The sequence below is a fragment of the Schistocerca gregaria genome, chromosome 7 (assembly GCF_023897955.1).
Source record: "Schistocerca gregaria isolate iqSchGreg1 chromosome 7, iqSchGreg1.2, whole genome shotgun sequence".
NCBI classification, from domain to species: domain Eukaryota; kingdom Metazoa; phylum Arthropoda; class Insecta; order Orthoptera; family Acrididae; genus Schistocerca; species Schistocerca gregaria.
Genome location: NC_064926.1, coordinates 523557315 through 523629403, shown reverse-complemented (window position 1 = coordinate 523629403; position 72089 = coordinate 523557315).

The window sequence follows — 72089 nt, the reverse complement described above, 5'->3', positions numbered from 1 at the left end:
TAGTGCATTTCATGACAGAAGTTGATGGCTTGTCGAAAATAAACTAACCCTAAATCACAGTAAACTCATTTTTACAGTTTCTGACTCACAGTTCAACAAAACCTGACTTTTTAATTTCACAGAATGGTCATATGATTAGTGACACCTAATAGCTCAAATTTCTAGGTGTTCGTATAGATAGTAAACTGGATAGTAAACTGTCATGGAAAGCCCATGTTCAGGAATTGTCCACAGACTTAATGCTTCCATTTTCACTATTCGAACGGTATCAAAAGCAAGTGATGGTTCGACACGAAAATTAGTCTACTTTGCTTATTTTCATTCGCTCATGTCGGATGGTACTATATTTTGGGGTAACTCTTCCCATTCTAAAAGCATATTTTTGGCTCAGAAACTGGCAGTTCGGGCAATAAGTGGTGTAAATTCACAAACCTCTTGTCGCCCCTGTTTACGAGTCTGGGTATTTGAACATTGGCTTCTCAATATATATATTCCCTATTGTCATTTCTTGTTAACAATACTAGCTTAGTCCCAAGAACAAGCATCTTCCACTCAGAAATACTCGACAGAAATCAAACCAGCACTTGGATCTGACTTCCTTAACTCTTGTGCAGAAAGTTGTGCAGTATACTGCTGCATCCATTTTCAATAAGCTACAACAAGAATTGAAAAATCTTAGCAGCAATCCACGCGGTTTCAAATCGAAACTGAAGAAATTTCCTCATAGGTCACTCTTTCTACTGTCAAGGAGTTCCCTGAAAAATTAAGCTGATTCTTGTTGTACTATCGATTGCGTTTTTTAAACCTATGGCTTGACTTTTCTCTGGTTGTTAACACATTATTTTTATCAGTTATTTGTTTTACGTTGTAATTTCATGTACTGACACGTTCCATGTCCTTGGAGATTTGCTATCCAATTTGGTCCTACGGAACTTGAAGTGTAAATAAAAAATGAAATAAAATAAAATAGGTAAAATGATCTCTTGGCAAAAGGTAACATGAAACTTGGCACGCTTAGTGGCGTCGCTCAAGACAGGCAATCTGGCTACATCGTGTGAGCACACCTCTTCAGTCTACAACACAAACACATTACTTTCGAAATAAATTCAAAAAGTCGTGTTTTGACAAGTCTTAGAAAAACCACTATCTTCTAATTTTTTGTCTAATGAGTTAAGCACATTCTCATGATACGTGTAAATAGGTTTATCTATATCGGAACATTTGAAGAAACTGAACTGTGACTTGTACAGTATATTATTTGCGGTCAAATGCTTAAGGGACTCTGGTAAGCCCGATCTTATCAATGTTAAATTACATCTTTTCTCAGAAAGTATTTGAGCTAGGAAGTTGCAATTTTTACAGTTATTTATTGGAGTATTTGCTACAACTTAAAAAAGGAATTTTAAAAATTGGAATTCTGTTGTTAGAGATTAATTTTTCTATTATAATGAAAATTCACTACTTTTTGTGCCATTTTTGTTTATAAATTCAGCAATATACAAGTTCTTGGAAAAAAGCTGTATCAAGTTACGCAGATGGGTCTGTGTAACATTTCCTGAAAATCTGAAGCAAATTGGTTGGGTAGATCCCGAGAAAACATGTTATTGGTATGAAAAAACAAAACTTTTCAGAATAGGGCGACAAAGTTTGGATTATCTTTTCAGTGCATTCCCGGTCCATAGGATGGATTTTCTTCATCTTCCTCCTCCACCTTCCTCTTTCTCCTCCTCCTGTTTACTCTGTCTTGTATTTATAGGCAATTTACAGTCCTGTCTGAAGCCTGAAGACGTTCCTTATCTGAAGCAGGGATTGTTCGTACCATGTTGAAATCTATCTTCATTTCCATATTTCGAAATACTTTGCACATTACAGTGTTGCCATCATTGAAAGTAGCAACAGCATCATTCACACCAAAGTGTTTCTATTCCAACAAACACCGTCCTCGGGATTCTTGACCATATAGCATTATTTACATTTTCAGTGGGATTTTGAGTTTTTCCATGAACCAAGTTTTTCAACAGTTCAGGGTAGCTAAGTCTCTGAAAATAGGTTTTACCACCTACATTATTGCATGAAGCAGACTATGTTTATGAGTGTAAACTTTACCAGTTAGCAATCCCTTGTTGTATTTATACCAACTGTTTACTCCTTCGTGACACAAGTAATGATGGGGCTTTCATCGGCTGGAAAAGTACGAAAAAAAGAGCCCAAACAGCCTTCTTCATTTCATCGACACTGTGTGTGTTTTGTCTAGTAGCCATTCCGTAATAGTTTAGTATTTGGTCGGTTGCACTGTCAGCTAACCTTTCCTTCCCATCCAACCCTTTAGCATCACTGAACATTTGTTTTCTGTACCAAGTTTTCAGTCGCCGAAGTGTTGATCCCACTCGCTTCTGTACGTGTTCAGGACATTCAAAATTCTGAAATACAACATCATCACCATAGGGCTTCAGTTCCTGAATACGTTATAAACTTTTAGAAACATCGTCTCCAAGGTAATTCACATATCGGACTTTATATCACACAACAGGGAGTTGAAATATACTAGCTACACCAAACACTTCCATTCCTCCCCATTATTGCCACTATAGTTGTCTGTGCAATTATTTTCATGTATACTTCCACTTTTTTGTGGACACCTACAATATTTAGATATTACTGCTACATCTTAAGTTTTCTCTTTATACATACAGGTGCAGATACTGCGCCGTGAAGAGATGAATATCCCTGTTTACGCCGGGGCTATCGAATTCTGCAGTCAACTCTATTATCACTGTTTTCTATTACTGCATCTTCCGCAGCTTTCTTCATAGATTCTACAGAGATATCTTGTACTTTACATCCTATAAATCTGTTAAGTTTGTAGACTTGGTTGAGGAATTGACAGTTAAGCTGTACTGTTACTCAAACATGCTCCTTTTGTATTCAGTTAAGAATGACTCAGCTGCATTATAGGCTTTATATTGAATTCTACACGGTCTCGTAATGAAGTACACTAAATCGGAAAGAGTTGCGTAGTTGTCAATCAGATTGTAAATCTAAACCAGTTATTATTCCTATACCAGTTATTATTATTATTAGTATTATAAGTACTGTTACTGTGTGTAAAATAAATCCTTCCACACTGTGTTGTTTGTGTTTGTGTTTCTACTTTTAGTTATTTATAAGTTAACCACCAAAGTTCGTTAGCCATAGCCCCACCAACTTTTGATCTTACTTTCCTTTCCTAATGTGCACTGGGTTTTACCGTAGACCATCTGGTGCTGTAGTATTCAGTAACGAAAACTCGTTATAGTGACAAATTTTCCCCACTCACTGTAGCCAATAGAGACCATCACTGATATAATTGTAGTTGTCCTGGGAAATCCCGTGTTTACTGCGAGGCTACCTCTTTACCTAACGGAATAAAACGTCTCCTTGTAAGTACCTAATGGACTGTATGATCTTCTTGTAATTCGGTGGTCTGTCACTCATCCAATCCCAGAGACTACTTACAGCTAGGTATGCCTATTCCGCCATATTCGACACGTCACGCCACGTTAGCAGTTCTTCATTGCGACAGCTTTACGGTACCTGTAAGGCGTCCATGGAAACGTGGTCACAAACTTCCCCGCAATTTAGAATTCTGTTAAAACGATTATCGGGTTCAGGGACTGAAGCCATGATTTCTTTCATTAGCCTATAAATAATTCGGTGACGCCGGCCGCGGTGGCCGTGCGGTTCTAGCGCTTCAGTCCGGAACCGCGTGACTGCTACGGTCGCAGGTTCGAATCCTGCTTCGGGCATGGGTGTGTGTGATGTCCTTAGGATGGTTAGGTTTAAGTAGTTCTAAGTTCTAGGGGACTGATGACCTCAGCTGTTAAGTCCCATAGTGCTCAGAGCCATTTGAACCATTAATTCGGTGACCTTCCACCATCGGTAACCCAAAGGCTACAAGTGGTTTTCATTTGAACATCTGCAACTTACTGCGACTTTAAATGACTGTAAGATGTAAAAGTCACAAGTATAATGGTCTTAATCTGTCCCTGTACCTTTGTTATGTGCCGACATATTACCAATGATGCACATAACTCACAGCTCTGCTTGCACATCACCAGAAAAGTTTCATTCAGAAGTTGTCGACAATGAATGATGTGGCGGGTTCATCTGTCTGTGACTCTTCTGAATTACTTTCTTCCTTTTTTCATCCATTTCCGTTTTTATTATTTCATTTTATTTTAGTTGCGAAGACTATTCTATAAGTACGGCCCGACTGATCTCGAAATGGAAATCACTGTTAAAATCACAAATGTTTTATTTGCAAGAGTTAGCTATACCTTCCAGCTACTTCTCTACATAGTCGTAGCTCCGACTTAGGCGTTTTTCGTAGCATTGTACTAACTTTCCAGTATCATAGTAGCGAGCCACCTGTGCTTTCCACCAGCTCTCTACGCCAGCCTAAAGCTCATTAACTGTGCCAAAACGTTGTCTTCACAGCCAGCGTTTCATGTGATCGAAGAGATGCAAATCAGAGGGAACCCATATCCTGGCTGTACGGTGGATGATCAAATACTTCCCAAAGAATACGCTGCAAGAGTGTCTTCATTGCCCCTTCAGCGTGCGGTCGATGAAAGTCATGGAGGAGGATCCACATGACAGTTAAGCGGGCTGCATGGCATTAGGCGACATCTCTCACCAGGTGCTTATACTTGGCGGGAGACACCATTTTATAGGCTCAGTGTGCGCTCAGAAAAGAGAAACGTTACGTGATCGACGGACATACTAGAGACACTCCCCAACACATCTCTGCCAGGCTTCATCGGATATTCACTGTGGTTTCCATTTCGCACCCGATCGGACCATACTTCCCGTATATGCCTCGTGTCACAACCGTAAAGTACTTGGATGAGATTATAACACTATTCCCTAATACGTAAACCTTTAGTCCTGTCACGGAAAAACCTACGTATAACACTAATGTGTCGTGAAACACGGTAGTGTTACCCTCTGAGGGAATTTCAAAGTTAGACCATGCGTGTGTCTAATGGAAAAGGGTATTGGACTGTAATTTCTAATTTTGTGCAGTTGACAGTAAAACCAGATGGGCTTTAACCTTGGGAGTTAACAGAAGTGGTAAAATTATGAGTGAATGAAGAAAATAAGCGGTTGCCAGCGTAATTAGGCACACTAATTTGTAAATATATATTTCAGAAAATTGTATATTAGTTATTGAAGTTACTTTTGATGAGACTTCCCTTTGAATAGCAAAAAAGGATACATAATGACACAGTGCACTCTGTACAGCGTGTTATAGCAGTTACCAATAACACCCGCACACCCGAAAATTATGGGGAACAAAATTGCTTCGAGCTCATACTAATGACGGCCACAATCAATAGCATTACTATACAAAATACGGAAACATTAGTGCATGAAGTGCAGAACTAATTTTGGACATCAGGGGCTTCTATCCTGGCTGACATAAATAACACAAATAAATATGAATAACATTTTAAATACACTGTTTAAGCTCTAATGCCTGTAGCAGTTTATCTTAGTAACAGTAGTAGCTTCTTCTTTTTCTTAATAGGAGGGCAATATGATGGGGACCCATAAACTGGTACAGTTTCACTACCCAAGATTGATTGATAATTACAAAAGTAAAAACTATGTCTAATTGCTAATCATTGACTTAAATTAGTTTGCAAAGCAATAAAATGCACACTGAGCTTAATTAACTTCAAAAGGAACAATTCATGATGGGTACTAAGACTATACTATCTTTGAAATTGTGCATAACTTCTAACAGTACTACGGCAAAATGGTTCATTAAAGATTTATTTGCACTTTTACTTTAATCACCTGTGAAGCAGGTAATCTTGGCAATAAAATTTTACACAATCTTGCACTGCAATCCTACAAAAGTATATTTTACAATAAACTAAGGATACTTTAGCAAAAGCCTTTTCAACTTCACTTTTATGGTTTTTTCCATTAAATAAATGGGGTTTCATTTTCCTATTGATTGATCTTTAAATTTTTGTACTCATTTACTTCCTACCTTAACAGTTTCACTTAGAGTAGCCCATAAACAAAGTATCCAAATTTTACTCTTACTTTAACTTTGACTACTCCTTTTACTTTAGACAAAAAATTACTTTTAAACACATGAATGCCAAAATTGTTCATTTAAATAAGGATACGCGATTTTAGTAGCACTTCGGTGATGATCTTGCGTAGGCTCGTGATCAGGATTGAAGTTATGGTTTCTAACACTGACATTTTATGTGATTTTTATTGAAACCCCACACAAATTAACCTGCCCATGCCAATATACATTATATAACTGAATGTATGAAGCCCGTGAAGCAGTGGCGAAGATTAGTGGCATGCGAAATGACGGCTAACTATACTCACGACTGTTGATGTGCGAATGCTCTATAAAATCTTTTCTTGGCGTCGAATTTTCAACATATTACAGTCATTCCATTATTCCGTGAATACTAAATAATATCCAGATCCACATTCAAGGCAAGTACTTTGTAATGGAGCTTCCAATCGTCTCTCTTAGCACCGTCGAGGTGTACCGTGCTAAGGCTTGCCACACACTTCTTGCCGTTCATACAAAGGAGGCATTCAGTTCGACCGCCAAACCCAGGTTTCACATCGCGCCATGCCGCTTTCGTTACGGAGGGATTTCCCTACAGTGTTTACATGTTACAAATACAAGTGCCCTAAGCGTGAACCAGCTTTTAACAAACATACTTACTTCATAAACATATTCATATTACCATAATTTAAAATTTCAGCATATCTTTTGCTCTTTGCATATATACATTAAAACTCTAATTTTCTTACCATACATCAAGGAGTTCAAACAACACAGAAAGCACACTTCATTAATTGCAGATACACAGTTACTTAAAATAAACCTGCTCCTAATCGATATAAGTGTTACGAGGTTTCACACTCTTTTTCGAACTTCAGTTTCTTTTGACAGCATTTTGTTTAGCAGGATTAGGAGAATTTTTTTTTTCTTTTCTAGCATTTTTTCGTAACATTGTTTCCTGTGCAGGATATATTTTGCGTTTCTTCTCGACATTCTAGAATGAAAACGGCACGGGTTAGCCATTATGACAAAACTGTAAAAAATATAGCTACAGCCCAAATTTATACGACATGCAATATCTTAAATCTAGAGCATCACTAGTACTTAATTTTCAGGTAGTTATTAAAACTAAACATATTCTAAAAGCTAATTTTACCTTTAACACGATGTACTAGGAGAAGACTATTTGTAAACACGAAAACTCTTGAATGCAGACTTGTAAAAGTTTTAAGATAGTTTAAATTGATTTTATGCTGACTAAAATCGCATGCGACAATTAATTCACGTGGAAATCTTGCAGTACAATTGACTTGGCCTGAAGCGCTGTTTTATACCCATTACGCTAACCTGCACCATGCCCACCGTCCCTTCCCCCATCCTTCAATACCAAATAGCAACATAGGCAAATTTAGAACCTAGGCGAAATTTGGACCGCTTCCTCAAATTGTGTACGGTCTCGTAGTGCACCCCAATTTGTTACAAGAGGAGGTGTGTAGAAGGAGACTAACAAACCACACAAAAAGAAAAAGGAAACCTCATATATTATCATCTATTCAGACGTCTTATACAGTGTCATAGGGCAACATTGGTGACCAAGGGTTCCACGTATGAGATCTGTAGGAGGTGCAGCAATGAACTCTCTAGAAAGACACGCCTCCTAATAACTGAATTGCACCCGTTGTAACAGAGAGCGCAGAACGCCCATTGTTGCTGTGTAGCCACGATGTGGACACATGCTGCTTAGTAAACGAATCAGCATGTTTGCTTCGTATGGGACCCCTACCGGCACCTCATGAACTGGCAACTTACTTGTGACGCTAACTTGCAATTTCAATGTGTAAGTTAAAATTCACCCCAAATTTATGTATTGATTCATGTTTAAGATACAGTCTTGTGAAGTCAGAATATTAGCTGTCTTCCTCAAGTAACATTCCTCAGGATTTACCAAATAGGATTTCACGCAATATTCGTTGCCTTCCGCCAGTCATTCCCATTTGACCTACCCGAGAGTCTATACTACGCTTTTCTAAGGGTTATACGGAGTTGTAATGATTCTAGTCGCACTTCTCTGCAATCCTTCGGTGCCTGCGGTCAGCCCTACTTGACAAGGTATTGAAAGGCTGATGCGGTACTTAGCATTTGCGTCTTCCCTGCGGTTTTGTTGATGAAACACTCCACATTTCAAACACACTTGCAACACACCGAAGTCCGCCAGTCACCTTCCGTACCACGGAATTTATATGTTTCTCCTGTTTCCCAATGCATCACTGTGTTACCCCAAGATGTTTAAGCGATGCCACATGCTCCTCATGTTTATCACTGATCTTGAAATCGGGATGCTCGAATTCATTCTATTAGCTGCGTGTCTCATATTGCACTTCTTCATATGTAAAGGGATGTTTTGCCCAACTCTTTCTGCATTACATCGCTATCGTCCAATTTGGATGCCTTCATGTAGACAACAGAATCGTCAGCGTACAATCTAATAGTGCTGCTGATCTTATGTGATAAATCGTTTATGTACAGAATGATCACAGTCTCCCATTATGTATTGCATAGATGATAATGACGTTTACTAACAGTCGTAGGTGGTGAGGCACATCTACATCATGGCTGATGAGTGCACTCACACGACAGATGAAAGGACAGTAGTGACACGTGGGTCCACGAACGACCCCATATATTGAAATCAATGAGATATATTCAGCATGATTTCACTGTATGAGAGAAAGCTCTGTGCAAATGCCTTGATAAAAGATAAGCCCAATTCAGGACGATAACTATCATATATCGCAATGAAAAATATACACTCCTGGAAATTGAAATAAGAACACCGTGAATTCATTGTCCCAGGAAGGGGAAACTTTATTGACACATTCCTGGGGTCAGATACATCACATGATCACACTGACAGAACCACTGGCACATAGACACAGGCAACAGAGCATGCACAATGTCGGCACTAGTACAGTGTATATCCACCTTTCGCAGCAATGCAGGCTGTTATTCTCCCATGGAGACGATCGTAGAGATGCTGGATGTAGTCCTGTGGAACGGCTTGCCATGCCATTTCCACCTGGCGCCTCAGTTGGACCAGCGTTCGTGCTGGACGTGCACACCGCGTGAGACGACGCTTCATCCAGTCCCAAACATGCTCAATGGGGGACAGATCCGGAGATCTTGCTGGCCAGGGTAGTTGACTTACACCTTCTAGAGCACGTTGGGTGGCACGAGATACATGCGGACGTGCATTGTCCTGTTGGAACAGCAAGTTCCCTTGCCGGTCTAGGAATGGTAGAACGATGGGTTCGATGACGGTTTGGATGTACCGTGCACTATTCAGTGTCCCCTCGACGATCACCAGAGGTGTACGGCCAGTGTAGGAGATCGCTCCCCACACCATGATGCCGGGTGTTGGCCCTGTGTGCCTCGGTCGTATGCAGTCCTGATTGTGGCGCTCACCTGCACGGCGCCAAACACGCATACGACCATCATTGGCACCAAGGCAGAAGCGACTCTCATCGTTGAAGACGACACGTCTCCATTCGTCCCTCCATTCACGCCTGTCGCGACACCACTGGAGGCGGGCTGCACGATGTTGGGGCGTCAGCGGAAGACGGCCTAACGGTGTGCGGGACCGTAGCCCAGCTTCATGGAGACGGTTGCGAATGGTCCTCGCCGATACCCCAGGAGCAACAGTGTCCCTAATTTGCTGGGAAGTGGCGGTGCGGTCCCCTACGGCACTGCGTAGGATCCTACGGTCTTGGCGTGCATCCGTGCGTCGCTGCGGTCCGGTCCCAGGTCGACGGGCACTAGCACCTTCCGCCGACCACTGGCGACAACATCGATGTACTGTGGAGACCTCACGCCCCACGTGTTGAGCAATTCGGCGGTACGTCCACCCGGCCTCCCGCATGGCCACTATACGCCCTCGCTCAAAGTCCGTCAACTGCACATACGGTTCACGTCCACGCTGTCGCGGCATGCTACCAGTGTTAAAGACTGCGATGGAGCTCCGTATGCCACGGCAAACTGGCTGACACTGACGGCGGTGGTGCACAAATGCTGCGCAGCTAGCGCCATTCGACGGCCAACACTGCGGTTCCTGGTGTGTCCGCTGTGCCGTGCGTGTGATCATTGCTTGTACAGCCCTCTCGCAGTGTCCGGAGCAAGTATGGTGGGTCTGACACACCGATGTCAATGTGTTCTTTTTTCCATTTCCAGGAGTGTATAAATAACTGTTTCTCGAACAAAAATCCACATTTCTTTAGAAGAGCTTGACAACCCACAGCAATTCATTATCTGGGCTCCAAATTCTGCTAACAACTTGGTAGGTCTTTGACGGTGTTCTGAATCAAGTTGTGTATCTCACCACATAGCGTGACTTGTCAGTATCACATCTGCAAGATCGAACACTTCTCGGTCGTGCATGGTTCCAGCAGGATAGAGCAGATGCTCGTTATGCTACTGCCGCTAGAGAATATGTCAATGAGGTATTGATAAATAGACTGGACTTGGTTCTGTCCATTTGCCTGCACCTTCGGGTAGCCATGTCAAAGTTCTGATGCGTCATCTTGCGACAATGCATTAGAAGGATTCATTAAACAGATACAGATATTCGATAAGCTGACGAACTTAAGGACGCTGTTCGAGGTGTATTTACTGCCATGACGCCAGCAGCGTAGAGGAGAGCATGGAGGAGCATAGCACTGCTATGAAAACGATGATGCACACAGAAACTCTTGAATAAACAATACGAAATAGTCATGCTATTTCAAATTTGCCCTCTAGGACAATCACACATTAATACAATGTGGGAGCATGGTAATGGGACTTTCTGATTGCTCTGTACATTGATAGCGCCAGTTGTCCTATTACGAGTCTCTGAGGCACATCGTATTTTCCTTCCGTTTGTTTCAATCATCCGCCTTCTTATGAGACGTAATAGGTTCTCTTATTCACAAATCCATCTATGAAGATCACCTAATCGGATCTTTGTTATTATAATCGACATTGCTGCATAGCGGAGAAATCCTTTCAACAATATGGCAACAAGGAACCTTCCTGTTGACCTGCATTTACTGTGTGTAGGACGTCGTGTGTGAATACAGCAAACTTTGTGTCACTCGGGTAGCTTTTCTAGAGTCTGTGCTGGTTCAGCAACGTGTTTCTTTTCCACGCTGGTCGTAATATTTTATCTTAATATGTGCTGTAGGATCCTGTCACTGACGCTTGTTAGCATAGCTGATCTGTAATTCTATGAACCTGTTGCCTTGCCAGTTCTTGTAGAGGATGCTCTGCCTTCATTTCTGTTCATACGAAGTTATATGCCGCGTGAGAGATTTTTGATACATGTGAGCTGCGAAAGGGATTAATTTCACAGTGTTACCAACGTAGAATCCATACTTTTAAGAAAAAGATGCTGACACATCACGTGGACACAGAGTCATGGAACTCTGGAGGAGAAGCCACAAGGCGTAACAACCCTTATGGGTCTCCAGCATCACTGCATCGATGCCCACTTGCATCACTGAAAGAGATACCTACAGCGAGAAAGAACAAGAATTAGGAACTTTACTTTTAAGTAGTGGGTAAATTAATAATATTTTGAAACATCAATAGATGAAATAAATAACTGGAAAAAGATAGTAAATCCAACTGACTTGCAAGTATCGTATAAAAATCGTGTAAAAAATCACGGACTATACAGCTCAGGTAAACACTACACACAGAACACTAAATGGGGTGAACAATATTAAATGTCGTGCTAAATGGATTAGAGTGAACGGGCTAGGTAAAGAAACCTTGAAAGCAAATGTCAGAGAAATGGAAATACAGGGGGTACACGGAAATGAGGAAATACCAAAAATACGACAAATTACCTTACCTAATGCGGTGCAAGAAACCCGCTGGTCTTAGCAGCCGCGTGGGGTTCCGCACTGAAGCGCCTAGAACCGCTCGGCCACAGCGGCCGGCCCTTGCTGAGTTATCTGGAGGCCATGGAATACTACGATATGGATGCCCAAATCATCGAATTAACTCCGACGTGTTTCATTCTTGGGATAAAAAGCAGCCATAAGTTCCAAACAGTGTGAAACAGGTCTCATGCGAGCAAATGACATTCTTCCATTGCTCCACAGTCCAGGTTTTATGATTCTGGCACCGCATTTTTCTTTTACGGGCATTTTCATAACTGATGAGTGGCTTTGAATTCCTGCTCGCCCGTTAATTCCCCACGTCTGGAGCTCCAGTCGCTTTTTCTGGCTGTTGAAAGGATTGCGAGTGCAGCATTCAGTTCTGCAGTGTCTTTTCCAGCTGTTGTCCCTTTATTTTTCGTCGCAATCATCTTCAATGATTACCTGTCACGATCACTCAGCCGGCCGTAGTGGCCGAGTGGTTCTAGGCGCTACAGTCAGGAACCGCGCGACGGCTACGGTCGCAGGTTCGAATGCTGCCTCGGGCATGGATGTGTGTGATGTCCTTACGTTAGTTAGGTTTAAGTAGTTCTAAGTTCTAGGGGACTGATCACCTCAGAAGTTCAGTCCCATAGTGCTCAGAGCCAATTTTGAACGATCACTCAATCACTCAACAAACAATTCCGGATATTGTGCCTCTTGAAACAAAGAAAACATTGACTGCTTTGTACGGAAGCACTCACAGTGCTAGCACCAAAAATTTGCCCACGTTTTACTTCACGTACCTGCGACATAATGCACTCGCAATTACACAGATCACTGATTTATCACGACTCACACTTACAACGTATTGAGGACATTGCACAAATGCCGATCGTCGTCAATTACAACAGCGCGAACTACTGACGTGTCCGAACCGTGCGGCTTTCGATACCATAGGAAACATAAACAAAAAAACCTGCTCTTCCACAAATAGCAAAAGTCGTTACTTCAACATTCGTAAGACCACTGTGTTCCTATTTACATCTGGAGACACTTACCCTCTTTGAGTGATGTTTACTCGCGGAATTATAAAGAAATGAGAGAAATATCTTCCCTAGCACACTGATGATAAAAACGGGATCTAACCAAAAATTGAAACAAGAAATATATTCTAAATAGGGAAAAAACGGACGCAGTACGAAAACGTACAATACGAAAACTTTTAAGAAGTATGCGTGATGTCAAATGGACGGAACGCAACTTCATCGCCAATTTCCTTGAAACCAAGAACAGGACTACCGTGGCACATGAAGGTCAAGTATGATCTAGCGGAAATAGGTACACAACTAGAAGACTCATAAAATAGGTACATTGAAATTTGGCCGTTACGTTAGCAACTCTCACTTTTCAATCTCCCCCTTTCACTGTTCTATTATTTTGCGTATTACTTAACGCAGGTTTTCGGCAAATTATGCGGTTCTGTAGCTGCTTGTCGATTTTGAACAGTACTGTTGAACTTTGAGTCTGCCTGCGAAGTATACAGGAAGGTGAGTTTCGGTTGAGCCTACCTACCAGTCGCTGGCATTCTGGGCTGCGTATTTCAAAAAGCTCTTTGTATTCTGGCGCGCTTGGAGTAAGTCTTGTTTTGCAGGCTGTTGGAGCCTGCTTGCTGCTTTGCAGTCTGCTAAGATACACTTTGCAGTATGCAGTGCACGCACGTTTGTGGTATGAGTTTGCTACACGTTCACGAGAATCGTGTGGTTCATGCGTAATACTTTCTTGGTTCGCGCCGGAACTTTGCGGTATGCAGTGTACGCACGTTTGTAGTATAAGTTTGCTACACGTCACAGAAATAGTGTGGTACATGCGTAAAAACTTTATCGGTTCTCATTGCGAAACTCGAAGTAGAGAATTTCACTTTCATGGCTTGGAATCGCGGGGATCTGTTTTTTGTGCTTTGGTGAAGGGAAAAGCTTTCTATACTTGGCACAGGACCTGTTTTTCTCACTCATCCGCATGGTAGAGTATTTAATTTCGTAGCACTTTCTAGAAATGAGCCTTCGTTAATAGCTTGCGACTTATATACATTTTGCTTTGTTTTCATATACTCATATGTTGGAGCTCTGTGTGGTACTAGTTTTATGAACTCCGTGATTTAACTGCCTTGGAGCTAATTATATGGATTTACATTGAAACGTTATTTCAAATCTATTTTTCCTTGCCAATAACTTTTCTGTCTTACCGAGTTTATACCAACTCGCACTCAGCAGTCAGTATACAATCACGCAATGTGAAACGTATAACTTGCCTTCAGCAATGAGTAAATTTTGTGGATTTCTCACTGTAATAAACATTAAAACTAGATTCTGTAATTGTGAGATATTGTAACAAACTGGCTGTACATGCCCACAGCACTGCACTTGGCTATTAGCCAAGTTGTTTTACATGTTTTTCTCGTATGACTACGTTTACTCTAGTTCACATAAATTCAGTTTCCTTTTACTATATCCATTGTAAATTATTGCGACAAAAATAAATGTTCATTGTCAGGGTAATTTTCAACCAACTCTCTGCAGTTAGATCGCGTTACTAGTTTGATTCATGGGCCTATACATTGTGTATAAGAGGGCATACTGATGTGCTCGATTGGTCTCATACTTCGCAGTCCACAATTTTTCGAGTCTGTTTTCTACTTTTTCTTAGTGATAGTTTTTGTGTGCTGCTCGACTGTCAAAAACATGTACATGAAAGATTTTTTTCGGCACTTGAGTAAGAACCTTTAAAAGTGCCGATAAGTTTGCATTAGCACTAGCATTAGCAAATATTGAGAAAGTCGTATTTTTCTGTTTTTCATAATTATGATGAGAAAGTATACAAAGAAACGACAAAATATCCTTGCAGCGCTGTCAAGACTCTTCCAATATATTCTTCTTACGCCAGATGTTGGGTGAGTAACATGGGCAAGTGACAGCCGCGAAGTTTAAAAAGGGATAATATCACCACAGGTTTCGAAAATATATGTGTGATTGACGACTAATTAAGCTTTGTAAAAAAGCATCTATGTAACTTTTTAAATATCAGACGTTTTGTGTATCGCTGGCTCTTGTTTTTAAGCTGCCGCTCAGAAGTACCTGCTAGGAGATGAACCTGAATCATTGATTACTGAACTGGAATTATTGATTGAGTTTAATCCATGTAACGTTGCATAAAAGAACGTAAGAGAAAAATGTAAATGAGTATTAGAAATCAAGTGATTTTGTAATCAGTAACCGAATGATAAATGTGAAGGAGGAATTTCATCATAGCTGCCGAGTTTAACATTCATTTTCGATCTTAATTTGAGTAGAAATTTATTTATTTTTAAGATGATTAACACTGTTGCAATCAGTCGCAAGTGAATCAACTCGTCTAGAAGTTATGGCTATCCACTTACACGACGGTTATTCACAAATAAACTTCTGATTCCCTTGTAGCTTCATGGCGCTTGTGTGTGCCTAAAAAAGGAGACTTTGAAGGTCATGTTGCGACAGTCAGCTTTCTGTTAATTTCGTCTGTCTGTGAGCAGCAAGCGACTGATATCGACGATGTTACTGTGTCTCCTGTCAGTTGATAGTTACTTTCTGTCATTCGCTTTCTGCAAGCAGAGGGAGTCAGTCCCGCAGACATTCATCGACGATTGTGTTGCCTGTATAGTGATGGGGTAGTGAACGTTGGTGTCGTGAGGGAGTGCTTCGGAAAATTCAAGGCTGGCTGCATAGATATGCTTGATGAAAGTGATCGAGAATATGTTCAGTCGTGACTGTTGAACTCGTACAATATGTTTACAAAATTCTGAGTGTGATTCGTCGATTTACAGTTTTTGCACTTTCTGAAGATGTGCCTCAGATTTCCTTAACACTGTAACACAGAGGTTAGGTTACCGTTTTAAGTTTTGTGATTGTGGGTACCAATATGTGTAACCAATGTTCACAAAAATGAAAGACTGGATTGGGTCTCCACATTCCTTAAGTTGTACCATGACGAGGGGGAGAAATTTCTGACTGGAACCATGAATTGGGACGAGACATGGACGTAGTACGTGAACTCTGAAACAGAGGAATAGCCCAAAAAGTGCAAGTACACATATTCTCGGAATGAACACAACAAATGCAAGATGACGCTTTCAGTCCGCAAAATGATGGTTACACTTTTTCAGGATTGCAAGTGCATCTTGGCAACAGATTTCATGAGAGTATCGCTGGAGAATTGTGCGATATCCAGGTTTATTCTGAGACTCTTACGAAATTCTGGTGGGCAATAAAAAAACACACGGCTCGAGGTTACAACCAAAGCAGTCATTCCCATTCACGACAACGCGCGACCCCTACAGCGAATAGAACGAAGGAAAATATCAGACTTTGGCGTATAACGCAGAATTGGCATCAAGCGACTTCCATCTCTTCCCGAAGGTAAAAGCCAGCTACTCAGCACATAATAACCGACGATGAGTTCGAAAGAAGCTATCAACAATTCGTTGAAGTTGGTGTCCATTTAAGAGAAATGTTTTAACTTGAGTGTGTGACTATGTGGAGAAGCAATCTTAATACGCACGCACAGACAGTATATCGAGAATTTTGTTATTAATTTTTTCTTCATTTACCGGCAATTTGGAGACTAATTTATGAACTGCCCTCGTAGTTTCAATCGACGTACAGACAGAAGAAAAGGGCTGTATTAAAACTTTTTCATCAAAAAATACTTTGGCCAACATGACGAAACCCCAGTCAGGTGGAGTATTAGAAGTAATTCCAAAAACAAAACTGACCTAGCGTAACATCGCCTCAAGATAAGAGGCATACACGGTCTTTCTTTTTCTTCACAGTCCCTCACCATTACGATGCATTAACGTTCGCCCAAGACTTTATGAAACAAGTTTGACAAGATCGCAAGGAATTCTTTTTATTACTATTACGGGTGTCGACAGATCTACGCTGCAGCAATGATATCGTAACGTTATTAGATGCACTTACTTTTTATAACACTGAAAGTCACATAGTGATGTTGCGTCAAATTTTAATAAAAAGTAGCAGGGAACATCAGCATGTTGCAAATAAAATACGACACAGTTAAAGCATACAACGTGTTGTGATGATGTCCCAATATACTAATGTATAAAATGATGTGCTAATTTCCCAGCATACATTACTATGTTGGGGCATTAGCACATCATTTTGTATGTTTTATAAAAGAATTACTGGCCATGTTGGCAAACTTGGTTCTCCAAGAACAACGTAACTTTCAGATCGCCCCAATGACTGTCGCAATGTCACACATACATAAACTGTGAAATAAATTGAACTGTAGAACGCACATTAGATGTTAGGTTTGGCTGTTTATCTAGCGGCGTTTTTCAGTTAACTTCGTCACAATACGTTGGCACATTGGAAAGTCAGCTGCCATAGTAATGACTATTAATTGAGACATTTCTCTTACTTACTTTACACAGTTTGGCGCACGACCTCGGGACCAAAGTCTATTATTTGAATCCAACAGTTTAAGGTTTCTAAAATCACTCTGCAATTGTCGCTTAATTCAGGGCATATCCTGACTTACTTTCACAAGGGGTTCAAAAATGGTTCAAATGGGTCTGAGTACTATAGGACTTAACATCTGAGGTCATCAATCCCCTAGAACTTAGAACTACTTAAACCTAACTACCCTAAGGACATCACACACATCCATGCCCGAGGCAGGATTCGAACCTGCGACCGGAGCGGCAGTGCGGTTCCAGACTGATGCGCGATGCGCCTAGAACCGCTCGGCCACATCGGCCGGCTTTCACAAGGGGGCGGTTTTCAAAATTTAGCAGGGAGCTTACATCTTCAGCAATGTTATAGCGACAGTGTTACTTTCTTACAAGAGTAAAGACTAACCTTTACCAAATGAGCATCTGAACGACATGCTTGACACATCGATGAAAACGAATTGGCTTAAAGGAAAAAAAAACCTTAGAGTGGCTGCCATAGTGGTGGTAAGCTTATTGTGGTACTTAGGACGCAAATAAAAAAAATAAAGTAAATAGATAAAAATATTATTTCGACAAGTTGTGGTCCCAATGATCTCAACAAGATGTTAATAAAAGATGAAGATGCTTTTTGAATGTTGAAAATGACATTTTATTTATACATATTTGACATGGAGAATTTCTTGCTGAAACAGATTTGAACAAGAAGTATTTCACTGTTAAGACGGTCTCCATAGTGTTGGGGCTGTACTTAGTCTGGGTGTGACTGGCAAAAACACACATTAAATAATGTTATGCTCTATCCTAAGGTGTTGTTTCCTTCAAGGAAGAAGAGACCTGAAAGAAGGGACAGTGTTACTAATTGCTGAATGAAAGTACGGTACGCCCAATTTTTCTCTGACGATACGTAAGCATTTGGCGTCACAGTGTATAATACAATTAGCTTCTTCAACCACAGTACAAATACACTAAGGTGACAGAAGTCATGGGGTAGTATGGCGGTAGTATCGCTTACACTAGGAATAAAAGGACAATGGACTGGCGGAGCTTTCATTTGTACTCAGGTAATGTACGTCAGAAAGTTGCCGACGTGGTTACAGCCGCACGACGGGAATTAACAGACTACGAACGCGCATTGTTAGCTGGATCATTCTGTTTCGGAAATCGTAAGGGAATTTAATATTCCGAAATACACAGTGTCAATAGTGTACCGAGAATACCAAATTTCAGGCTATGCCTCTCACCACGGAAAAGGCAGTAGCCGACGGCCTTCACTTAACGATCGAGAACAGCGGCGTTTGCGTAGAGGTGTCAGTGCTAGCAGACAAGAAACACTTCGTGAAATAACGGCAGAAATCAGTGTTGAACGTCCCACGAACGTAATGGTTAGGTCAGCGCGGAGGGGTTTGGCGTTAATGGGCTATGGCAGTAGATGGCCGACGCGAGTCCCTTTGTTAACACCACATCGCCTGCAGCGCCTCTCCTGGACCCTAGACGATTGGAAATCCGTGGTCTGGTCAGATGAGTCCCGTTTCCCGTCGGTAAGAGCTGGTGGTAGGAGTCGGTTGTGGTGCATGATGGCAGGGTTCGAGTGAGGTGCAAACCCCACGAAGCCATGGACCCAACAAGCACTGTGCAAGCTGGTGGTGGCTCCACAATTGTGTGGGCTATGTTTACATGGAATGGACTGGATCCTCTGGTCCAAATGAACCTATGACTGACTAGATGGTTATGTTCGCCTGCTTGGAGACCATCTGAAGACATTCAGGAACTTAATGTTCTTAAGCAACGATGGAATTTTTATGGACAACAGCGCTTCATATTACCAGGCTACCAGGCTACAATTGTTCGCGACTCGTTTGAAGAACATTCTGGACAATTCGAGTGAATGATTTAATCGTCCGGATCTCACGACATTAATCCCGACGAACATTACTGAACGTAATTGAGACGTCAGTTTGAACAGTTCTCTTGTATCCAACCGGGTAGCGTCGTAATTTCTCCACAATATTTCGGAAGACCTACACGCTGCCATCTTCAGGTGGTTCCTGACGAAAGCTGCGCTTTTCCTCGAGGCGCCCTATACATACTAGTCGTTACCCCCTCCACCGTTCCTCTCCTGGTGTCTTTGGTGCGGCCGGCGCCGCGGCTACTGGATGTGGTGGGGTAAGCGGCGCCTGGGTCTGAACTGGGGTCTGCAGTGTCCCTGCTGCCGCCGTCTGGGGCAGTTCCCGATCTCTGGGACCGCGTCTTTCTCTCCAGGCTGAGTGCAGGGTTCCAAGCCTGACTAAGTTGAAGGCTGCTGTCTTTATTAATAAGATTGTCCTGTAGTCGGATTTCGATGGCCTCTTTAGTAACGCAGTCCCAGGAGTAGGAGGACTGACAGAGTATTTTTGTTTCTTCATAGTCCATAGTATGGTCACCCTTTGTACAATGGTCAGCCACGGCTGATTTAGTGGCCTGACGTAATTCGGTATGGTGCTTGTGTTCGCGGCACCTCTCTTCTACAGTGCGGACTGTCTTCCCAATGTATGATTTTCGCACTGACAGAGCAATTTGATACACTCCTGGTTTTCGAAGGCCTAGGTCATCTTTCACTGAACCCAGAAGAGTTAAGGTTTATGCAGGGGGTCGCAATATAGATTTCACATTGTGTTTCCCCAGGATTCTACCGATTTTTCTTGGGGTGTTTCCGACAAACGGAATGCACGCCGCCAGCCGAAGTGGCCGAGCGGTTCTAGGCGCTACAGTCTAGAACCGTGCGACCGCAACGGTCGCAGGTTCGAATCCTGCCTCGGGCATGGATGTGTGTGATGTCCTTAGGTTAGTTAAGTTTAAGTAGTTCTAAGTTCTAGGGGACTGATGACCTCAGAATTTAAGTCGCATAGTGCTCATTGCCATTTCAACGATTTGAATGTGCGGCAATGACTTGTGTTTCTTCTTCTTGTTCTCTTGCCGCAGTCTGCCAGAGTGCGTGTCTTATTTGCTTCTGGTTGCACCCATTTTTCCGAAGTGTTGACTCGAGGTGCTGCTGGAAGGCTCTACTTCAGACAGAGGCGTCAGTTCTTGGACAAAATGTTGCACCGACATTGGACGACTATAGTGGCAGCATGGCTCAGTATTTTTGCAGGGGACTTCCAACAACTTATTGAGTGCCTGCAACGTCAAATCTTTGCACTACGACGGGAAAACGGAGGTCCGACACAATGTTAGGACGCATCCCATGACTTTTGCCAGTTCAGTTTATATTACCATCGAATCTCTCGCCAGCCTTATTCAGAAACTTAGGCGAGTGTTATTACTTCGTGAAAATTTTACCGCACACAGTCCGCTATAGTGATCTCTGCCAGCTGCCCCTAGATCCCTGTAAATGATCTCTCGTCAAGCACTGCTGCCTGATAGATGGTCCATGACCTTCCACACTACTGTACCTCTTTCTGTAACAACAGATCGTCATAGATGAAAGAGATTGAAATAAGCACCTCCGATACTGAAAATCAATTACAACTACTCAGAGGATAAGGCAACTGGCTCAGGCGAGAGAGAGATTGAAATAAGAACCTCCGATAAAGAAAATCTGTTGAAACTATTTACAGGGGATAAGGAAAATTGTTCAGACAATGGATTTTACGTTGGTGATGCTGTGAAATTAATCCCTTTCGCAGCTCATACGTATCGAAAATCTCTCACGCGGCATATAGCTTCGTATGAACAGAAATGAAGGCAGAGCATTCTCTACACGAACTGGCAAGGGAACAGGTTCATAGAATTACAGATCAGTTATGCTAACGAGCGTCGGTGACAGGATCCTACAGCACTTATTAAGATAAAATATTACGACCAGCGTGGAAAAGAAACACGTTGCTGAACCAGCACAGACTCTAGAAAAGCTACCCGAGTGACAGGAAGTTTGCTGTATTCACACACGACGTCCTACACACAGTAAGTGCAGGTCAACAGGAAGGTTCCTTGTTGCCATATTGTTGAAAGGATTTCTTCGCTATGCAGCAATGTCGATTATAATAACAAAGATCCGATTAGGTGATCTTCATAGATGGATTTTTGAACAAGAGAACCTATTACGTCTCATAAGGCAGCGGACGATTGACACAAACGGAAGGAAAATACTATGTGCCTCAGAGACTCGTAATAGGACAACTGGCGCTATCAATGTACAGAGCAATCACAAAGGCCCGTTACCATGCCCCCACATTGTATTGATGTGTGATTGTGCTAGAGGACAAATTTGGAATAGCATGACTATTTCGTATTGTTTATTCAAGAGTTTCTGTGTGCATCATCGTTTTCATAGCAGTGGTATGCTCCTCCATGCTCTCCTCTACGCTGCTGGCGTCATGGCAGTAAATACACCTCGAACAGCGTCCTTAAGTTCGTCAGCTTATTGTATATCTGTATCTGTTTAATGAATCCTTCTAATGCATTGTCGCAAGAAGACGCATCAGAACTTTGGCATGACTACTCGAGGGTGCAGGCAAATGGACAGAACCAAGTCCAATCTATTTATCAGTACCTCATTGACATATTCTCTAGCGGCAGCAGCATAACGAGCATCTGCTCTATCCTGCTGGAACCATACACGACCGAGAAGTGCCCGATCTTGCAGATGTGATACTGACAAGTCACGCTATGTGGTGAGATACGCAGCTTGATTCAGAACACCGTCAAAAAAATAGGGACCTACCAAGTTGTTAGCAGGATTTGGAGCCCGGATCATGACATGCTGTGGGTTGTGAAGCTCTTCTAAAAAATGTAGATTTTTTTCGAGAAACAATTATTTATCTATTTTTCACTGCAATACATTGCACACTCATCCGAGACAAACACCTTCCCCTTCAACGAAGAGTTATAAAGACATCGAGCATTTGCTCACAGTCCTGAAAACGTTTTTGAGTGTTGTTATCACTCAGTACGCTAACAAACGATGGTTTAAATTCCTAGTACTTCGAATCATTTTTCATATGGTTTTGCAATTCGACTATGGAACTCCGAATTTCTATGACCGCTTACAAATGGACTTTTTTGGCGAGCGTTCGACACAGGCTGCCACCTCCACACACGTTTCCAATCATGATAGTTGTCGTCCTGAATTGGGCTTATCTTTTATTAAGACATTTGCAGAGAGCTTTCTCTCATACCATAAAACTGTTGTTTATGGTACGGAAGGTTTCTGATACCTTACAGTGAAATCATGCTTAATATCTCTAATTGATTTCCATGTATGGATCGTACGTGGGCCTACGTGTTCACTACGATCCGTTCCTCCGTCGTGTAAGTGGACTCATCAGCCATGATGTAGATGTGCATCAGCACCAACATGCAATACAGAACGGGACATTGTGATCATTCATAAACAATTTGTCACATAAGATCTGCACCACTATAAGATTGTACGCTAACGATTCTGTTGTCTACATGAAAGCATCCAAATTGGACGATAGTGAGTTAATGCAGAAAGAGTTGGACAAAAGTTCCCTTTAAATTTGATGAAGTGGAATATGAGACACGCAGCTAATAGAATGAATTCGAGCATCCCGATTTTAAGATCAGTGATAAACATGAGGAGCATGTGAAATCGATTAAACATCTTGGGGAAACACAGTGATGAATTATGAAATAGGAGATCACATAAATTCCGTGGTAGGGATGGTGACTGGCGGAATTAGGCGTGTTGCAAGTGTTTCTGGAAATGCGGAGTGTTTCATCAACAAAACCGCAGGGAAGGCGTAAATGCTAAGTACCGCATACGCCTTTCAATGCCTTATCAAGTAGGGCTGACAGCAGGCATCTAAGGATTGCAGAGAAGTGCAACTAGAATCATTACATCTCCGTATAACCCTTAGAAAAGCGTAGTATAGACTCTCGGGTAGGTCAAATGGGAATGATTGGCGGAAGGCAACGAATATTGCGTGAAATCCTATTTGGTAAATTCTGAGGAATGCTACTTGATGAAGATAGCTAATATTCTGACTTCACAAGACTGTATCTTAAACATGAATCAATACATAAATTTGGGGTGAATTTTAACTTACACATTGAAATTGAAAGTTTCACTTAGCGTCACAATTAAGTTGACAGTTCATGAGTTGCCGGTAGGGGTCCCATACGAAGCAAACATGCTGACTCGTTTACTAAGCAGCATGTGTCGAGATCGCGACCACACAGCAACAATAGACGTTCTACACTGTCTGTTACAACGGGTGCAATTCAGTTACAACTACGTGGCGTGTCTTTCTACAGGGTTCATCACTGCACCTCCTACAGTCCTCATACACGGCACCATTGGTCACCAATGTTGCACGATGATATTGTATAAGACGTCTGAATAGATAATAATATGTGAGGTTCTCTTTTTCATTTTGTGTGCTTTGTGAGAGTCTCCTTCTACACACCTCCTCTTGTAACAAATTGGGGTGCACTACGAGACCGTACACAATTTGAGGAAGCGGTCTAAATTTCGCCTAGGTTCTAAATTGGCCTATGTTGCTATTTGGTACTGAAGGATGGGGGAAGGGACGGTGGGCATGGTGTAGGTTAGCGTAATGGGTATAAAACAGCGCTTCAGGCCACGTCAATTGTACTGTAAGATTTCCACGTGAATTAATTGTCACATGCGATTTTAGTCAGCATACAATAAATTTAAACCATCCTAAAACTTTTACAGGTATACATTCACAAAGTTTCCGTGTTTACAAGTAGTCTTCTCTCTAGTACATCGTGTTAAACGTAAAATTAGCTTTTAGAATATCTTTAGTTTTAATAGCTACCAATTAAGTCCTAGTGATGTTCTAGATTTGAAATATTGTACACCGTGTAAATTTGGGCTGTAGCTAGATTTTTGACAATTTTGTCAAAATGACTAACCCGTGCCGTTTTCATTCTAGAATGTCGAGAAGAAACGCAAAATATATCCTGCACAGGAAACAATGTTACGAAAAAATGCTAGAAAAGAAAAAAAAATTTCTCCTAATCCTGCTAAACAAAACGCTGTCAAAAGAAACTGAAGTTCGAAAAAGAGTGTGAAACCTCGTAATACTTATATCGATTAGGAGCAGGTTTATTTTAAGTAATTGTGTATCTGCAATTAATGAAGTGCCCTTTCTGTGTTGTTTGAACTCATTGATGTATGGCAAGAATATTAGAGTCTTGTAATGTATATATGCAAAAAGCAAAAGATATGTTGAAATTTTAAATTATGGTAATATGATTATGTTTATGAAGGATGTATGTTTGTTAAAAGCTGGGTCACGCTTAGGGCACTTGTATTTGTAACATGTAAACGCTGTAGGGAAGTCCCTCCGTAACGAAAGCGGCATGGCGCGATGTAAAAGCTGGGTATGGCGGTCGAACTGAACGCCTCCTTTGTGTGAATGGCGAGTAGTGTGTAGCTAGACATAGCACGGTACACCTCGACGGTGCTAAGAGAGACAACTGGAAGCTGGATTAAAAGGAACTTGCCTCGGATGTAGATCTGGCTATTATTTGGTATTCACGGAATAATGGAATGACTGTAATATGTTCAAAATCTGACGCCAAGACGAGATTTTATAGAGCATTCGTACATCAAGAGTCGTGAGTACAGTTAGCCATCATTTCGCAACTGCTTCACAGACTTCATACATTGAGCTACATAATGTATATTGGCATGGACCAGTTAATTTCTGTGTTGTTCGAATAATAATCACATAAAAAGTCAATTAGTGGTCCAAACCATAACTTCAATCCTGATCACGAACCTACGCAAGGTCATCACCTCAGTGCTACTAAAACCGAGTATCCTGATTTAAATGAACAATTCTGGCATTCATGTGTTTAAAAGTGATTTTTTGTCTAAAGTAAAAGGAGAAGTAAAAGTTAAAGCAAGAGTAAAATTTAAATACTTTGTTTATGGACTACTCCAAGTGATGTTGTTAAGGTAGGAAGTAAATAAGCACAAAAATTTAAAGGTCAATCAACAGAAACTGAAACCCCAATTATTGAATGGCAAAAACCATGAAAGTGAGGCTGAAAAGGCTTTTGCTGAAGTATTCTTAGATTATTATAAGGTATACTTTTGTAGACTGTGTAAATATTATTGCCATGATTAAAGTACAAGCACATATAAATCTTTAATGAACCGATTTGCTGTAGTACTTTTAGAAGTGAAGTTATGCACATTTTCAAAGATAGTGTGGTTTTGTTGCCCACCGTGAATGGTTCCTTTTGAAGTTCATTATGCCCAGTGTTTTTTATTACCTTGCAAAATAATTTAAGTCAATGATTAGCTTTTAGAGATAGGTTTTACGTTTGCAATAATCAAAGAACCATGGTTAATGGAAGTATACCAGTTTATGGGTCACCATCATAAATCTTTAATGAACCGATTTGCGGTAGTACTGTTTGAAGTTATGCACATTTTCAAAGATAGTGTAGTATTTGTACCCATCATGAATGGCTCCTTTTGATGTTAATTAAGCCCAATGCTGCATTTTATTACTTGTCAATGTAATTTCAGTCAATGATTATCTTATAGATATAGTTATTACTTTTGCAATTAACAAAGAACCTTGGCTAGTGAAACTGTACCAGTTTATGGGTCCCCGTCATATTGTCCTCCTATTAAGAAAAAAAGAGCTACTACTGTTACTAAGGAAAACTGCTACACACATAAGAGCTTAAACAGTGTATTTAGGATGTCATTCATATTTGTTTGTATTATTTATGTCAGCCAAGATAGAAGCCCCTAATGTCCAAAATTAGTTCTGCACTTCATGCAGTAATGTTTCCGTATTTTGATTAAGTAATGCTATTGATTGTGGCCGTGATTAGCATGAGCTCGAAGCAATTTTGCTCCCCATAATTTGCTGGTGTGCGGGTGTTATTGGTAACTGCTATCACACGCAGTACAGAGTGCACTGTGTCATTATGTATCCAGTTTGCTATTCAAAGGGAAGTCTCATCAGAAGTAACTTCAATAACTAATATACAATTTTCTGAAATATATATTTCCAAATTAGCGTGCCTAATTACGCTGGCAACCGCTCATTTTGTTTCATTCACTCATAATTTACCACTTCTGCTGACTCCCAAGGTTAAGGCCCATTTGGTTTTACTGTCAACTGCACAAAATTAATAATTACAATCCAATACCCTTTTCCATTAGACACACGCATGGTCTAAATTTGAAATTCCCTCGGAGGGTAGCACTAGCGTGTATCAAGGCACAATAGTGTTATACGTAGGTTTTTCCGCGACTGAACTAAAGGTTTACTTACTAGCGAATAGTGCTACAATCTCATCCAAATACTTTACGGTTGTGACACGAGGCATATAGGAAAGTATGGTCCGATCGGGTGCGAAATGGAAACCACAGTCAATATCCGATGAACCTTAGCGCATATGTGTTGCATTGTGTCTCTAGCATGTCCGTCGATCACGTAACGTTTCTCTTTTCTGAGCGCGCACTGGACCTATAAAATGGTTTCTCCCGCCAAGTATGAGCACCTGGTGAGAGATGTCGCCTGCTGCCATGCAGCCCACATAACTGTCATGTGTGTCCTCCTCCATGACATTCCTCGACCGCACGCTGAAGGGGCAATGAAGACACTCTTGCAGCGTATTCGTTGGGAAGTGTTTGATCATCCACCGTACAGCCTGGACATGGGTTCCCTATGATTTGCATCTCTTCGCTCACATGAACCGCTGGCTGTGAAAACAACGTATTGGCACAGTTAATGAGCTGTAGCCCAGCGTAGAGAGTTGGTGGAAAGCACAGGTGGCTCGCTGCTACGACGAGGATACTGGAAAGTTAGTACAACGCTACGAAAAACGCCTAAGTCGGAGCTACGTCTATGTAGAGAAGTAGCTGGAAGGTATAGCTAACTCTTGCAAATAAAACATTTGTGATTTTTAACAGTGATTTCCATTTCGAGATCAGTCGGGCCGTACTTATAGAATAGCCTACGCAACTAAAATAAAAAGAAATAATACAAACGGAAATGGATGAAAAAAGGAAGAAAGTAATTCAGAAGAGTCACAGACAGATGAACCCGCCACATCATTCGACTACTTCTGAATGAAACTTTTCTGGTGATGCGCAAGGAGAGCTGTGAGTTATGTGCATCATTGGTAATAAGTGGGCAAGTAACAAAGTTACAGGGACAGATAAAGACCTTTATACTTGTGACTTTTACATCTTACAGTCATTGAAAGGCACAGCAAATTGAAGATATTCAAATGAAGACCACTTTTGGCCTTTGGGTTATCGATGGTGAAAGGTCACCGAATTATTTATAAGCTAATGAAAGAAATCATGGCTTCAGTCCCTGAACCCAATAATCAATTTAACAGAGTTCTCAACTGCGGGGAAGTTTATGACCAAGTTTCCATGGACGCCTTACAGGTTCCCTAAAGCTGTCGCAATGAAGAATTGCTAACGCGGCGTGACGTGTCGAATATGAAGGAATAGGCATACCCAGCTGTAAAAAGGCCGTCAGTGTTGTATGCGACTGATCTGTCTCTGGGACTGGATGAGTGACAGACCACCGAATTACTAGGAGATCATACAGTCCATTAGGTACTTACGTGGAGATTATTTAGTCCGTTAGGTAAAGAGGCAGCCACGTACTAAGCACGGAATTTCCCAGGACAACTACGAGTGTATCAGTGACGGTCTCTGTTGGCTACTGTGAGTGGGGAAAATTCGTCAATACAACTAATTTTCGTTACTGAATGCTACCAGCACCAGATGGTATACGGTCAAACCAAGTGCAGATTTGGAAAGGAAACTTAGAGCAAGAGTTGGGGTAAAATTCGTAATTACGATGTGTTGTGATTTAACTGCCACATAAGATTCAATAATAGGGGCTATGGCTAACGAACTTTGGTCATTAACTTATAAATAATTAAAAGTAGAGACACAAACACAGCCAACAGAGTGCGAAAGCATTTATTTAACACGCACTAATACTTATAATAGTAATACTAATAATAATACTAATAGTGTACTGGTATAATAATAATAACTGATCTTGCTTTATAATCTAGATGACAACGACGTAACTTTTTCCGATTTAGTGTACTTCATTCCGTGACAGTGTAGTATTCAATATAAAGCCCATAATGCAGCTGAGTCATACCTAACTGAATACAAAAATGGGATGTGTGAGTAACAGTACCGCTTAACTGTCAGTCCCCCAACCAAGTTCACAAACTTAATAGATTTATAGGATCTAAAGTACAAGATATCTGTGTAGAATTTACGAAGAAAGCTGTGGAAGATGCAGTAATAGAAAACAGTGGTAATAGAGACTTGACTGCAGCATTCGATAGCCCCGGCATGAACAGGGATATTCATCTCTTCACGGCGCAGTATCTGCCACCAGTATGTATACAGAGAAAACTTTAGATGTAGTAGTAATATCTAAATATTGTAGGTGTCCACAAAAAAGTGAAAGTATACATGAAAATAATTGTACAGGCAACTGTAGTGGCATTGGTGGGGAGGAATGGAAGTGGCTGGTGTTGCTAGTATATTTCAATTCCCTGTCGTGTGTGATAAAGCGCGATATTTGAATTACCTTGGAGACAATGATTCTAAAAGTTTCAAACATTTTCAAGAACTGAAGCCCTATGGTGATGATGTTGTAGTGCAGAAATTTCGATGCATTGAAAACGTACAGATCAACACTTCGGCGACTGAAACCTTCGTACAAAAAACAAAAGTTCAGTAATGCTAAAGGTTTGGATGGTAAGGAAAGGTTAGTTGACAGTGCAACTGACCAAATACTAAACTATTATGGAATGGCTATTAGGAAAAACACACACATTGTCGATGAAATGAAGAAGGCTGTTTGGGCTCTTTTTTTCATACTTTTTCAACCGATGAAATTCCCCATCATTACTTGTGTCACAAAGGAGTAAACAGTTGGTATAAATAGAACAAGGGATTGCTAACTGGTGAAGTGTACACTCATAAACATAGTCTGCCTGATGCAGTAATGGAGGTGATAAAACTTATTTTCAGAGACTTAGCTACACCTGAACTGTTGAAAAACTTTGTTCATGGAAAAACCAAAATCCCAATGACAATGTAAAAAGTGTTTAATGGTCAAGAATCCCCAAGACTGTGTTTGTTGCAACAGAAACACTTTGGTGTGTATGATGCTGTTGCTACTTTCAATGCTGGTAACACTGTATTGTGCAAAGTATTTCGAAATATGAAAATGAACAAACATGGTACAAACGATGCCTGCTTTAGACAAGAACGTCTTCATGCTTCCCACAGGACTGTAAAAAGCCTATAAATACAAGAGAGAGTAAATAGGAGAAGAACAAAGAGGAAGCTGAAGGAGGAAGATGAAGATAATCCATCCTACGGACCGGGAATGCAGTAAAAAGGTAATCACTTTGTCGCTCGATTCCCAAAAGCTTTTTTTTATTTTTCATAACAATAACGTGTTTTCTCAGGTACTACCGGATTAATTTGATTCAGATTTTCAGGAATTGTTACAGTCCCATCTGCGTAACTTGATACAGCCTTTTACCCAAGAACTTTTATGTTGTTGAATTTATACACAAAAATGGCACTAAAAGTAGTGAATTTTCAATATAATAGAAAAAATCTCTAACAAGTAAATTCAGAATTTTTTAAATCCTCTTAAGTTGTAGCAAATACTCCAATAAATATCTGTAAAAAATTCAACTTCCTAGCTCAAATACTTTATGAGAAAACATATAATTTAAAAGCACTATTTTAACATTGGAAAGGTAGGGCTTTCCAGAGTCCCTTAAGCATTTAACTGCAAATAATATATTGTCCAAGTCACAGTTCAATTTCTTTAAAGGTTCAAATATAGATAAACCTATTTACAAGTACCATGAGAATGCGCTTAATTCATTAGATAACAAATTAGATGATACTGGTATATTCTAAGACTTGTCAAAACCCTTTGACTATGTGAATCACAGGTTTCTCTGAAGTAAATTACAATATTTGTTGTCACCGGCAGGGCAGCAAAATAGAAACCAAGGGTGTCGTTGCGAAATACCTATGGAGTGAGGAATCAGTCTTCATCCGTTTGGGAATTAATTACATGTTCCCCCACGTTCCAGTTCGGATCCGTTGCTTTTTCTCGTATACATTAATTATCTCTCGTCTGTTACATTTCCAGATGCTAAGTTTGTTTTGCTTGCATATGCAGTGGCAAAACATTGCAGTAAATTACAATTCAAGTACAGATTTAGAATTGGCTGCTAATCAAATTTTCAGTGACATTAATAACTGGTTTAAAGCTAATTCACTGTCATCAAACTTTTAAAAGACTCACTATATGCAGTTCAGAACCGGTAAGAGATTTTCTTCCAGCATGTTATAACATATGAAGACATGAAGACAGGAAAGATTGACAGTGTTAAATTTCTTGGGTTACAACCTGATAATGAATTCAGTTGGCAAGGGCAGACCACAGAATTGCTGAAGTGCCTTCCGCAAGGCTGTATTTATAATGTGAATGACGTCACATATAGGGGATATAAAAATAGAAAAAACTTGCATACTGTGCTTACTTTCATTCTATCATGTCATTTACATTGTGGGGTAACTAATCAAACCGAGTAGAAGTATTTACAGTGCAGAAGCGTGAAGATTCATTTGTAGTGTAAATTCAGAAACATTATTCACAAACCTGTTCCAGGGACTGGGTACTATGACAGCTGCCTCCCATTATATTTATTCCTCAATGAAATTTGTTGCAAATAATATGTCTCTTTTTACAACCAATAGCTCAATACATAGTAGAACAAGAAAAATCTACACTAAAATCTAAACTCACTTACTTTGGTCCAAAAAGGGTCCAATATCGAGGAACATGCATTATCAATAAATTTCCAGCAACCATCAAATACTTGCTTTTGGGTAAAGAACAGATTAAACAGAGTTTCAAAGACTTTTTGGTACTTTTAAAGTATACGCGAATATCTAAACAGAGATTGTTAGGCCATCTTAAGTAGAAATATCTGTTAGATTTTAGTTTTGACAGCTCTTGGTCACAACAGTCGAGATTATGTACTTTGCGTATTTATTAAAAGTGCGTAACTGTTTCTTTCTGCTGCGTATTAATTCAACAAATATTAGCAGTTGCAGTTTACTGTAATGTATACACATGTCTTGACGATCTGCGGACAAATGATAAGGGAAGTGAATATTATATTCAAATGTTCCATGTCTTTTATGTTATACTTTCCGATATGTTCCACACCAACTAGAATCATCTCATTTTTGCGTCTATGAAACGAAAACTGAATCTAATCTAATCTAATGTTAGTAATCTATGCTTTGCGTTTATCTAAAGTGAGGGCAAATAAATCCGTGTCTTACGCAAAGACTTTCCGAAGATGAAACGTGCAACTCAAAACATGCACCATATAGAAGCACAAATTTTTGGAAGTTTTCCAGTGACAGGAGGAACATAGGCTACAGTTAAAACTGTTACGACTTTTCACCGTCACGTAGGGTGACAGTGTATGTCAGCGATGACATAGATACAGATGCAGTAGTAATTTTTATAGTGGGCCTAATCTCTCGGTCTAAGCTGGGTGCGCCGAAATGATATTCCAGCAATTCTGATCGAGTATAACGCTATAGCATCTTTTATCTCAGCTATAGCTTAGGTTTTTCTGAAATGGTTCAACTGATTGACTGAGATGAATTCCCATTTGTTTAGATCACGCCAAATAAAATATTATCTTTAAAATTCAAAATCCTTACAAGCAAGGGCAACCGATCTATTCCAACAACAACATTAATCTTTACCGAAGCTTTGCAAGTTAATTGAATTCTATAAACAGTAAAGCTCCCAAAAGGAGACTACAATAAGGAGATAAAGTTTAACCAATAATCGATACTACAATTTTTTTTAAACACCAAATAAAATACAAAGAGATACGCCCTTTCGTGACGCGTTTTCAAAACAGGTGACGTCACATAGGCATGGGCTAATTCATATAGCAGAAAGGGGTGGGAGGGGCACTGGACCCAGACCAGTGGCGGCCAGACCCAGAACCCACAGCAAGCGGGCGAGCTGGACAGGGCGCCGCACACAGAACACTGTAACACACTGGAGCAAAAGGTCTTAGAGCCCGAGATATTCAGAGAAAGTGCGAGGGGGGGAGGGGGGACGGCAAACATTCATTAATTCCTCAAACGTAAAATAACTGCGATGTACAAACTGATAGGCTATTTCACAAATATTGAAATAAAATATACAAGGGCGAATCCATAACTAATGCCCTTGACGCAACATAAAAGGGCGAGGGGGAAGAGCATAATATCAAGTCAGCATAGAAATTTAAACTACACTAGTAGGTTAACATATTCTCACTGAAGCTGGAGAGCTCATTTAAATTACCCCTTAATTACCCCTTAAGGCTACCATTTCACTATTTATGAGTGAACAAGTAATGCAATTAGATAACACAGAATGTACAGATTCAATGTTAAGCCTGTGCATTGAACCAACTATAACAACGTCCACACAGCTCACTTTACCAGGAAAAATATTACAGTTTCACCATACTGTCTTATACCGACCGTCACTCCGAACAGGAATAGTACCAATGAATACACCTCGCTTCCTCGGACTGTATCACATCAGCAAAACGCAGATAGACCTTTAACTAAACACAATAACACGTGTTTACTTAAACAGTACTGAATAGAGGGGACCTTTCGGCTGGCAAGACAACAGTTTCCAGTCATGGTGCCGATGCTTGGAAAGCAAGGATCAGTATAATATGCCCGCCAAAAACATGACAAACAATTCTCACCAAATCTTTTATGAAATCCTTTACAGATCCAAATCATGGACGCATGACTCGATTCTGGTAATTTGGTCGAGCCCAGTTCCCACACTAAAAGCCAGGTTCGGTCTTTCAAACGAGTCAAACACACCACAACCTCTGCGTCGTGCCCCGGCCTGCTCGACCACGCTCTCCTCCGATTCTCCAGAGCCGCGCGCCTCTCCGGCTGCCCCTCTGTAGTGCCACACGCCCGTCGCGGCCAAAAGCCACGTCAAACGGCCCAGCCCAAAGATCACACCATGCCGACCCGATCGATCAATCGATACGAGCCGGCACGGCTCACATACGGTCCTGAAACAATGGTTCAAATGCCTCTGAGCACTACGGGACTTAACTTCTGAGGTCATCAGTCCCCTAGACTTAGAAATACTTAAACCTAACTAAACTAAGGGCATCACACACATCCATGCCCGAGGGAGGATTCGAACCTATGACCGTAGCGATCTCGCGGTTCCAGACTGAAGCGCCTAGACCAGCTCGGCCACCCTGGCCGGCCCTGAAAGAAAGACGAAAAGGGAATGTTGCATGGAAAAATGGGATATCTTGCAACGAAATATTAATACTGATATTGAAAAATAGCGTGTGATCTTAAACAAACTAACAAAATCTTCACATTCGAATGGCAAAGGATTACTCGCAGCCCATAGGGCAAGAATCTTTGACGACACTGTTACGGCTACCGGCACGGCTCGCGATCCTCACGTTCATGTCAAAGTACGGGGACTGTCGGACCACCTAGATGCGAAGACACCGTCACTAGTAGAGTCAGGACCGTTTGGCTGGAGCAGTCACTGGCATAGCTACCACCTCGAAGTAGCAGCGGCTGTCAGGCGCCTTCATACTGCATCAGAACGGACTGGACTGCACTTGTACACTGTGACTAAAGTCGTGAGATAGCGACGTGCACTTCTACAGGTGAGACTCGTATCGTGTACACGTGATATAAAAGGGTAGTGCTTTGAGGAGCTGTCAGTGGTGCTCACGTGAGTCGTGTAAGAAGATTTCCGACGGGACTGTTGCCACGTGGCGAGACAGACTTTGAAGGCGGAATGGTAGTTGGAGATGAACACATGGGACATGGGACATTCGATTTCGACAACGTTTAGGAATACAATATTTCGAGATCTACAGTGTCCTGAGAGTGCACGGACAATTCAGTGACCGACAGCCTTCACTTAACGGCCGAGAGCAGTAACATTTGCGTAGCCAGTGCTAGCAGACAAGCAACACTGCGTGAAATAACGGAAGAAATCAATGTGGGACTACGACGAATATATCCTTTAGGAAAGTGCTGCGAAATTTGGGGTTAATGGGCTGTAGCAGAAGGCGATCGATACGAGTGTCTTTGCTAACCGCATGACATCGTCTGCATCGCCTCTCCTAGGCTCGTGACCATTTCCGTTGGACGCAGACGACGGAAAAACGTAGCCTAGTCGGTTTATTCCAGATCTGAGTTGGTAAGAGCTGATGGTAGGATTCCAGTATAGCGCAGAGTCGACGCACCCATGGACCAGAGTTGTCAAAAAGGCCCTCTGCAAGCTGCTGGTGGCTCCATAACGGTGTATGCCGTGTTCACACAGAATGGACTCGGTCCTGGTCATGTTCGGCTACCTGGAGACTACTTGCAGCCATTAGTGGAATTCGTGTCGCCAAACAACAATTCAGTGACAATGCGCCACGTCACCAGACGACAATTGTTGGCGACTGGTTTGAAGATTATTCTGGAAAACTCTAGGGAATGGTTTGCTAACGCCTTGTCACCAGGCCACAATCGTTCTCGATTTGTTTGAAGATCATTCTGGACAAGGTGAACGAATGATTTTGCCACACGGTTCACCCGACGGGAATCCCAATCAGTGTTTATTGGAGATAAAAGTGTTCGTACATAAAATCCTGCTCCGGCAACTCTTTCACAATTATGGACGGCTGTAGAGACAGCGTGGCTGAATATTTCTACAGCGAACTTCCTGCTACTTGTTGAGTCGATGCTACGTCGAGTTTCTGCAAAACGTCGAACAAACGTAAGTCGGGTACGATATTAGGAGGTTGTTGTTGTTGTTGTCTTCAGTCCTGAGACTGGTTTGATGCAGCTCTCCATGCTAATCTGTCCTGTGCAAACTTCTTCATCTCCCAGTACCTACTGCAACCTACATCCTTCTGAATCTGCTTAGTGTACTCATCTCTTGGTCTCACTCTACGATTTTTACCCTCCACGCTGCCCTCCAATACTAAATTTGTGATCCCTTGATGCCCTTCTTCTAGTCAAGTTGTGCCACAAACTTCTCTTCTCCCCAATCCTATTCAATACCTCCTCATTAGTTACATGATCTATCCACCTTATCTTCAGCATTCTTCTGCAGCACCACATTTCGAAAACTTATATTCTCTTCTTGTCCAAACTAGATATCGTCCATGTTTCACTTCCATACATGGCTACACTCCATACAAATACTTTCAGAAATGACTTCCTAATACATAAATCTATATTCGATGGTAACAAAGTAGAGTTTAGAGCCCTAAATTTCTTTTTATGTTCAGTTGCCCATTTATTTCAGGAATCAGGAGCCATTCAGGGTGTTTTTGTTGTGATCTTCAGTCCTAAGACTGGATTGATGCAGCTCTCCATGCTACTCTATCCTGTGCAAGCTTCTTCATCTCCCAGTACCCACTGCAACCCACATCCTTGTGATTCTGCTTAGTGTAGTCATCTCTTGGTCTCCCTCTACGATTCTTACCCTCTACGCAACTACCTAAAACTAAATTGTTGATCCCTTGATGCCTCAGAACATGTCCTACCAACCGATCCCTTCTTCTGGTCAAATTGTGCCACAAACTTCTCTTCTCCCCAATCCCATTCAATACTTCCTCACTAGTTATGTGATCTACCCATCTAATCTTCAGCATTCTTCTGTAGCACCACATTTCGAAAGCGTCTATTAATCGTCCATGTCTCACTTCCATACATGGCTACACTCCATACAAATACTTTCAGAAATGACTTCCTGATACATAAATCTATATTCGATGTTAACAAATTTCTCTTCTTCAGAAACGATTTCCTTCCCATTGCCAGTCTACATTTTATATCCTCTCTACTTCGACCATCATCCGTTATTTTACTTCCTAAATAGCAAAACTCCTTTACTACTTTAAGTGTCTCATTTCCTAATCTAATTCCCTGAGCATCGCCCGATTTAACTTGACTACATTCCATTACCCTCGTTTTGATTTTGTTGATGTTTATCTTATATCCTCCTTTCAAGACACTGTCCATTCCGTTCAACTGCTCTTTCAGGTCCTTTGCTGTCTATGACAGAATTACAATATCATCGGCGAACCTCAAAGTTTTTACTTCTTCTCTAGGAATTTTTCTTTTGTTTCCTTTACTGCTTGCTCAATATACAAATTGAATAACATCGGGGACAAGCTACAACCCTGTCTCACTCCTTTCCCAACCACTGCTTCCCTTTAATGCCCCTCGACTCTTATGACTGCCATATGGTTTCTGTACAAATTGTGAATAGCCTTTCGCTCCCTGTATTTTACCACTGCCACCTTCAGAATTTGAAAGAGAGTATTCCTATCAGCATTCTCAAAAGCTTTCTCCAAGTCTACAAATGCTAGAAACTTAGGTTTGCCTTTTCTTAATCTTTCTTCTAAGATAAGTCCTAAGGTCAATATTGCCTCACGTGTTCCAGCATTTCTACGGAATCCAAACTGATCCTCCCCGAGGTCCGCATCTACCAGTTTTTCCATTCGTCCGTAGAGAATTCGCGTTAGTATTTTGCAGCTGTGACTTATTAAACTGATAGTTCGGTAATTTTCACATCTGTCAGCACCTGCTATCTTTGGGATAGGAATTATTATATTCTTCATGAAGTTTGAGGGTATTTCGCCTGTCTCATACATCTTGCTCACCAGCTGGTAGAGTTTTGTCATGGCTGGCTCTCCCTAGGCCGCAGTAGTTCTAATGGATTGTTGTCTACTCCCGGGGCCTTGTTTCGACTCATGTCTGTCAGTGATCTGTCAAACTCTTCAAGCAGTGTCTTATCTCCCATTTCGTTTTCATCTACATCCTACATTAGGAGGTATCTCATGATTTTTGTCACTTCAGTCTACATACTTCCGTGGCCTAAGTCGTTGATGATGAAATGTAAGTCGTTAGGCCGCCTCATATTCCTCCTCATACTTCTTGATTGCACGATGTCACGGTCCCTCCAGGTGAACTCCCTCCAACTTTATTACCGCACTGACCAATCGAGCGAATTGTTCATCTGGCCTTCACTTCTTTGTCATGGGTTACTCTCATTCACTGGCCCCATGTTTGTTCTCCAGCCAATGTCCTTGGCGTCAAAAACTCAGTACTTAGACTATCTGCCGAGTAACAGGTACAGTGAAATTTGTCTTCTTGACTTCGTTGGTGACCTCCATTCCTCATAAACTGATGTTGTTCAGCTAAAGCACACTACTGGCCATTAAAATTGCTACACCAATAAGTTCAGATGATAAACAGGTATTCATTGGATAAACATATTATACTAGAACTGACATGTGATTACAATTTCACGCAGTTTGGGTGCATAGATCCTGAGAAATCCGTACCCAGAACAACCACCTCTGGCCGTAATAAAGGCCTTCATACGCCTGGGCATTGAGTCAAAAGAAGCTTGGATAGCGTGTTCAGGTACAGCTGCCCATGCCGCTTAAACATGATACCACAGTTCATTAAGAAGAGTAGTAACTGGCGTGTTGTGACGAGCCAGTTGCTCGTCCACCATTGACCAGACGTTTTCAATTGGTAAGAGATCTGGAGAATGTGATGGCCAAGGCAGCAGTCGAACATTTTCTGTATCCAGAAAGGCCCGTACAGGACCTGCAACATGCGGTCGTGCATTATCCTGCTGAAATGTAGGTTTTCGCAGGGATCAAATGAAGGGTAGAGCCACGGGTCGTAACACATCTGAAATGCAGTGTCCACTGTTCAAAGTGCCGTCAATGCGTACGAGAGCTGACCGTGACGTGTAACCAATAGCACCCCATACCACCACGCCGGGTGATACGCCAGTATGGCGATGACGAATACACGCTTCCAATGTGCGTTCACCGCGATGCCGGCAAACAAAATGCGATCATCGTGATGCTGTAAACAGAACCTAAATTCATCCGAAAAAATGACATTTTCCCACTCGTGCAGCCATGTTCGTCGTTGAGTACACCACAGCAGGCATTTGTGATGCAGCGTCAAGGGTAACCGCAGCCGTGGTCTCCGAGTTGATAGTCCATGCTGCTGCAAACGTCGTCGAATTGTTCGTGCAGATGTTTTTTCTTGCAAACGTCCCAGTCTGTTGAATCAGGGATCGAGACGTGGCTACACGATCCGTTACAGCCATACGGATAAGATGCCTGTCATCACGACAGCTAGTGATACGGGGCCGTTTGGGTCCAGCACGGAGTTCCGTACTACCCTCCTGAACCCACAGATTCCAAATTCTGCTAACAGTCATTGGATCTCGACCAACTCGAGCAGCAATATTGCTATACGATAAACCGCAATCGTTATAGGTTGCAAAACCGACCTTTATCAAAGTCAGATAAGTGATGGTAGGCATTTCTCCTCTTCACACGAGGCGTCACAACAACGTTTGACCATGCAACGCTGGTCAACTGCTGTTTGTGTGTGAGAATTCGGTTGGTATCTTTCCTCATGTCAGCACGTTCTAGGTGTCACCACCGCCTCCAACCTTGCGTGAATGCTTTGAAAAGCTAATCATTTGCATATCACAGCATCTTCTTTATGTCGGTAAAATTTCGCGTCTGTAGCACATCATCTTCGTGGTGTAGCAATTTTAATGGCCAGTAGTGTATCTACGCTGCCTACACCTAGTATTGGAATTAGATGAGATAAAAATGGAATCACATGTGTATTATATTATCTTTACTCTTGAATTGGCCACCAAATACAAAGAATTGATATACATTAAACATGTACGCGTAGTTGCGCCATCATGAGAAATATATTTATCAGTCTCAGTTGTGTGTTCTGGTGACAGCCATACAAACGCTTCTGTTAGTAATTTTAATCGTATCGTGTCGTGAAACTGAAATTTCATTACACAATTCTATTCTTTCCCTCCCCGCAGGTCGAACAATTACAGGTTTGGAACGCAATTCTTGCTCAGTGGCACGTGTCGGAGGAAGTTCGCAGAGAAAGAATCACATTGGGCTTGCTTGGGTAGCATGGCACAGTGGCATGCAGTATGCAGTACAGAGAAGAAGCAGTGGCGTCAACTGGAGACAGTGTCAGAGGTAGCAAGGGGCAGCAGCTCACAAGTTGTGTTGAACCACCGGGGTCTTCTATAACACGCTGACCACACTTCTTCTTGCCGGTGCAGTTGGTCCTAGGAGTCGCCTTGAGAAATAGTCACCAGTAAAAGTGGGGGCCAGCAGTAAGGAATGGGAACGGCCACACCGTTTCATCCCGGCGCCTGAAGTCACTGTGAATAGCGGTTCACTAGTCGTAGGGTAGTGTCGGGCTCTTGGTAATATATCGGTCTGACTTTTCTTTGTATCAGCATGAGTGGCCAAGGGACTGGCCGGAATTAGTCTCTGAAGAAGCAAGGAACAGTGGAGCGACCACCAAGCAGGACAACCCTGGAGAGGACAGCACTACAGAACTGCGAGCAGCCTTAAAACAGCAGGTGTGCTGAAATAGTCGGCACAATGTGTGGTCATCTGTAATGAGGACGTAATCGAGCTGGAGCAGTGGAAAATGAACTCTCGTCGTTAACCAGCAAAAGAAATTAGCTCATACTCAGTAAGGAGGAGTGGTGAGTAAGTTCGTTACGGCAGGCCAATGCAAAGCACAAAACAATGCGTTATTTTGTGAGCCATATTTACCGTTGGAGAACTGCCGTAGTTGTCAAAGTTTGGCCTACTAGTTACTTAGTTACATGTTCCTTAGATCATATGAACGATTATTTTACGGAGTTGATGTGGAACGAGTGGAACGAGTCATGTATATATGATTAGTTTAAACATTAATGAAGACATTATCATTTTAGTTCTATTCATGCAACTACGCTTTTTTATTGGTTTCTATATTTTAAGTATAAATACACCAATGGAATAGAAATATTTGTCCAGAAACAACGATTTTAAATTAGATTTGAAGCTGTGCTTCGCTACCTGACATTTTATGCTATCGGCCAAATGATCAGAATTTTTTGTTGCTGCATACTGAACTCCTTTCTGAGTCACTCATGTCTTTAACAATGGATATTAAGGGTCATTTTTCACTATAAAGTTTCACGCATGTACATCACTGTTCTTCTCAAATTGTGATGGATTATTTATGTTGAATTTCATTAGCGAATGTTTGTATTGTGACAGTACAGTCAAAATATCTAACTCTTTGAAGACGTACATACATGACGTCCGTGGGTGAACACAACTCCTTATTCTTACTGCTCACATTTGTGCAATTACTACTATCTTTCTAAGTGATGAAGTACTTAGAAAATTATTCCTCGCGATAATATTGTGAACGTGCAAAATATGTCACGAGTTAGATACTTTTGTTACCAAGATTGGCAATTGCAAGAAGAGTAAAAATAGCAGAACTTAACTGTTCAAGGAGCTCAGTAATATGCTTTTTGAAGTTCAAGTTTTCAGTAATATGTATGCCAAAAAACTTCGAGCATTCTACCCTATTTACTGATTCCTACTCATGTGCTACATCAATTATTGGTATGACTCTATTTACTGCGCAGTAGTAAATATAGGGCAATTTTTCAAAATTCACGGCAAGTTTATTTTCGGAGAACCACTTAACAATTCTTTGGAAAATATCGTTCACCAACTCTTCTGCTGCTTTCTCTCTAATTGGGCTTATTATAACACTAGTATCGTCTGCAAAAAGTACTAGTATTACTATTTGAATATTAAGTGCAAGATTGTGCATATATTTAATGAATAGGAGTGGACCCAAAACTGAATCCTTTGTGGTTTTTCCCCCCTCATCACTAAAATTTTCTACTTTTCAGATAGTGTCTGAATTATTCAGCACAACTGTTTGCATTATGTTTGTTAAATGTGGCTCAAATTAGCAATGTGTAAAGCCATCAGTTCTATAAAACTTGAGTTTTTCTAAGACCGTATCATGATCTACACAATCAAAGGCCTTGGAAAGCTCACAAAAAATTCCAACTCGTGATATACTATTATTTAAGACTTGTACTGTTTGATGTGTGAATGTACAAGAAGCATTCTCAGTCTAGATTACAGTAATGCAGTGTGGGCTGATAGTGAATTCAGCTTGATTCAGTCTGTTATTGTATGAAAGCATGGTGAGGCCGTGAGGAATTTGATTCTGCCAAAACTATTTTTAGTATTTTACATGCTGTTGCCGTGCGTTCACAGAGTGTAACATTTGATTGGGACATTGTAAATACAGCAAGACCGTTGTTGATTACAGTGAACTAACTATAAGTTACTGTGACTTTTTCTTACCTGTCTTTACGGTTATTGTGTCTTTTGCTTATCGGCATTTTCTTGCCGTCGATATAACAGCTGTAGTTTTACGTGGCGTGTTATCTGTCGAGGCCATGTATCGGTAGCAGTAGACATTCCCATTGACCATGGACCTTGCCGTTGGTGGGAAGGCTTGAGTGCCTCAGCGATACAGGTAACTGTACCGTAGGTGCAACCACAGCGGAGAGGTATCTGTTGAGAGGCCAGACAAACGAGTGGTTCCTGAAGAGGAGCAGCAGCCTTTTCAGTAGTTGCAGGGGCAACAGTCTGAATGACTGACTGATCTGGCCTTGTAACACTAACCGAAACGATCTTGCTAACGGCTGACAGCAAGGGGAAACTCCAGCGGTAATTTTTCCCGAGGGCATGCAAAATGGCTCTGAGCACTACGCGACTTAACTTCTGTGGTCATCAGTCGCCTAGAACTTAGAACTAATTAAACCTAACTAACCTAAGAACATCACACACATCCATGCCCGAGGCAGGATTCGAACCTGCGACCGTAGCGGCGGCTCGGTAGCTCCTAGAACCGCACTGCGACTCCGGCTGGCGAGGGCATGCAGCTTTACTGTATGATTAAATGATGATGGCGTCCTCTTGGGTAAAATATTCCGGAGGTAAAATAGTCCCCCATTCGGATCTCCGGATGGGGACTACTCAGGAGGACATAGTTATCAGGAGAAAGAAAACTGGCATACTACGGATCGGAGCATGGAATGTCAGATCCCTTAATCAGGCAAGAAGGTTAGAAAATTTAAAAAGGGAAATGGATAGGTTAAAGTGAGATATAGTGGGAATTAGTGAAGTTCTGTTGCAGGAGGAACAAGACTTCTGGTCAGGTGACTACAAGGTTATAAACACCAAATTAAATAGGCGTAATGCAGGAGTAGGTTTAATACTGAATAGGAAAATAGGAAAGCGGGTAAGGTACTACAAACAGCGCATTATTGTGGCCAAGATAGATACGAAGCCCACACCTACTACAGTAGTACAAGTTTATATGCCAACTAGCTCTGCAGATGACGGAGAGACTGATGAAATGTATGATGAGATAAAAGAAATTATTCAGAAAGTAAAAGGAGACGAAAATTTAATAGCCTTGGGTGACTGGTATTCGAGAGTAGGAATAGGAAGAGAGGGAAACGTAGTAGGTGAATATGGAATGGGGGTAAGGAATGAAAGAGGAAGCCGACCGGTAAAATTTTGCACAGAGCATAACTTAATCGTAGCTAACACTTGGTTCAAGAACCAATAAAGAAGGTTGTATACATGGAAGAAGCCTGGAGATACTGGAAGGTCTCAGGTTATATAATGGTAACAGAGAGATTTAGGAGCCAGGTTTTAAATTGTAAGACATTTCCAGGGGCAGATGTCGACTCTGAAAACAATCTGTTGGTTATGAACTGTAGATTAAAACTGAAGAAAGGGTGGAAATTTGGGGAGATGGGACCTAAAAGAACTAGAGATTGTAGAGAGTTTCAGGGAGAGAGTTAATGAACGATTGACAAGAATGAGGGAAAGAAATACAGTAGAAGATGAATGGGTATCTTTGAGAGATGAAATAGTGAAAGTAGCAGAGCATCAAGTAGGTAAAAAGAGGAGGGCTAGTAGAAATCCTTGGGTAACAGAAGCGATATTGAATTTAATTGATGAACTGAGAAAATACAAAAATTCAGTTAATGAAGCAGGCAAAAAGGAATACAAACGTCTCAAAAATAAAATCGGCAGGAAGTGCAAAATGAATAAGCAGGGATGGCTAGAGGACAAATGTAAGGATGTAGAGGCGTATATCACTAGGCATAAGATAGATACTGCCTACAGGAAAATTAAAGAGACCTTTGGAGAAAAGAGAACCACTTGCATGAATATCAATAGCTCAGATGGAAACCCAGTTCTAAGCAATGAAGGGAATGTCGAAAGGTGGAAGGAGTATATAGAATGTCTATACAAGGGCGATGTTCTTGAGGACAATCTTATGGAAATGGAAGAGGAGGTAGATGAAGATGAAATGGCAGATATGATAGTGCGTGAAGAGTTTGATAGAGCACTGAAAGATCTAAGTCGAAACAAAGCCCCAGGAGTAGACAGCATTCCATTGGAACTACTGATAGCCTTGGGGGAGACAGCCCTGACAAAACTCTACCATCTGGTTAGCAATATGTATAAGACAGGCGAAATACTCTCAGACTTCAAGAAGAATTTAATAATTCCAATCCCAAATAAAGCAGGTGTCGACAGATGTGAAAATTACCGAACTATCAGTTTAATAAGCCACAGAAGCAAAATACTAACACGAATTCGTTACAGACGAATTGAAAAATTGGTAGAAGCCGACCTCCGCGAAGATCAGTTTGGATTCCATAGCAATGCTGCAACACGGGAGGCAATACTGACCCTACGACTTACCTTAGGAAATAGATTAAGGAAAGGCCAACCTAAGTTTCTAGCATTTGTAGAGTTAGAGAAAGCTTTTGACAATGTTGACTGGAATACTCTCTTTCAAATTCTGAAGGTGGCAGGGGTAAATTACAGGGAGCGAAAGGGTATTTACAATTTGTTCAGAAACCAGCTGGAGTCGAGGGGCGCGAAAGGGAAGCAGTGGTTGGGAAGGGAGTGAGACAGGGTTGTAGCCTATCCCCGATGTTATTCAATCTGTATACTGACCAAGCAGTAAAGGAAACAAAAGAAAAATTCGGAGTAGCAATTAAAATCCATGGAGAAGAAATTAAAAACTTTGAGGTTCGCCGGTGACATTGTAATTCTGCCAGAGACAGCAAGGGACTCGGAAAAGCAGTTGAACGGAATAGACAGTGTCTTGAAAGGAGGACATAAGATGAACATCAACAAAAGCAAAACGAGGATAATGGAATGTAGTCGAATTAAATCGGGTGATACGGAGGGATTTAGATTAGGAATTGAGACGCTTAAAGTAGTAAAGGAGTTTTTCTATTTGGGTAGCAAAATAACTGATGATGGTGCAAGTAGAGAGGATATAAAATGTAGACTGGCAATGGCAAGGAAAGCGATTCTGAAGAAGAGAAATTTGTTAATATCGAGCATGGATTTAAGTGTCAGGAAGTCGTTTCTAAAAGTATTTATATGAGTGTAGCCATGTATAGAAGTGAAACGTGGACGATAAGTAGTTTAGACAAGAAGAGAATAGAAACTTTCGAACTGTGTTGCTATTGAATAATGCTGAAGATTAGATGGGTAGATCACATAACTAATGAGGAGGTATTGAATAGAATTGGGGAGAAGACAACTTGACTAGAAGAAGGGGACGGTTTGTAGGACATATTCTGAGGCATCAAAGGATTACCAATTTAGTATTGGAGGGCAGCATGAAGGATAAAAATCGTAGAGGGAGACCAAATGATGAATACACGAAACAGATTCAGAAGGATGTAGGTTGCAGTAGGTATTGGGAGATGAAGAAGCTTCCACAGGATAGAGTAGCATGGAGAGCTGCATCAAACCAGTCTCTCGACTGAAGACCACAGCAACGAGTCAGTTGCCTGTCCTGGTTTAGTCTACTGTGAACTTGTAGAGTTGGTAATGGAAAGAAGCTAATCTGGTTTCCATTTGATACTTGCTTTTAAAGTTAATCGCTGGCAGAGACAAGTACTCGTTTTATTCTGGACCTCTCTTGTATAGTCACCCTGGTTCGAAGCAAGATCATTTCACTTATATGATGTATGGAGGTATTTTAGCACAAATTCTGTTACATATTATTGTTACTTATGGAGACAGACTTGTTGTCATAAAAACAAGCCAAGAATTTCGGAAAGCCATGTGTAAGCACAATAAGCTGCCACCTAGTTTTCATAAACTTCTAGTGGATGGGTAACATTAATATTCGACTTCATTTCCCTGAATTATTTGTGGCCCATATGTTGTAGTCTAGCCGGCCGCGGTGGCCTAGCGGTTCTAGGCACTCAGTCCGAAACCGCGCGACTGCTACGGTCGCAGGTTAAAATCCTGCCTCGGGCATGGATGTGTGTGATGTCCTTCGGTTAGTTAGGTTTAAGTAGTTCTAAGTTTTGGGGAACTGATGACCATAGATGTTAAGTCCCATAGTGCTCAGAGCCATTTGAACCATTTGTTGTAGTCTTGAGACAGATAACTCACTATTGCAACAGAGAAACAGCCTTTGTGGCTTGGAACACCTCTCTTTGATACTCAGAACCTCATTCTACACTCTGTATTTGCAGGTCCGCTCAATCCAAAGCGCAAATGGTCGTCCAATAAACTTTCAACGTATCTGTCATAGAAGTCCTCTCTACTTTATCTGTAGTCATTAGAAAACTTTTTGTAGTTTGAGGGAGACGTCACTAAGTGGGATTGTCCTTAAGAAGATGTTTCTAAGAGATTTCTTCCAGTAAAGCCGTATCGTGTTTTGTTATGTGGAAGGTGACTTCGAGCTGCACGAAAGAGTCGTAAACGTAATAGCATTCCAGGAGGTCATTTTTCTTTGTCTTTAAGTATAGGGTGCAGTGAGTTACGAGTAGTTCGTGAAGAATCCATAGGTGTCGACGTTGGTAGCACATTGGATGCTGACAGATGCGGGTTCGAAACATCAGATAAAATCACAATTCTTAAATTTTTACTATAAAGATGGATTTTGAATGACAGATTAGCTGCTCGGAATTTTTTTCATTACTTTGTGCGCGTACTTATTCTTCGTAATGTTACACTTATTAAGCATTTCGATTATGTAATATCTGTAACTTTTAGCCTGAATAACTTATTGGTGAACATGAAAATGATCATCAATTTTGTAAATTTCTGTAGTATTGCAATTTTCTGTAAAAGCCATTTTTTTAGCATCTATGATTTTTTGTAGAATACATGTGCCAATTGTTAATTAATGTAGCTGATTCATGCTCAGAGACTATACTACTGTACGAAGAAGTAAAAGAACGACCGTAAAGGAAAACATACGAGAGAGATGAAAAGGTGGAGAGGTGTGCAATAAGCGCGCCAAGTGTTTCTGTCGCCATGAGGCTGTGGCCAGCCATTGAAGCGTGAGCATCTTAAGTTTTTAGCGAGGTCAAGGTGTTTATAAAAGCGGATTAAAATGCCTAGAATAGAAGTGGCTGATAGCGGCACAAACGTGCTACTTCTTGGTTTGGTCTAAATTTAATTTACGACTCCAAGAAGAATATATAGATCAAGACCCATGGCTGCGCCATACTGCGTTGCATCGTCGCCATTGACGATCGTCTCCCCATACACCTTCAGGCAAATATCTCAGTTGTGTATTTTCATGCATGAACCACTTTTCATTAAAGTTATATACCTTTCTTTGTCCTGAGTAACTAACATTGTTAGGATGCTATGCCAATTCCATGAATACTCCGAGCATTGAATCAAAATGCAAATGTTGAAACAACTATTTAAGCATTATTGTTAGTGGTAGAATAACTGGAGCCACTGTATTGATTTAAAAGTATTCTTCAGTTTAAACGAGTTCCATATTTTCTTTAAAGGTTATCAATTTGCTTAATACCGGAAACATAATGACTTAAACTGGTACAAAAGAAAAATGGTGGCTACGTTATTTCATATGATATAAAAATTGTAAGTAAAAACTGATATTACGAGATAGATTTAATGTCCACAATAAATTAAGGACCTACAGCAACTACACAATTACAACAGGTTTATAATCGGTGAAATTAGCTCTTTTATGTTGATGAATGTATGCCACAGCTGTTTATTCGTGAATATGATGGATAGTGAGAAAGTTACAAGACACAACTGTTTAAGGCTGCGCCCATGCTATGGTAATTGCGTTAGTAAACTACTAGTGAAAGTTTATTGAAAGGTAATGCTTTTATTCTTGGGGTTTGTGTGTAGGTAAAAGCTTCAACTTAAATACCAGATCTAAGAAATAACAGATTCAAGGCTCCCATGCGCGAAACATGTAACTGAGAATGCGAAGTAGTACTAATATACACTGACCATAGTTTGTGTTCATTGTTAGTGAAGCAATTGCTCTATAGTTAAGTTAAAAGTACTGATCATCTCAAGGAAAATTTCAGTACTCCCGCATTCTACGGAATAGTGCTCGTTCTAAACAACTCGCATACTTAAAATAACATTTTCATTCCTTATTGAAATAATTAGTCTAAGTTAGTGTGACATAGTTTATTGCATTAATAGTGTCAAAAAGCAAATTAAGTTACGACTGTCTTAGTTGAAAAAGTCCGTTAGTGTGTTCTTGTCTGATTAATAACATTTTTGGTACTGAAATGTGGAACAGTGTTGCAGTTGCTTCACACCAGGAAACCATTATTATACATTTAATTGAAATTACTTTTGTCCATTCTGACCTGGCGACCGTATTTAGTTTTCTTAACTACGTACTTGCACTTTTTGCTGCGGCCTGATAGTTACGAAACACCCTATGATCACTTCTCATCCATTGAATACTTATTTACTAAAGATCCGAATTTAACTTCGACTAGCTTTCCATTAGTCATACGACCACTGTCACCTTAAATCCTGTCAAAAGGTTTGTTTCTTTGGGTAGTTTTGCTGGTGTTACGTTCCCCGTATGGTGTTATTAGTGTACAGAAATATTTGCTCATTCGTATAAGAAGTATATATTTCGTTTGCGACAGGATCTTCTCATGAAATTTCAATCACCAGTTTTCTTATCCGATTGCGAAAACATTCTATTAGCATCCACCTACATAGAGAGGAATGATCAACACGATAAAATAAGAGAAATCAGGGGTCACACAGAAATATTTATGTGGTCCTTTTTCCCTCGCACCTTTTAAGAGTGAAACGGTAGATAGGCATCTTGAAGGTAGTTCATTGAACCCTCTGCTATGCACATTATTGTGAATAGCAGAGTAATCACGTAGATGTAGATGTAGATGAAGTGAAATGAATGTCAACCAGCGAGAAACTACTCAGCTATGTATGTGTATGTAAACAAACACCTGTAATTCGCTTACGTCAGTTGTAGCTTAATTGAAGGTAACGTCTTTCATTAACTCTTTTGTGAAAAACGTTAATGACCTGTGTCACGCATTGCAAGAGACTCAAGCGCCAGCTGTTGATCTGGCACTGCAGTGTCCACGTGAAGTGACAGTGGGCCTGCTTTCTGCCGACAGCATGGACAGGACGAAATACTATTATAATTTTAGCTGTTGCTAGTATGGAAGAAAACAGGCTGTGATCAAACAAGTTTTTCTTCATGCCGTGTGTAAGCGACTCACGCTAACGTTACAAGTAACGTGCTAGGACCATGTTTATCGCTATAATTACACTGCGTACTGTAGTTCTTTAATCCGGAAGACACTGCAACGGAAACAAGAGCTTATTTGGCTTGTACAGAGGCTAAGTTTTAATTCCACTTTCTACTGAGACTCTTTCATTTTCGGCAGACGAGTTCTGTCTTTCAAGTGACGTAGCAATGTACGCTCATTAAATCATATGTATGGCTGTTTGGCAATGCTATAACTGTATGTCCGACAGATATCTTAATTCATTGCCGTATGATATGGGTAAGAAGGTAGCACATGAATTGTTACAAAACAATTTATGTAAATCACGTGACTATAAATACGATCGTGGATGTTAAACACAAAAGGTAGATAGATGAAGGGATATTTTTGTAAGTTGGTGGAAGCAGTTTAACTGAAGAAACTGAAACAGTACTGAAAAAGGATGGAAAGGCATGGAGAATTATGACGTGTGGTAGCAGAAGATAGTGGAGGATGAAGAAAAATGTGTCTCAAGTAATGGAATATAAAAATGATTATAGTCTCATTTAGTACTAAACAAGTAGGTGAGTTCTGTACAGAGTCTTCTGGAAACCCTATATATAAAAGTAAGTGACCCGACTAACTGACTGACTCACTTCCTCACCTGCTATTAAGGAATTTTGAAGGTAAAACTACGAAAATTCGTATTCGGTTTCTCGGTCGGAAGGAAAAAAATATATGGTTCAGAATTTTTGGAACTTTAGCCCCTAAGGGGTAAAATTGTGTGTGAAACTTTATTCTCAAAATGAATTATTCTTAAAATACTGCCACAGCGTTTCTAAAGCTGCGCCAATGAAAATTGGTATTTCACTTCTCGGAAAAAAAGTGTGTCAGTGTTTATAGTAATTTAACCTGTAAGGTGAGTGGAATAGGCGATAAAAATTTTATTAGAATATTTCATTATCATATCATTTTTGAAGCTAAATCTAAAAAAAATTGTATTTGGGTTCTCGGTTAGAACTCAAACAAATTTTAGAAATTTAGCCCTTAAGAGCGTCAAAAAGGAGATAAAGAGTTTTTATGGAAATGTTTCATTACTAAGGCATTTTTGAAACTAAAACTCTGAAAGTTAGTATTTGGCTGTTGGCTCCTCACTTAGAAATACAAATCACATCTTTCAGCGTTATTCTTTTTTTTGGAAATTCGGTTAGAAATAAGAATTACATGTTAGAGCCTTCAAAGAAAAAAAGAAATTCGCACCTCAGAGAGTGAAAAGGGGATGAAAACTTATTTAAAGGTAAATCTGTGAAAACGTGCATTCGACTTCTAAAGAAATAGGTGTTAGGGAATGATTTTAATGTAAATATCACCACAAGAACTCAAAAGGCAGATATAGCTAAGACCTCGGACTGCGACTTCAGCATCGCTTTTTTGCCAAAAGTACTTTCAGAAATATGGTATGACATATCGAAACCCCCCACAGGTAACAAATAGTTGGCAATGGAATTGCAAGTTTCCGTCAGCTTCCAATAGCAGGCGGGGATCCGCGAGACGCTGTAACGGGACAAAACTGTAGAAGGACTTGGAGCAGACGTCAGAGCGCAGAAGTGCAACGAGCCCGCAGCCAGACAGCGGTCGCTGGTCATTGAACTGCGCGGTCAGCTCCGGGTTGTCGGACCACGAGTGCCGAAATCAGTCCAAAAGCCACGCAGCCTGCCGTCAGTCCTGTTTGATCGGCACCCCTCAGCAGCAGCGAGACTTCTGTGATACCGCCCCGGGTGTCAGTACCCTGGGGCAAGCCTTCGCGAAACCACACCGGCCCAACTGGCTTCCGCGTCGTCGACGATTACCCCTGATCCGGGTCATTGCTCTGTTCCAGATGGTTCGCAGTGGCCCACAAACGAGCCGTTCCGCGAATTCAGCGCAGGAAACCAGCATTTATACGTTGGCCCAGCCGGGTACGTCAAGTTCGGCACGCTGGACCACATCCGGCGCCTGCCATACGTCAGCCGTGAACTCCGCTCCCTGCCGGCTCACGCCGCCTCGCACACCGGAGACGAGAGCGAAACGCTCAGTCTCCAAGTCAGCGCATGCTCGCTGCAGCCGTACGTCAACGTCTGTAGCTACGACGCCGCAATATTACAATGGAACTCCAGACCGCGCTAGAGAACTGAGCAGAATCACTAGAACGTATGAGTTAGTAAAGGACTAACAAAGAGTTGTTGTATCTTCACAAGGACCCGTATCTGCTGCAGTCCACATACCCATCACCGACAGAGAACCCAGTCTACCCTCAGACAGCCTATCTCTCTCACCTTTACATTGGTGTCAGACAGAATGTTGAAGATGGGCATGAAGATGGACAACCTGATGACAGTCAGCGCCATGGTGTCATAGCAGCAGCTTTCCGAAGGGGAAACGGATACCAATAGATCGAAAACAGCCGGCCTGTATGACCGAGCGGTTCTGGGCGCTTCAGTCTGGAACCGCGCGCTTTCAACGGTCGCAGGTTCGAATCCTGCCTCGGGAATGGATGTGTATGATGTCCTTAGGTTAGTTAGGTTTAAGTTGTTCTAAGTTCTAGGTGGACTGATGAACTCAGATGTTGAGTCCCATAGTGCTTAGAGCCATTTGAACCATTTGAGATCGAAAACAGAGATCTCAAGAATGTGTGACAGCAAGGTATGTAAGTAGCAGCACGAAACTTTTTACTTTCACTCGTGGAATTCCCTGCATTCTTTGGTTTGAGCGTTCCCTACCTTTCTCCATACTGTCGGAGTTAGATACCGCTGTGGTGTTTGGTAAAGGAGTGAGAGCCGAACCATTAACTGCAGAAATATGCACCCAGTGCAATGTACCTGGGCACTCCGCCTCGTGTACAGAGTCACATACCATAGTATATTGGGTACGCCATAAAAAAGGACATTACGCCAGCCAGTGCAGAGAGAGAGAGCATGGCTGAGACGTAGAAAACCTTGGGTGCTTCGTAACTTCGGTGATTTCTTCACGTTAAGTTAGAAGAGACATAAGGATTTATGCTATAAATAAAGGATTGTGTAAAGTTAATGTCTTAGGATGAGAAATGACGATAGGAGTAATATGTATACTAGTAATCAGAGATGGCATAATGTAGGATTCAAGATCACGGCTGAGCCAGGAATATTAAAAAGTGTAATCTGGAGAATGTGGTACCCAAGGAAAGCAGTAAGAAGGTACTATTTAGTTCAAGAACCTTCAAGATCGCAGTGCGTCAGCAATCGTTGGTTAATTTATTAAAAAACTAGAAACCCGCCTCGATGGCGAAAAAAGTATCTAGTGTTAACCTAGGTTTCGGCGTAGATAACTACACCTTCTTCAGAACAATAAAACACACAAGTGCCTAAGAAGATCTTTGTCAATGATTAAAAGAACACCATAGCTATACATTTATAAACGAAAAAAGGAAACACAAACAGTGCATATGTACAAAGTCTAAACCGTTATTTAACTTAATTGTGTAACCTCCACTTCACACCGGCCTATGTTCGATGGGCCCTGACCCGACATAAACTGCAGTTTTAGACTTTGTACATATGTAAGACAGAGATTTAGGAACCAGGTTTTAAATTGTAAGACATTCCCAGGGGCAGATGTGGACTCTGATCACAATCTATTGGTTATGACCTGTAGATTAAAACTGAAGAAACTGCAAAAAGGTGGAAATTTAAGGAGATGGCACCTGGATAAACTGAAAGAACCAGAGGTTGTACAGAGTTTCAGGGAGAGCATAAGGGAAAAATTGACAGGAATTGGGGAGAGAAATACAGTAGAAGAAGAATGGATAGTTTTGAGGGATGAAGTAGTGAAGGCAGCAGAGGATAAAGTAGGTAAAAAGACGAGGACTAGTAGAAATCCTTGGGTAACAGAAGAAATATTAAATTTAATTGATGAAAGGAGAAAATATAAAAATGCAGTAAATGAAGCAGGCAAAAAGAAATACAGACGTCTCAAAAATGAGAGGAAGTGTAAGATAGATACTGCCTACAGGAAAATTAAAGAGACCATTGAAGATAAGAGAACCAATTGTATGAACATCAAGAGCTCAGATGGAAACCCAGTTCTAAGCAAAGAAGGGAAAGCAGAAAGGTGGAAGGAGTATATAGAGGGTCTATACAAGGGCGATGTACTTGAGGACAATATTATCGAAATGGAACAGGATGTGGATAAAGATGAAACGGGAGATATGATACTGCGTGAAGAGTTTGACAGAGAACTGAAAGACCTGAGTCGAAACAAGGCCCCCGGAGTAGACAACATTCCATTGGAACTACTGACGGCTTTGGGAGAGACAGTCCTGACAAAACTCTACCATCCGGTGAATAAGATGAATGAAACACGCGAAATACCCGCAGACTTCAAGAAGAATATAATAATTCCAATCCCAAAGAAAGCAAGTGTTGACAGATGTGAAAATTACCGAACAATCAGTTTAATAAGCCACAGCTGCAAAATACTAACACGAATTCTTTACAAACGAATGGAAAACCTAGTAGAACCCGACCTCGGGGAAGATCAGTTTGGATTCCGTAGAAACACTGAAACACGTGAGGCAATACTGACCTTACGACTTATCTTAGAAGAAAGATTAAGGAAAGGAAAACCTATATTTCTATCATTCCTAGACTTAGACAAAGTTTTTGACAATGTTGACTGGAATACTCTCTTTCAAATTCTGAAGGTGGCAGGGGTAAAATACAGGGAGCGAAAGGCTATTTACAATTTGTACAGAAACCAGATGGCAGTTATAAGAGTCGACCGACATGAAAGGGAAGCAGTTGTTGGGAAGGGACTAAGACAGGGTTGTAGCTTCTCCCCGACGTTATTCAATCTGTATATTGAGGAAGCACTAAAGGAAACAAAAGAAAAATTGGTAGGTATTAAAATCCATGGAGAAGAAATAAAAACTTTGAGGTTCGCCGATGACATCGTAATTCTGTCAGAGACAGCAAAGGACTAGGAAGAGCAGTTGAATGGAATGGATAGTGTCTTGAAAGGAGGATATAAGATGAACATCAACAAAAGCAAAACGAGGATAATGGAATGTAGTCGAATTAAGTCGGGTGCTGCTGAGGGAATTAGATTAGGAAATGAGACACTTAAAGCAGTAAATGAGTTTGGCTATTTGGGGAGCAAAATAACTGATGATGGTCGAAGTAGAGAGGATATAAAATGTAGACTGGCAATGGGAAGGAAAGCGTTTCTGAAGAAGAGAAATTTGTTAACATGGAGTATAGATTTAAGTGTCAGGAAGTCATTTCTGAAAGTATTTGTATGGAGTGTAGGCATGTATGGAAGTGAAACATGGACGATAAATAGTTTGGACAAGAATAGAATAGAAGCTTTCGAAATGTGGTGCTACAGAAGAATGCTGAAGATTAGATGGGTAGATCACATAACTAATGAGGAAGTATTGAATAGGATTGGGCAGAAGAGAAGTTTGTGGCACAACTTGACCAGAAGAATTGATCGGTTGGTGGCACATTTTCTGAGGCATCAAGGGATCACCAATTTAGTATTGGAGGGAGTGTGGAGGGTAAAAATCGTAGAGGGAGACCAAGAGATGAATACACTAAACAGATTCAGAAGGATGTAGGTTGCAGTAGGTACTGGGAGATGAAGAAGCTTGCACAGGATAGGGTAGCATGGAGAGCTGCATCAAACCAGTCTCAGGACTGAAAACCACAACAACAACAACATATGTAATGTTTGTGTTTCCTTTCTTTCGTTTATAAATGTATAGCTATGGTTTTCTGTTAATCATTGACAAAGATCTTCTTAGGCACTTGTGGGTTTTATTGTTCTGAAGAAGGTGTAGTTATCTACGCCGAAACCTAGGTTAACACAAGGTACTTTTTCGCAATCGAGGTGGGTTTCTAGTTTTTTAATAAACTATTTAGTTCTTTAAGATAGGTTTAAGCCGTGGTAACTGCCGATGAATTGGAATAAGATTAAAGAAATGCAACATTATTTTCTGGTTAGGTTTCACTGTCTTCACATTATGCGGCATTGTCTCAAAACAGCCAAAGTGCTGAGAATCCACAATCATTGGCCTTGACATCATCAATTAAACCGCTCCTGGTTCCTCGAGAAGCAATGTTCATTATAGCGGTAAAACCACTAGCAATAGGAGACCAGACGAAAGAATGACATAGCAGGAAAATCTGTCACGCGTTGTAAGAGACGTGCATGTAAAGGAATTAAAGCCATTTTATATTATGTGCCACAGGTGAGGTTTATATATCGACTGTGGTCGGGAAGAATCAAGGACAGCATAAGCGAGTCTGCTATAGCTCCTGTGGCTGGGAAGCTGGAGGACCATTGCACAGCACAGCTGACGCTGATACAGCGCTGTGTCTGGGAAAACGTTAGGTTTGTGTACAGCACGGTTGCACCTGCTATGCCGCCCGTAGCTGGGTCAATGGTATCGGAGAGCTCTTGAAGCGTGGCCACTGGATTACTTGTTTTCGCTGAGAATGAGAGGAATCTGAGTGTGCAGCTATTGAAGTTTGTTGTGAAGTACTTGGAGATTAATTCTAAAATGAGAAATCAGAATTATGTCATTGAGTATTCGTACGTTTATTGATGTATTGTGATGAAGAGATCCCCAAGTCAAGATGTCTTGAAGCCGGACTAAAGCAACGCTACCATGGATCCCATACTGCTGTAAATAAACTTTCATGAATTTTTAAGTTAGAAGAATGACGAGCAAAAGGACGGTGTGCAAAGCACTGAGTTCACACAGGCCAGTGTTGTTAAGCAATATGGCAATGCAAAAATCATTTTGTTTACAAAGGTCACTTCTGTTCCACTGTGATAAATTAACAGTTTAGCTTAACATAAAGAGAAATGTGCAGTCTATGAAGTGTGTCGGTTCTTAATGTTAGCGCCACGTAGTGGGTCGTATCGCCTGTGTAAATTGTGTTACAGGTGAATGTGATGTATTTAATAGGCGCGTGTGGGAGATGCGAATTTAGCATACAGGAAGTAAGAAGGTTAGAATGCCTTCCTGACTCCAATTATCAACCGACCCCCCCAGCCCCCTCACCCTCTACCAGAGGAATGACATAGCTGCTAAGAGGATTGAAAGTGAACTACTGTAATTAATGTGCAAATAAGAACACATGGACTCAGTGGTTGTGAGGAATTGCAGGTAGTTGCTATTGAAGGCAGACAAATACTGCAACATGTGATATCGTAAGTGGAGGAAGAAATACGGATGGTAGAAATATAAATTGTCTAGTGATTTCATTTCAGTAAAATTCGAGGGTGAATTTTATTCTCAGAGGGTACGACATTGTAACGGGCCAAAATCATACGTGAACTTGCACTATGTGAAGAAAATGGTTCCTGGAGATTTATTATTACCGGAAATTTGTAATCAGAAAATGTTCAAGGAAAAACTGCATGAAGTAAATTAATATTGTATAAACCCCAAGAATCCGTTTTACTTCCGGGAACTTCAGAAGCAAAGTTCAGTATGAGAAGTTTCTCAATCCGGCTAAAATTATGCTAATAAAATCCTTTGATAGTGGAAAACAATAAAACATTCTGTAGCTAATTTGATAAATAATTACACAGTATACTGTAATTTCGCTTACCAGTAACAGTTAAACTTAGGTAAATTTGCATCTAAATATGAACGAATGGAACTATGACCTTAAGTGGCATGTACACAAAGATCGCGTACTTTGCCAGCTGTCAGGCTCAAAGTTCCCTCTAATAAACAAACTTGAACCAATGGGGAATAAGCCACTACTTTGTAAAAAAGAAAAAAAAAAAGTCGTGAGACTAGGGCCTCCAGTCTGGTAGACCTTTCACCTGGTGCAAGTCTTTCGATTTGACGCCACTTCGGTGACTTGCGTGTCGATGGGAGTGAAATGACGATGATTAGGACAATACAACACCCAGTCCCTGAGCGGAGAAAAATCTCCGACCCAGCCGGGAATCGAACCCTGGCCCTTAGGATCGACATTCTCTAGCGCTGCGCGCTGACCACTTTCTTTTTTTATTTTTTTATTTGAAGAAACTAAAAGTACATATATATTCACTATGCAAGAGTTCTTCAATGTACCATTCCATTTAAACATATACAAATGACGGTTAGTTAAGCAAATAAATACATTAAAAAGAAAAACATTAAATACAACAAAGTATAACATATTCTGTCTTATTGCTTTTTTTATCGATGCATGGGAACGTGGACAAGGGTGTTGCATCATGTGACAGGTATGCATGGTACATCCCAGCTTTGAGGGGGGTCAAGGAAGACGCTGCGGAGATAACCGGCAAAAGTTTGTCGGTAAGACGGTTTTCGGGTGAGGGTGCTATGCGAGGTTACAACTTTGTACCAGAAGTCAAGGACTGTATGCGGACCATTTTGAAAGAGGTATTCTAAAGCCAGTCCTCGAAACCAGATGAGAGTACGGTGCTTAGCAAGAGGGTAGTGAAATGTCTGGGGCAGCAACAGGAAATCCGGGGTTACCGTCGTTGACGGGGCACGGAGGTAAAAGCCTACGATTCGTTGGATGAGGAGCCATACATTTTGTTTCAGGGGGCACGTAAGACGGTGCTCGTCGGTGTCTTCGAGCTGACAGTCAGGGCAGAGTGGGGAGGTGGCCAGTCCTATGCGATAAAGTCGACTGTCAGTCGGGAATTTTCCATAAACTAAAACATACCAGAGTGCAGACACAGACGACGAGGGTGCATGCACACACCCCCAAACCTTGCGCCAGTTAATGTCAGGATGCCGTAGCACCATGGGGTCGCAAGGGTTGGACAGCATAAACAAACGATAATAATCTTTTGTACGGGGAGGACGGGCGACTGGAAGATCGGCCCGAACGTAGCTGAGTTCTATGAAACAATTGGCGACGTGGTACAATAATGGAGAAATAGGTGCCACATTGATCGGTGGATCGAGAGAAGCTGGTCGGAGGATATCTAAGAGACTACGTGTTAAGGACGGAACCGTCCCCTGCCAGTGCCGCAACAGAGTGTGGACAAAGAGTGCAGAAGATCGTGCCCGCACGTTGACGAGTCCGAGGCCACCTTTTGCAGGAGGCAATGTTAAAGTGTTGTAGCGGACTTTGAAAAGTGCCCCTGCTGACACGAAATATCCAAAGGCTGATTGGATGCGGCGGCCAAGGAGTAACGGCATTGGGAGGATCTGGGCGACGTGTACCAGTTTAGGGGCTACATACATGTTGACATAGGACACACGTTGGAGTTGGTTTAAGTTACGGTGCGCGTGACCGCGGACATGATGCCGAATCGACTGCAAAAGCCGCCTGTATGCCAGGGCCACTGTGCGGTGTGTGGAGCTCGTAAATTCGATACCCAAGTAACGAAGGGTGGTACTGACTGGGAGTGGGTTCGGCACCATAGCCGGGAGTCCGCACCCAATGTGCATCATAGTCGATTTACGGGCATTAAGAATGCTACCAGAAAGACGTCCATACTGGTGGATCCATTGGATGGCGTCATTGAGTTCCGTGGAGGAGCAGGTGAGAAAGAGGAGATCGTCCGCATAAGCCCTACAGTGAAAAGTGTAGTCACGCAAAGTGAGGCCCTGCAGTCTAGAGGTAAGTCCAGTGATGAGGGGCTCAAGTGCAATTTCATATAGTAAAGTAGACTTAGGGCATCCTTGACGTACAGAGCGGCGTATAGGAATCGGTCCCATTGACTTGTACCATCGAGACGGCGGGAAGTAGCAACCGGCAAATGGCATCGACAAAAAGTAATGGGAACCCCATACGTGTCGCCACCATGAGGAGGAATGGGTGTCGAACGCGATCAAAGGCACTCGTGAAATCGACGGATACCAGTGCTGCACGAAGGCGACAAACCGATGCCAGTGCAACGAGGTCACGGCATTCTCCTAGGGCTGTTTGTAAGGTGGCCCCACGACCACGTGCAGTCTGCTCAGGTGAAAGGACCGTAGGTAAGACGGTGCGCATGCGCGCTGCTAAGAGGCGTGCATAGATTTTACAGTCCGCATTCAGTAGTGTAAGGGAGCGATAGGCAGAGACATGAGACCCTCCCTTCGGTTTAGGCACAGGTAGAAGAATGCCAGTGACGAATTCAGATGGAATTGGGAAGGATGGAGTAAAGAGTTCCTGAATCATTTCCGTCCAGCGAGGAAGCATCAACGTGGTGAACGCCCGGTAAAACTTCACTGGGAGACCATCTGGTCCTGGTGATTTGTTCTTGGCCCCTCTGTTGATCGCATCTACTACCTCTTGTGCGGTGATTGCAGACATCATAGACGTTGACTCCGCTACGGTGAGAGTCCGGTCAGGGGAAGGACGGAGGTCATCATGAATGGGCGTCGCCATCTGTTCATCATCATAAAATTGGCGATAATGTTCAGCAAAGGCAGACACCACCGCCGCCTGTGTTGTGTGGTGAACACCATCGGAGGTCGTGATGGTGGAGACGAAAAGTCGACGTCGACGACTATGGTCGGATGCGGCATGGATTGTGGATGGGGTTTCGTCGTGGATGAGGTATTGTCGTCGTGCACGTTGAAGAGAGAGGAGACGAGTTTTATTACGTTGTCGTTCCCTATGGGTGTCAGGTGATGGAGGGAGCGCATCGAGCTCACGGAGGACGGCGTAATAAAAATTTGTGGTGTCTCGATGCCATGCTGCTGCTTCCTTGGCACATTGTATGAAGGCCTTTCTGATCGCAGGTTTGGCACATTTGAGCCACCAATGGAACGTGGATGTGTACTGCGGAAGGCGTCTTTCGCAAGACGCCCACGTAGTGGCAATACATTGTCGACAGGGTGGATCATTAAGAAGGGAGGTATTAAGCTTCCAGTAACCTCTGCTGCGCCACACTGACTGAGGTGGCAGAGCCAGGGAGCAAATGACGGGCCAGTGGTCCGAAAATGCAAGGGGCCACCGTTCAGCTTGGGCGACGTCATTGCCAAGGTGGGCAGAGACATATAACCGGTCCAGTCTGCTCGCAGAATGTGCTGTATAATGGGTGAAACCGGGGGTATTTGTCATGAATTTTCTCCAAAACGTCCACTAGATGAAAATCTTCGATTAAGGTGAGAAGCGCCGGGCATGGCGAATAACCAGGCATTTGGTCCTGCGGATGGAGGACACAGTTGAAATCGCCTCCCATGGTAAGGCGATCATAGCGTCCAGAAAACAGGGGCGCCACGTCATGTGCGAAGAACGTGGACCGCTGCCGACGGTTCGTGGAGCCAGACGGAGCGTAGATATTGATGACGCGAGTGTCGAAGATGGTAACAGCCATGCCTCTTCCACAGGGAAGGATTGTCGTGTCCTTGAGTGGGATTCCTTCGCGTATGTAGAAAGCCACTCCACGCCCTGATTGATCACATGAGGACTTGTATGAGTCGTAGCCGTAGACTGGTGGTAGTGTGGCAACGCGTACTTCTTGAAGAAGGGCGACGTCGACGTCAGAGGCCCGAAGCATGTCACATAGGAGTTGCAGCTTGGGTACAGTGCCGATCATGTTGATGTTCAGCGTGGCAAACCGATACGTTTGTTTCAGTGGTGGTGGACGCGCATCTACCATCACCAAGGGAAGTAAGAGGAGGGCACCGACAGGAAGTCCCGTCCCATCAGCTGCAGGGCCTCGCTTTGATGTTAACAGGCAGCGTTGTCCGGCAGAGGCAACTCATCCGGAGGAGGGGGCGTATCTTCCTCAATCTCGTCGGCCCATGCTCGTGTGCCATGGGTACGTCCAATGTCCATGGGAATTGCGTCGTGGTGAGAGAGATCTGGAGTTGTCGGCGGGGAGACAGGCGTCTCAACCGGCGCACCGATCGTTACATTGTGCGTGGCGACTTCCATAGTGGTCCCGTCCTGCGAAATGTCTTGATCATCGTGAAAGTTGTCCGCCGACCTCTGCATGGAAATGTCGGCTAGTTGGGTGTCGTCTTCGTCGTCGCGGGTGGCGACGCTTTGAGAGCCCGTGGCGAGCGTTGTTTGCGCACTTTTTCCTCAGTGTCGGACGACGGCAAGGAAGAGCGTCGACCTGGTTCGAATGCGTCGGTGGGTACAATGAAATTTTCAAACAGGTGTTGTGAAGAAGTACTGTTCTCCTCAGCGTACGGTACGGGAGCCTGTTCGGCGGCAAGGTTGTCAGGTGGGACGTCAGCACCGTCCATAGGTGACTGGGACGGTGGGACGTGCCGATCGGAAGGACCGGGCGACGGACTGGACGAAACTGTAGACGTGGCAAGAGCCGCTGCGTAAGTGACCGGTAGGGCGGTCATCGTGGGTGTGACGGACGCTTCCGACAACGGGAGCTGCGTGACACGTCGTTGACTGCATTCAGACCGTAGGTGACCTTCTTTCCCGCAACCGGAACAGGTTCGAGGTTGGCCGTCGTACATTACGATATTATGATGGCACGGCAGCCTCCGATACGTAGATAAGAAGGCACGTGTTTCTGCAAGTCGATGCGGACCTGTCTAACACCGTTTAAAACGGGATAGGTCTGAAATTGTACCCATCGTTCGGCAACATGTTCCGGAACGTTGCCATAGGGACGGAGCGCCTCGATGACGACGTCTGCAGGTAGTTCGAACGGCAGTTCGAAGATCCTTATCGTCCGTGTGCCGAGACCTGCGTGATCGACGGTAACGGGTCCGACGTTGCCGTCGGAATGGCAGAAGCGCAGTCCACGTTTTGCCTCCTGAAGCACCTTGTCGCACGCCGCATCGTTGATCATTTTGACGTAGACGGTACTGCTAACTATCGACAAGTGGATACCAATTAGATCCGTTGGTGGTATCTTAACTTCATCGCGAATAAATCCTTCTACCTCCAGGGCCTTGGGTGGGGCGAAGTCGGAACAAAAGTTGAAACGTAATGTCTTCTTCCGATAGTTGTGGTCTAGAAGGGAAAACGGCACTTACAGCGGCCGAAGTAAACACAAACACACCGTGCGCGCCTCGCCCGCAGCGCTCTGGCGCGTGACCGCCTCGCAGCACTGCCGGCGGCAGACTGCCACTCAGCTACCGAGGGAGGACATTTCACAGTAGAACACATAAATTCTCCTGTCTATACTACTGTATATACACATCGAAGTACACCCCTCCCAAAGACACACAAAAGCATGCAACGACTAGTACAAATACACTGAAAAGTAAAAACTAATAAATGGTGACAATAACTACTGTTGGTGGTGGGGTCAAGAATCACTGATGGTGAACAATCTTTACAAATACACTACTTGTATTTACGGAGAGAAACATTGAGAGATAATCTGTTACAAAGCAAAAAGAAATTAAATTGTTTGCAATTGTGAGGTTCTCGAAGAAAGGAATGGTTTTGAGTCTTATCCGTTCTGGGTCGGCGTGATGTGGCGACAGCGGTAAAAGCAGCTTGAAGTTGCTCACACGAATCCTGTAAGTTCATCCAGTCGTATCTTTGGCACTGATACATCCTCCTTCCTTAGAACCTGTTTCGGCTACCGGTGATAAGTTGCGTATCATTCATGTGTGGTAGGCCGGAACTAAGTACCTTTTTATGCAGCACTTAATGGTCGTGCTAGTTCAACGGCAATATTCATACACGATAGTTTTGCACAGTCCATACGTCGTGTTTAAATTAACATTCTGTTTGTTATAATTTGCCAATTGGGAAGTTAGACATCCCATCACCTGTTAATATTCTCGATTCACGCGAAAACAGACACTCACGCGGCAACACAGTTCACGGCTGCCACATTGGCGGTTAGTGTTTTAGCATACATTATATTTCATTCCGTAGAAATATTGGAACACGTGAGGCAATACTGACCTTACGACTTATCTTAGAAGAAAGATAAGGAAAGGGAAACCTACGTTTCTAGCATTTGTAGACTTGGAGAAGGCTTTTGACAATGTTGACTGGAATACTCTCTTTCAAATTCTAAAGGTGACAGGGGTAAATTACAGGGAGCGAAAGGCTATTTACAATTTGTGCAGAAACCAGATGGCAGTTATAAGAGTCGAGGGGCATCAAAGGGAAGCAGTTGTTGGGAAGGGAGTGTGAGAGGGTTGTAGCCTCTCCCCGATGTTATTCAATCTGTATATTGAGCAAGCACTAAAGGAAACAAAAGAAAAATTCGGAGTTGGTATTAAAATCCATGGAGAAGAAATAAAAACTTTGAGGTTCGCCGATGACGTTGTAATTCTATCAGAGACAGCAAGGAACTTGGAAGGGCAGTTGAACGCAGTGGACAGTGTCTTGAAAGGAGGACATAAAATGAACATCAACAAAAGCAAAACGAGGATAATGGAATGTAGTCAAATTAAGTCGGGTAATGCTGAGGGAATTAGATTAGGTAATGAGACTCTTCATCTACATCTACATCTACATCCATACTCCGCAAGCCACCTGACAATGTGTGGCGGAGGGTACCCTGAATACCTCTATCGGTTCTCGCTTCTATTCCAGTCTCGTATTGTACGTGGAAAGAAGGATTGTCGGTATGCTTCTGTGTCGGCTCTCTGATTTTATCCTCATGGTCTCTTCTCGAGATATACGTAGGAGGGAGCAATATACTGCTTGACTCTTCGGTGAAGGTATGTTCTCGAAACCTTAACAAAAGCCCGTACCGAGCTACTGAGCGTCTCTCCTGCAGAATCTTCCACTGGAGTTTATCTATCATCTCCGTAACGCTTTCGCGATTACTAAATGATCCTGTACCGAAGAGCGCTGCTCTCCGCTGGATCTTCTCTATCTCTTCTATCAACCCTATCTGGTGCGGATCCCACACTGATGAGCAGTACTCAAGCAGTGGGCGAACAAGCGCACTGTAACCTACTTCGTTTGTTTTCGGATTGCATTTCCTTAGCATTCTTCCAATGAATCTCAGTCTGGCGTCTGCTTTACCGACGATCAACTTTATATGATCATTCCATTTTAAATCACTCCTAATGCGTACTCTCAGATAATTTATGGAATTAACTGCTTCCAGTTGCTGACCTGCTATTTTGTAGCTAAATGATAAGGGATCTATCTTTCTATGTATTTGCAACACATTACACTTGTCTACATTCAGATTCACTTGCCATTCCGTGCACCATGCGTCAATTCGCTGCAGATCCTCCTGCATTTCAGTACAATTTTCCATTGTTGCAACCTCTCAATACACCACAGCGTTATCTGCAAAAATCCTCAGTGAACTTCCGATGTCATCCACCAGGTCCCTTATTTATATTGTGAATAGTAACGGTCCTATGACACTCCCCTGCGACACACCTGAAATCACTCTTACTTCGGAAGACTTCTCTCCATTGAGAATGACATGCTGCGTTCTGTTATCTAGGAACTCCTCAATCCAATTACACAATTGGTCTGATAGTCCGTATGCTCTTACTTTGTTCATTAAACGACTGTGCAGAACTGTGTCAAACGCCTTGTGGAAGCCAAGAAACACGGCATCTACCTGTGAACCTGTGTCTATGGCCCTCTGAGTCTCGTGGACGAATAGCGCGAGCTGGGTTTCACACGACCTTCTTTTTCGAAACCCATGGTGATTCCTACAGAGTAGATTTCTAATCTCCAGAAAAGACATTATACTCGAACACGATACGTGTTCCAAAACTCTACAACTGATCGACGTTAGAGATACAGGTCTATAGTGTTGCACATCTGTTCGACGTCCCTTCTTGGAAACGGGGATGACCTGTGCCCTTTTCCAATCCTTTGGAACGCTTCGCTCTTCTAGAGACCTACGGTACACCGCTGCAAGAAGGGGGGCCAGTTCCTTCGCGTACTCTGTGTAAAATCGAACTGGTATCGCATCAGGACCAGCGGCCTTTCCTCTTTTGAGTGATTTTAGTTGTTTCTCTATCCCTCTGTCGTCTATTTCGATTTCTACCATTTTGTCAACTGTGCGACAATGTAGAGAAGGAAGTACAGTCTCCCTATGTGAAACAGCTTTGGAAAAAGACATTTGGTATTTCGGCCTTTAGTCTGTCATCCTCTGTTTCAGTACCATTTTGGTCACAGAGTGCCAGGACATTTTGTTTTGATCCACCTACCGCTTTGACATAGGACCAAAATTTCTTAGGATTTTCTGCCAAGTCAGTACATAGAACATTACTTTCGAATTCATTGAACGCCTCTCGCATAGCCCTCCTCACACTACATTTCGCTTCGCGTAATTTTTGTTTGTCTGCAAGGCTTTGGCTATGTTTATGTTTGCTCTGAAGTTCCCTTTGCTTCCGCAGCAGTTTTCTAACTCGGTTGTTGTACCACGGTGGCTCTTTTCCATCTCTTACAGTCTTGCTTGGCACATACTCATCTACCGCATATTGTACGATGGTTTTGAACTTTGTCCACTGATCCTCAACACTATCTGTACTTGAGACAACACTTTTATGTTGAGCCATCAGGTACTTTGTAATCAGCTTTTTGTCACTTTTGCTAAACAGAAAAATCTTCCTACCTTTTTAATATTTGTATGTACGGGTGAAATCATCGATGCAGTAACCGCTTTATGATCGCTGATTCCCTGTTCTGCATTAACTGATACAAATAGTTCGGGTCTGTTTGTCACCAGAAGGTCTAATATGTTATCGCCACGAGTCGGTTCTCTGTTTAACTGCTCAAGGTGGATTTCAGATAAAGCACTTAAAAATATTTCACTGGATTCTTTGTCCCTGCCACCCGTTATGAACGTTTGAGTCTCCCAGTCTATATCCGGCAAATTAAAATCTCCACCCAGAACTATAACATGGTGGGGAAGTCTACTCGAAATATTTTCCAAATTATTCTTCAGGTGCTGAGCCACAACAGCTGCTGAGACCGGGGGCCTATAGAGACACCCAATTACCATGTCTGAGCCTGCTTTAACCGTGACTTCACCCAAATCATTTCACAATTCGGATCTCCGTCAATTTCCTTTCTATACTATTGCACTTCTTATCGCTATAAACACGCCTTTCCCCTTCACTGACCAGCCTGTCTCTGCGGTATACATTCCAATCTGGGTTTAGGATTTCATTACTGTTTACATCTGGTTTCAGCCAACTTTCTGTCCCTAGTACTATATGGGCGTTGTGACCGTTTATTAATGAGAGCAGTTCTGGGACCTTTCTATAGACTCTCCTGCAGTTTACTATTAGCACATTAATATTGTTATTCCCTGTTGCATTTCGCCTACTCCTACCTTGTCGCGTCTCAGGAGGCGTCTTGTCGGGCCTAGGGAGGAAATTCTCTAACCTAAAAAACCCCCATGTGCACTCCACACGTACTCCGCTACCCTTGTAGCCGCTTCCGGCGTGTAGTGCACACCTGACCTATTCAGGGGCACCCTACATTTCTCCACCCGATAGCGGAGGTCGAGAAATTTGCACCCCAGCTCTCCGCAGAATCGTCTGAGCCTCTGGTTTAAGCCTTCCACTGGCTCCAAACCAGAGGATCGCGATCGGTTCTGGGAACGATACTACAAATAGTTAGCTCTGATACCACCCCGCGAGTGAGGCTTTCTGCCCTCACCAATTCCGCCAACCGCCTGTACGAACTGAGGATGACCTCTGAACCCAGACGGCAGGAATCATTGGTGCGACAATTTGCAGTCGGGTGCACCCAGTGCTCTCTATCGTTGCCGGTAGGGCCTCCTCCACATCTCGGATGAGACCCCCGGCAAGCAGAGAGAGTGAACACTGACCTTCTTCCCCGACCTTTCCGCTAGTTCCCTAAGGGGCTCCATCACCCGCCTAACGTTGGAGCTTCCAATAACTAATAAACCCCTCCCCCCGTGTGCCTGCTCGGACCTTGCTGAAGGAGCAGCCACATGTCCACTCACAGGCAGAGCGGGCGATGCCACACGGCCAGCCTCCACATTGACCCTCCGCCTCGTGCGCCGCGAACGCCGCTGAACCCGCCACTCCCCTTGGGGAGAGGGTGGCCCAACCGCGCCCGGTACCCGCGAAGATGTCTCGACAGCAGGGACAGTGGGTGAAGCATGTAACACCTGGGGTGTACCTTGCGACGCACCAGACTCCCCACTGCCGCTACACTCCGAGGCAGCAGCCTGAAGACGGCTGACCGCGGCCATCAACACGTTCAGCTGTTCGCGAACAGCGGGTAGCTCCTCCTGCGTCCGTACACAGCAGTCACACATCTTATCCATCCTAAGGAATCAATTTACTGAAGAGCCTCACGTGTTTCGTTTGCTACACTGAGGTCACTGGGGTGTCTTTCACATCAAACAGTCGGTGCGACGTCATTGCACTTGGCACGGTCTGGATGTAGAAACTGAACAGCTGATTTCTCAGTGGGAACCCTGTGCTGAGCATAAGTCAGCCCGTCCCAGCACTTTTTTTGCATGGCAAGAACATAAGCACCATGGCAACGTTTACACTTGAATTTTGCGTGTCCTTATTGGAATACACTTTGGCTCATCGTCATTTACCCTTTCAGCAAATTTCCCTTAGTGGTTCCTATGCACACTAATACGGCTCGTTCCACAATCCAGGCATTGTCGTCCATCTTTTGTCTCGGGGGATTTCCTGAAGAGATTGTGACTGATAAAGGACCTCAATTTGTGGCCGCAAAGTTTGAAAAGTTTTGCACCATGTCTGACATCAGGCACATCACGAGTGCACCATTCTACCTGCAATCCAATAGCGAAGCTGAACGTTTCGTACGAAAATCTAAACAACAGGTAGACTAACTCCGTTCCTCCGACGCACAGAATCCAGCTCTGTTGCTCTTCTTGTCTTCCTACTGCCCCCACCCACAAGGCGGACCATCGCGGGTGGAGTTGTTACATGGACGGCTCCATCTCACCTTGCTTCCTTTTCTGCATCCACCACAGTGGACGGAGCCCTTTACGCCCAGACAGGCAAAGTATATCACTAACGATTCAGTATTTTACAGATGGTATGGCGGACAATCGTAAAATGCGTTTAGACAGGTACGTGCCGAGTCAAACTGCGAGGGACGGGAAAAACCCACCGTGGTTCAACAACAAAGTTAGGAAACTACTGCGAAAGCAAAGAGAGCTTCACTGCAAATTTAAACGCAGCCAAACCCTTTCAGACAAACAGAAGCTAAACGATGTCAAAGTTTGCGTAAGGAGGGCTACGCGTGGAGCTTTCAGTGAATTCTAAAGTAAAATTCTATGTACCGACTTGAAAGAAAATGCTAGGAAGTTCTGGTCTTACGTTAAATCAGTAAGTGGATTGAAACAGCATATCCAGACACACTGGGGTGATGATGACATTGAAACAGAGGATGACACGTCTAAAGCTGAAATACTAAACACCTTTTTCCAAAGCTGTTTCACAGAGGAAGACCGCACTGCAGTTCCTTCTCTAAATCCTCGCACGAACGAGAAAATGGCTGACATCGAAATAAGTTTCCAAGGAATAGAAAGGCAACTGAAATCACTCAACAGAGGAAAGTCCACTGGACCTGACGGGATACCAATTCGATTCTACACAGAGTACGGGAAAGAACTTGGCCCCTTCTAACAGCCGTGTACCTCAAGTCTCTAGAGGAACGGAAGGTTCCAAATGATTGGAAAAGAGCACAGGTAGTCCAAGTCTCTGACATCGATCTGTTGTAGTATTTTAGAACATGTGTTTTGCTCGAGTATCATGTCATTTCTGGAAACCCAGAATCTACTCTGTAGGAATCAACATGGATTCCGGAGACAGCGATCGTGTGAGACCCAACTCGCATTATTTGTTTAAGAGACCAAGAAAATATTAGATTCAGCATCCCAGGTAGATGGCATTTTCCTTGACTTCCGGAAGGCGTTCGATACAGTTCCGCACTGTCGCCTGATAAACAAAGTAAGAGTCTACGGAATATCAAACCAGCTGTGTGGCTGGATTGAAGAGTTTTTAGCAAACAGAACACAGCATGTTGTTATCAATGGAGAGACGTCTACAGACGTTAAAGTAACCTCTGGCGTGCCACAGGGGAGTGTTATGGGACCATTTCTTTTCACAATATATACGAATGACCTAGTAGATAGTGTCGGAAGTTCCATGCGGCTTTTCGCGGATGATGCTGTAGTATACAGAGAAGTTGTAGCATTAGAAAATTGCAGCTAAACGTAGGAAGATCTGCAGCGTATAGGTACTTGGTGCAGGGAGTGGCAACTGACCCATAACATAGACAAATGTAATGTATTCCGAATACATAGAAAGAAGGATCCTTTGTTGTATGATGAAATGATAGCGGAACAAACACTGGTAGCAGTTACTTCTGTAAAATATCTGGGAGTATGCATATGAAACGATTTGAGGTGGAATGATCATATAAAACTAATTGTTGGTAAGGCGGGTGCCAGGTTGAGATTCATTGGTAGAGTCCTTAGAAAATGTAGTCCATCAACAAAGGGGGTGGCTTACAACACACTCTTTCGGCCTATACTTGAGTATTGGTCATCAGTGTGGGATCCTACCAGGTCGGGTTGACAGAGGAGATAGAGAAGATCCAAAGATGAGCGGCGCCTTTTGTCACAGGGTTATTTGGTACTCGTGACAGCATTAGGGAGTTGTTTAGCACACTCGAGTGGCAGTCTCTTCAAGAAAGGCGCTCTGCATCGCGGTGTAGCTTGCTGTCCAGGTTTCGAGAGGGTGCGTTTCTGGATGAGGTATCGGGCATATTGCTTCCCCCAACTTATGCCTATGGAGGAGATCACGAATGTAAAATTAGAGGGATTCGAGCACGCACAGAGACTTTCCGGCAGTCCCGAACCTACGCGACTGGAACAGGAAAGGGAGGTAATGACAGTGGCACGTAAAGTGCCCTCCGCCACACACCGTTGGGTGGCTTGCGGAGTATAAATGTAGATGTAGATATAGATGTAGACAGAGGCGCTACAAGCGAGGCCTAAGGGACCGAGAAGATCGCTGAGACTTCACCAGAATCAGACTCGTTCATGTGAATTGGATGAACCTGTCACAGGATTTTTTCTTTCAGATTTACGGTCTGCATGGACGCAGCAGCCCTTGCTGCATCCAGCTCCCGCGGGTGAGCGCCATCGGCAACGGTCCTGTAGCCAATTGAAATCGACGCCCTTTCACGGCCGTCTCCGCCCCGACAGCTGCTGTCATCTGGGGATGGCGGCTGTCACACGTTCCGCCTCGAGTCCTTCTGCAGCCGTCGAGGTGACTCGATCTTCATTCCCTTCTCCGCCTCTTGATGTAGGTGCGCTCCCTCTGCCCGGAGTTTCAGATGGTGTTCCCATGCAGGCCCAGGGCGTAGGACGGAGCGCCACTGGGAGCTGGGTACCGACCTCAGCTCCAGCCCCCGTCTGCGTCCAGCCCTCGCCCCTCCCCCTCGTCGTTCGCTCACCTACATGAAACGACTACGGCGTGTTGTAACGGTGACCGGAACAGTCGCGGGTTTGAAGTGACGGAAAACGCAGCGGGGCCCGCGGAGAGGCCCGCGAACAACAACACAACGGGAGAGGACGGCCACGAGCAACGAAGGACCTTACGACAACAACAAGAACGAAACAACAGAATCAAGAAAACCTAACTAGACAACCACGTCCACTAGTAAACAAAACACGAAAGTAAATACCCTGTCTAAGTCGGGGCGATATGTCCTGAGACGTACGCAAGGTTAGACTGGCAGGTAGAGCAATCTTTTTCTTTGGCGAAGGATGGGACCTCACCATGCCCACACCAACGTGGTGACCAAACGAAAAGTTCTACTGTCACCTCCGTATAACATGTTAGGTTTTGAATCAGGAGTCACAGGATGCGGGTTTCAAATGGCTGTGAGCACTATGGACTTAACATCTACTGTCATCAGTCCCCTACAACTTAGAACTACTTAAACCTAACTAACCTAAGGGCACCACACAACACCCAGGCATCACGAGTCAGAGAAAATCCCTGACCCGCCGGGAATCGAACCCGGGAACCCGGGCGACAGGATGCGGGCTGTGATGTTATCCATGCGTCTGGATAAGATTACTCATTCACATGGTCCATCTGGAGATAGGAAGCGATCGAAGAGTAGCCGTTGTAAGGGCCGAGGAAAAAGAAGTGCCAAGGCAAGCGCCAACGGAAAAAAACCTCTGCGTCAGTAGGACGGGTAGTAAGGGCAGGAACGGCTTGCTATCTGTGACAGTGCATGCAAGATGTGGTTATGTTAGTGAGAGGTATCGTGCATCGTTTCCTTTGTCATTGCTGGAGCTCGTTGCGGAGCTTGATGCAGCTGCTGCGTCACTGCAACAGTTCAACGTCGTTGTACATTAGTGGGCGATCGGTCATAGATGGGTTCGCAGACAGTGTAGGGGGCGTGTGTGGTTGGTTTGCGTGCTGTCTACAGTACGGTTTCCCTGCGGTTGCCTGTTTTTGGGCTGGTCGAACATCTGGGATTACCAGTAATAGATGTGTTGCAGGGGCTCGCCAATACTGTCGTGTTAGCGTGCTATGGACCATAGATGTTTAGTTCCTAGCCAGTAGTGTCTTCCGTCTATGGGCAGGCTGAGCGAGAGGCAGGCACTTAAGTACTGTATCGGGGACGCCGCTATTGGCCACTACAACCACCTGTTCCACTGTGACGCCCTCACTCTATATGCGGGCCAGGAGGCACCCGCCGCCACAGCTGACGGCGCGCGATGGTGCAGACACCTCTAGGGGTCTTCGACGTCCATGACGTCTGGGGGGGGATTTCAAATTCCGCTGCGCTCGGTACCAGAGTTTGGGCGGGGATGTGGCATCACGTATCGATACCACCCAACGGGCGTCAGACAGTTGGCAACGGAACTGCAAGTTCCTGTCAGCGACGATAGGGGTCGCGCGGGATCTGGCGCACCCAGTGGTGCACGCCCACGCAGCCACGACTCCAGCTCCCCCTGCCGTCGCGATATACGACTGCCGGCGGCAGGGAAACAGTCCACTTACACTTCGAGCCTCTTTTCTGTTTGAAACTAAGCAGACGCTACCTAGTCGAGGGCCTGACACCGTCATTCGTGCTTTAGCTCAGAGAGCCTCTTCCTTG